The sequence below is a fragment of the Miscanthus floridulus genome, chromosome 6 (assembly GCF_019320115.1).
Source record: "Miscanthus floridulus cultivar M001 chromosome 6, ASM1932011v1, whole genome shotgun sequence".
Classification (NCBI taxonomy): domain Eukaryota; kingdom Viridiplantae; phylum Streptophyta; class Magnoliopsida; order Poales; family Poaceae; genus Miscanthus; species Miscanthus floridulus.
Window position 1 is genome coordinate 126,875,915 of NC_089585.1, and position 72,089 is coordinate 126,948,003.

Below are 72,089 nucleotides of genomic sequence, written 5' to 3' on the forward strand. Positions count from 1 at the left end.
CGGCCAGCCAGCCTCAGCGCGCGCGGCAGCGGTCAAGCTGCCCAGTACCCACGCCCGCGCGCCCGTCAGCCCCGCCAGCAGTCGCTGCCACTTGGCCCCACGCGTCAGCCGCGCGCCGTTCACCCGCGCGCCCCTCATCCCTTCGCCCGCAGCCACTGCCAACAGACCCCACTCGTTAGCCTTTTTCCCTGTTCATCTTCTCCACACCCACGCCGATTCTCCCCTCCGACAGAACGCCGACAGCGGTGGTAGGGGCGGGCCAGGGGTCATGCCTAGGGCATGGTCCTGTCTCCCCCTTGGCACATCGCCCACGCGACCTCCGCGCCAACCACCCCACGCCGCGATGCCGCTCGATGCGCTCGACGCAATCCACAGCCGTTTGCCTTGGAGCTCGGGGCGCCAGCTATAAATCCATGGCCTTGGTTGCCCTAGCACTCGTCCCGTCGCCCATCGCCAGTTGGTGGCCATCCACAGCACATCCGAACCAAGAGAGAAGGGGAAGAAAGGAGAAGGGAAGAAAACGCCGAAGCCGCTGCGGAGGAGGAGGTCGTCGGAGCCGAAGACAACGCTGGCGTTTCATCACCGACGCGGTTCGGCACGGCACTGCACGGCTTCCGAAGCTCCATGGCCTCGAATCGACACGGCATCGCCATCCCTTCTTCCACGCCACCTAAGGTGAGCCTTTCGGTCTCTCTACTCGCCGCTGGACCCTGCTGTTCGGCCATGGCGCTCCACACCGGGAGCGTGTAGGCCAAGGCCGTCTCTGGTCGCTGGGAACACCCGCACCCACGCACACGTCTATGACCACGCTGTGACCACCTCGCTGGAGCCCATAGCGAACCACACGCCTCACCGTCGTCACCGTTCGCCGTAGCCACCGGGAAGCCCTACCGGCCGCAGGAGAACCCGAGGCCCCGCTTGAGCCCTGGACGCATTCGTCGTGCACCCACAAAACCACCGGAGCCATCGTCTGCCCAGCCTAGTTACTGGGGAGCCAGCATGCGCGACCTTGCCACCGGCAGGGCACCGCCGAGCCGCCAGCCGCCATGGCCAACGACTTGGAAGACCCCGGCCACCACTAGGGCCCCAGGATCATGATCGCCGTGACCTAGGGTAGCTTTTCCCCTCTCCAGTTGGGCACCAGCCTCGCCACGGAGGCTCACCAGCGAAGCTCGCCGCCGGCAGGAGCGCCGCCGCGGGAGAAAAATAGGGGAACACCCCCCCCTCAGCCGGCCACCTGCGCATGCACCCAGAGTGCGTGGACCATGCCTAGGAGACGATGGGTGGACTCGGTCCACCGTAGACCAGTCTGCGGTCCATGGACCAGGCACTCACTTGGTCCACCGTAGACCGCAAGCCATGGACCACAGCCCAATAAGAGCCCACGGCCATGACGTGGCCAGCGTCACAGTGTGCCACGCGTTCGGCCCAGCCTGGCCCAAACCGGCCCAACCCAAAGCCCAACCGGCCCAGTTCGGACCCGACCCGTATTGACGTTGACTGGTCAACGCTGACCGTTGACCTGGCCCCACATATCAGTGACACGGACACCCTGGACCCACACGTTAGATGCTGACGTCATGATGACATCACATGGGACCCACATGTCAGAACCCAGCACAGCCAACGGTGACGTCATGCTGACGTCACGCTAACATCAGCTGATGATGTCAGCAGCCCTGGCCCCACACGTCAGTGACCATGACCGTTGACCGAAGATGTTGACTCGCCGTTGACTTTGACCGGACCCACCTGTCAGCGAATCAATAACCTCTGGCCCCACCCTGTCGGTGAGCATGACATTGATGACGTCCTGCTGACGTCATGCTGACGTCATCCGGACCCCATCTGTCAGCTCGGAACCGTGATGCTGATGTCATGCTGACGTCATGCTGATGTCAGCAAGCCACGAGGACCAACCCCAGCATGACACGTGTCAGCCCAGGATTAATTCAGCCTTTTTCCATTTCAGAAATAGATTTAATCTTCGGAAATTCATAACTAATTCATACGACCCTCGGAAAAATACGAAACTAGGACCAAAATTCATCTAAAATCGAACTCTACGCAATGGATTCATGTTTGAGTGCATTTGGCTCTTTTGAATTTTCATTGCTTCTTTGTGCTATTCTATAGACGTCGCTAACGCGACTATAATGCGGTCGTTTGTAGACTCAGAGGAGAACCGGACGGACGAGGATCATGAGTACCATGAGGAGTACAGAGATGACTACACTGAAGGTGCCACATCCCACCCAATCTCGTAGCACCTATTACGCATGGCTAAAGTAGAAATGCTAGTGCTTACTTTATTGTCATATCACACTATGGTAGGACTTGCATGGTAGTATGCTTTCTTGATGGCCTTTACCTTGATGCAACCTTGCCCCCTGCTCACCCTACTGTTAGGCTAGTCACACGCTTGCTAGTATATTTCATTGCTTATTACTTCTACTACGCTTGCGCTATATTGATGCGTGGTGGAAACTTGTGTTAACTGGACTATGGGGAGATTGCTGCGTGTGTGACTTGGGTTCGTGGAGGGTGAGGGTTGTGTCGACCAAGTTGGAGTATACGACGAGCCTAGGGCAAGTCTTGCCGTAGGGTGCTACCTAGGCACCCCTAGACTGGATACATGTGGTGGGTAAATGGAATATGAGGTGGCCTTGGGTGTGATCCTGTGATGGGAGGAGCCCAGGGTGGAGGTGCTGTGGTGGCACGGTAAATGGAAATCCTGATTGAAGACATTCTGGCTTGGTCACCCCTAAGGACTTACTAGTACTCAGACTCACCGGGAAGCCTTACTTACCACTCGCCCTATATAGTGTGGACGGCCGGACTACTTGGTAGGATATTGCCACTACTGCTAGGTTGATAGCAGACAGGTGTGAGGAGGGGTACGGGGTGTGGAGGATTTTCCCCCCACACCCTTCCGAGACTTATGGAGACCTTGTGGACCCCGGCTCATGACTCATAGTTTCAGCCACCCTAGACCGGACTTGGGGTATGTACCAGGGCTGAATGGCAGAGTGGCATTATCCTAGGCTAGCAAGCAGTCGGAATCAGCCCAGTTGACGATGGTCAGCGAGGAAGGCGGATCTTGTGGTTATGTGAAACCTCTACAGAGTGTATGGTTGATCGATCGATACATATGCTGACTTGTCGGCTATGGACCTTCCTGGGTTTCGCTTAAACTAGATAGAGAGATGAGTCCTTCTTTTCTCCCTAGGATGAGTGTTCGGACATAGCCAGGGGCTACAGGCCTTGAGACAGTGCCGAGAGGGAGTTGGCCTATCGATTGAGCGATGGTATGGCTGTGGTATGGTGACGGTGTGGAGGATGTGGTTTATCGATCCCAGGATCGAAACCTGGCTCGAAAAAGGGAAGGAATGGAATGTGTGTGGGTATGGTGTTAAAACTTGACAAAATATTACTATTTACTTGATATGCTATTGCATAGGAAACCCCAGCCTTATAGGTTCATTTTTCTTATATCCAGCTTGCATCCAATTTCCACAAAGCAATGCTCATAGGGTTGGGAGTGGCCAGTACAAATCGTACTAATAAATTTGGCACACAGGTTCCGCTGAGGAGTATAGCTCCGAGGAGTTTGATGATTGAGGGGTTCGTGCCTACGCTCGAGTTTGGCGATCTTATCTTCAAGTTGTTCTGAATGAATGCTACTTTTGATTCACCAATGCGGCGATGTAATAAATTATGTAATTCCGCACTATTTGTACTCTGATATTATCGTTGTATGGATGTGATATTCGACTGGAATTTGGGTAATATGATCTACAACGATCTATTACACTTCGACGCTGTGGATTTCCCATCGCGGAAATTAGGGTCGTTTCACATGCCCTTGTGGGCCTCCTCCTTGGCTGTTGCTGGGCCGATACCCTGGTGTCGGTCACATATTACGGGCAGTGCAGGTACCCCTAGCCCATATATCTGACAGTATGAACTTAGATTGAATGTAATACCAGCCTTCCTAAGGAGTTTGTTGACCTTCTTAAAGCAGTGGCCGCACCTAAAACTCATGGAGAGTAGATTGGGTGCAAACCCTTGAAATCAATTCAAACACGAGTAATATCCAATATCAAACAAACACATGACACAAGGGACTTATCCCGTGGTTTAGCTCGCCACAAAAGCTTGCCTACGTCCATGTTGTTGGAGGAAGCCACCAAGGCTATGGAGTCTCTTGTCAACCACTCCTCTTCTCCAACCCACCACCAAATATAGGTTTAGAGGGTTCCACTAAGTCACAAATGGCAATACAAACTTTATGGTGCTCAACCTATAGCCGATGGGAGCTCTCGGGCAACCTCTAGCCGTTTGGGAGCAAAAGCTCCAAGAGAAATGAAGCACTGGGCGATTGGGGCTTCACCAAGTGCTCAAGAATGAAGGATCTTGATCTTCTCTAGCAATCTCATACTCTTTGAGCTAAACACACTCAAGGAATACTATGATTTGGACAAAGGTGATTGGGGCAATCAATGGAGGAGAGAATAGAGGAGCTGGTGGGTGAAGATGAGTGAATGAGGCTCTGCCAGCCAATCGAACAGACAGAACATGGAGGCTCTGCCTCCAAGCTGTGGAGGTTCAGCGCACGCCAGAGAAGAATAGGAATGAAAAGCATCTGTCTTTTTGTAGGCTGGGTGAAATTGGATGTGTAGGGATTAGTGAGCACTTGGATCATCCCAGCATAGCTTTAGTATCCCACTTTATAGTATGGCTTATCTTAAACTCAAATTCGACATATAAAATAATGTAAACAAGATCTTTGAGCCTTTTCAAGCCATCCTTTTAAGTTGCGGGGTCGCCAATAGTGTTTCTTGCACCACGATGACTGACATTATCAAACACTTGCAAAAGCCATTAGTCCTTTAACTATATGATCAACATCATCAAAACTCACTTAGGACTTGATTGCACTTATAGTAACCCTAGTGTAAAACAAGTCAAAGTCAAATCCTTCATATTGAGTTGAACGTCGATTCTTCTTTAAGATCGAAGGGTCATAAAGCTTTGTCATTAATGTCTGCACATAATTCTCATGAGCTCAATTAGTCTCTAAAATTTTTTGTCATTAATACACCAAAGCTTACATAGGGGGGCCAAATGCACTTACATTACTGTATTATAAACTAGAATATACACTGCACATTGTTGAGGGGATTGCGTAGAATTTGGAATGAAATTAAGTAGAGATTATGTGGATAGCTTGCATTAAGAGGTTGAAAGTAGTAGGATAACATGTCTATTAGTAGGAGATGATGTGGATATCTAGTGAGGGATGATGCAGATGACTTGCATGTTGAGATAGATTTATAGTGGGGATTAGCTTTATAAGAGATATACATTAGTGAGGTCAGTGAGGTTGACCAAGAACAAAATGGTCATGTACAAGGATTACAACATATTGTGTACATTTGGTTTTCTCCCACAAAAGCCTTGTTATTGACTTTGGCAAAAATAAAAGAGTTGGTACGAGGGGTAATTACGTGAACCCAAGCTCCACGAAGTAGGCTACGCCGCCATCGAAGCCATGCTACCACCCATGATTTTCACGGTGAGTTGTACATTCAATGCAACCACTTATGATTTTTCACATTGGGTATCGCATTCGTGGAAACCCTACAAAGCGTGCAAATACGTGTTGGGCTTTAGCTGGGCCTACTAGGACCTAGGACTGAACTAAACCCGCCAGCCAATGGGCCTTGGGTGGCAAAGGTAACCAATGCCAGCCAAATTAGGGCAAAGACAAGTTGACACATAAGCCTAACAATAAGGAGAATGGCAGGCCTTTGCGTGCATGTTGTCTTACATGGGCTCAAGCGCAAAACCCCAAACGGATCCACTCTTTAGCCCTCCAAAGTTGGAGTAACAGGCTCGCACCACCAAGCCTGGCTGATTTAGGTAGCAGAAATCTTCCTATTTAAGCTGGTTTTAACGAGGCTAGCTTTCCGATATGGTACTAAATTCGAAACTATGGTACGCGTGGAATGTGTCCCTTTCTTGATATTTTTACGTGTTAGTTCTTATACATCTTTATATCTTTTTTCTTACAAGGACAATATATGAACCAACACTACACTTACATATTCACGTGCATATTAGGTATTATAATTTGAGCTACGATTGGTAGAGATGGATCACATCTATCGCACCATCAACAAATACATATCCATATTACAAGAGTACACATCTTGTAAAGCAAAGCCAAATTGTAAGGCTAATTAAGATGCAAACACACATAAGTGAGTATGGATTATGGTGTACCCCATATAAAGAAGGCCTAAAATGGTTTGCTTACCAGCCACAGAAAAACAAGGAACGTGAAGAAAGCGACCACAATCACACGTCGAACACGAAATGATAAATTAGATTGCTTACCTCTAGGGATTGTCCACATGGTGTTGTTGTCTCCATAGTAAGAGTTACAGCAAACACACCCATTGGTAGAGTGTGTGACAGCCAGCACGTGATGGTGTAGGCCAATACCATGGCCCCAGTGAGCCTGAATCCCCGGAGGCTATCACACTTTCTTGAAGGGCATTCACCACATAGGTGTCTTGAGGGGGGGTCATACCGTCACACTCTGGGTGTCCCAGGGCAAGGTGGGTGTTGTTGGAATGCATGTCTCATTGAGGCCACTATGGTCCTCGACGTAGACCCATTGTTCTTTTCGGCCCTTCCATAAAGTGCGGAGCTAGAGGGAAAGAAACTCATGGGCGGCGACGGTGCGAGGCCACAGGTAGCAGTTGTTGGTCGCGTTCAATGTCGAACACATATGACAGGCGTAGTAGTAGTAGTGAAATAGCTTGTGACAAGGCCCCATGCCAACTTAGGCGAACTTCAAGAGGACCACCAAATTGGGCATAAGATGGGTGAATAAGATGTCGTAGTTGCTGTGTGCACGGCGGACAGGGAACTAAGCAGGTGCGGCACCATACCAGCGGGCTAGAAACAAGGTGAAGATGATTAATATCTAATTTGATGTAATAAATATTGATACTATTTTTTTCTACCTGAGTACTTCCTCCGCTCTCATATATCGAAAAAAGTTAGCATACAATAAAAAAGACGCATACATCCTTACTCTTTTTTATTTTTTATGTGTTTAATTAGACAAAAACAAATAATTTGGTACCTATACATTCTGACATCCTATCATTTTATTGCATAATAGTACATTGCCTAGATACATATACGAGTATCGGATACCATGAATACGCCATTGTTGAAAAATTAATGACACGGAGATACGGTTAATATATTTTAATATTATATTTACGTAATTAAAAAACAAACCAATAGCAAGCTTAGTGAGTTGGAATATATGTTTATTTATAGGGATGTCTATTTAAGTGAGAGAACTCGTATGCAACAGATAAAAACAAAATAAATATACCATAAATATACAAAGAATAAAAGATCGAGAGATGCGCATCATGTATATTAATAAACAACAAACATGCTAGTTCGTATGAATGATTTAACAAAAACATGCTAGACCATTCAACGAGACAACGACGTCCGGCCATGGGCACCAGGTGGGGTGGGCGACATCCTGTAGCAGCGATGGAATGACATGATAGAAGAATAAAAGGGGCCAAATCAGACTCGAGCAGAAGAAAATTGAGGGCTGATGCTGGCCGATTTCATCGGAGATGCAGCTCAATCGTCCATCGGTCGCTGGATGTGCGTCAGACCGTGACACACTCGTGGCGGCGCGTTTGAAGCTGCGCGGGGCCGTGGGGATGGGAATCGAAGGGGTCGGGCCAACGTGGGAGGAGTGGGCCTGGCTGGGAACGCCTGGCCGCAGCCCGCACGGGAGTCATTTAACGTATTGCAGCCGCGTCCGAATGTCCGATACGGGTCTGGTTTCTTGATACACTTGGGATACGTATGAACGTATCCAACGCGTATCAATATTCGATAAGTATCGGGTACGCGATACGCTACCCTCCTGGGAGGTATCCGAGCATCATATCTTTTTAGAATACCATACCGACTCTAATTAATATAATAGAATTGTAATTGTTTCTATGACTTTTTTTTGTGTGTATCAGTGTATAGTTCTTTCCGTCAGAAAAAGGACATTACGAATCTGGAAGTTCACGTGGACGATTGCTCAACCGCTTGTCTTGCCGCACGCACCACAGACGTGAACACTGGTTTTCTGTAAAAGTGGAAAGCTCACGTCGTCCCGGTCCCGGATCCCGCTTCGCGAGTCGCTTGCTCGGTAAAGCCCGAGCCCGACGACGTCAACGTGGCCGGCCGATCCATGCCCCACCCGCGCCACTTACGCGAAGGTCGCTTCGACTTCAAACGTTTAGTTGATCTCACCAATAGAGCCCAACGGCCTATTGGGCCCTATACTCTGCTCCCTGATCGGGGGAGCCCCACCCTAATCCGGTTGTGGGCCCCTGTCGCACAGCACACATAAAGGAAGGTGGGGGGTGAGAGCTCAGAGAACGAGGTTCGTCGTGAGCCGCCACTCCCACACTACAGTAACCCTAATCCGATCTAAAGACCGTGCTGCAGCGACGGGATGGCACACCGACTCCGCCTCTGCCTCGCTCCTGCAAGGCCACCACTCTACCGTCGCGCCTATGCAGGTTCTCCGACGCCACCCTCTGCCTCGCCCCTGCGGGTCACCGCCGGCGCCACGGACTTCTTTACACCGCGGCACGGCTACGGTGTATCTACCAAAAGGGCGAGGAGGCCTAACTACGGATCTACGGGTTACACAGAAAGGTACACACAATATCGATTCTTACAATGGTATCAGAGCCAGGGTACATCTGTGTAATCCTACCCAACCGGGAAAAAAAAAAGTAAAGAAAAGGGGACCAGGGTGGTGACGGATGTTCACTTGGAACCCGGTCACCACCGCCCACCGCGCGGGAAAAGTGCCGCACTGACACGGCAAGAGGAAAGAAAAGATCCGTGTTCGGATCAGAGAAGAAGAAAAGAGAACAAGATCCATTCGGATCAGAGAACAGAGAGGGCTCTCGGCACTCCAGCCGAACCCTAACCCAAGAACTGAACAGATCTAGTTCGGAACTAGGGAAGATCAGTCTCGGATTAACCTTAATCCAAAAAGAAAAGAAAATCAAAAGAAGAGCAAAAGAACAGGGGCTGGAATCGACCCTAACCCCTAGATCCCGATTCGATTCGGATGACTCCAAAGGGAAAAACACGAATCGGTCGAATCAAAAGAAAGAAGAGAAATAAAAGAAAACAGAATTTAACCCCTAGATACATTCGGATGTCAAAGAAAGAAAGGAAAAACAGAAAAGAAAGGGGAAAAAGAACAGGGTCGGCCATACGAACCCTAAACCTAACCCTAGAACGGATCCACCCTCGCCGGCGCGGGAAAAGAAGAGCCGCGACGGCCTTTCGCCGGCGCGGGAGAAGAAAGGGCCGCCGAACCGGTGGCTGCTGCTCGCCGGGCTCGGCAAAGGGGTCACCGCGGCCAGGCCGCTCGACGGCGGCGCGCATCACCCCGCTGGGGAGCGCGCACGCAGGGAGGATGGGTCCGGCGGCGGTGCCATGGATGCCGCGCCTCGCTCCACCACCGCTCTCATCTGGCTCGGTTCCGATGCGGCTGAGAAGAGAGAGCAAGAGAGAGAGGAGAGACGCAGCGCGCAGAAAGAGAGAGAGAGAGAGCGGCGAAGAAAGAATGAGTTAGGGTTTTGGAGGGCGCGGAAGCGCGGGGGGGTTTTTGTTCGCCCTATCCGCGCGCTAGCGGACACGTGTCCGATCAGACAGACGGCGCAGATTCCCTACCGGGCCAGCTTCTCAGCCCAGGCGGGTGCGCGCGCCAGGCCGAATTCCCAGCCCAGGCCCATGTTGCGGCCTGGGCGCGTGGGAGCGCGCGGGAAAGGGCGCGCAAACGGCCGTGGGCCGTGGGCCGCCTTGCCATTTTCGGTCGACACAGGAAAAGCAAGGGCCCAGTTTCGGTTTTTTCTTTTTCCTGGAAATTGAAAATACAAATTGGCTCAAAAGAAAAATAGAAAAAGTATTTTTACCTGTGGGTAAAATTTAAGAAATTGATGTAAAGTTTTTTCCGCTGAATAAAGAAAAAGTATATTCTCCAGTTAATTTGTACCAATGTGGTATTTAACTGGAGAAAAGAAAAGATTTTCCAGAAAATGTTTATTTCCTGGAAATTGATTAATGGATTAAAGAAATAGGAAAAGAAATTTCTCCCTGTGGGTAAAATTAAAGAAAAAGAGAGTTTTTCCACAGTCAAAGAAATTGTTTTAAATCTCCAGTTAATTTGTACCAACGTGGTATTTAATTGGAGAAAAAGAAAGTTATTCCGCTGCTAAAGAAATTGTTGATTCTCCAGTTATTTTGAACCAATGTGGTATTTAATTGGAGAAAAAGAGTTTTGATATGATTATGATGTTATTTACTGACCACAACGTTGTTAATAACAATATCGTAATGTTAATGTTTTATGCATTAATTCTACTTCTGCCCAACGGTGATGTAGAATTAGTGTATAAGAAAAGTTGTTAATTTTAATGATTTATGCATTGATTCTACTTCTGTCCAACGGTGATGTATAATTAGTGTATAAGAACAGATGTTAATTTTAAAGATTTATGCATTAATTCTACTTCTGCCCAACGGTGATGTAGAATTAGTGTGTAAGAACAGTTGTGAAAGTTAAAGATTTATGCATTAATTCTATTTCTGCCCAACGGTAATCTAGAATTAGTGTATAAGAATAGATGTATGTTTGATTTGATCAACATTGGAATCAAGGCATGCAAGTGGTTCTAATTTTATGTTAAGAAAAGTTATGATCTGGTTTTCATCCTATCTAAGGTGGACTGGGTAGTCACCTCACCGTGTTCCACTGAGATTGTGGCACCGATGAGGGAGACAAAAGAGAATAATGCCACTTGGGCAACTAAAGAAAGGGATTTTGAATCCCAAAAGATATCCTATGGCTTTTGAGCATAGAAAGTGAATCACTGCCAACAAGAAAAAGTTTAGCTATGATAAAGAACATGATTGAGCTTGCAATTGTGGGCTCAATCTCAGAGTGTGACACGGTCATCGAGTACCTCGATAGAATAAAGAGTCAGTTCACTGACTCTTCAAAGACATATGCTACTCAGCTGAAGTGGTGGCATAAGAGAGCTCACGATGCGTTGTCAAAATTATGGCAATGTCGTTTAGGCCATATTTCGAGGGGGAGAATAGAAAGAAAAGTTAAGAATGATATTCTTCCTCCATTAGAGCTCTCAGATTTAGAACAATGCAGAGAATGCATAAAAGAAAAAGTATGTAAAGAAGCGCAGGAATTTTATAGATTATTCACACAGACATCTGTGATCAGCTTTCCTGTAAAGAGTGTGGATGGTTATGATTCGTTCATAACATTCACAGATGATTACTCCCATTATGACTATATTTATCCAATCAAAGAAAGAAAAGATGTATTGGATAAATTTAAGATATTAAAGATTAAAGACAGTCAGGTCTGACCGTGGTGGAGTACTACGGTCGGCATACCCTAAAAGAATGGTATAGTAGCCCAGTATTCTATACCGGGCGAATCTCAGCAGAATAAAGTAGCTAAAAGAATCAATCATACCCTGATGGATATGGTGGGCAGTATGATAAGTTACTCCACCTTACAGTTGAGCCTGTGGATGGAGGCGTTAAAAACCTCATTCATATTCTCAAAAGAGTACCAAGTAAATCGGTGTCCAAAACACCGTATGAGTTGTGGACAGAAAGTGTACCCTCACTAAACCACTTGCGTGTGTGTGGGGGAGCCCTGCTGAGGCTAAAGTATTTAATCCAAACATTGAGAAGTTAGATCCCAAACAGTAAGGTGCTATTTCATTGGCAACACAGAAAAGTCAAAAGGTTTTTATTTTCCATTGTCCAGAGAGACATACAAAGTTTGTGGAAACAAGACATGATGTTTTCCTAGAGAATGAAAAGATGAGGGGGGAGTATGGTAGCTCGAGAAATTGACCTTGAAGTGAAGCGGGTGTAAGCGTCCACTCCAATGATTCATGAGCCATTTTTCTCACTACCTGCTGTAGCTGCACCGACAGTGCTAGATACTATAGTGCTAGCACCTGTTGTTATCCCACCTGTGGCAACAATGAATGACGATAAGGAACCTGTTCTTCAGGATTCTATAAAACCTATTGCCACACATGAGGGGGAGCAACAACAGCCTCAAAATAGAAGATGTGCCGAATGTGAAGGCCCCTTATAGGTCTCAAAAGAGTTAGAAAATCAGCTATTCCTGCTGATTATGAAGTGTACAACACTAAAGAATTTCAAATGGAGGATGATCCCGCCTCGTTTGAAGAAGCCATGAGTAGTGATCAGTCATCAAAGTGGCTTGAGGCCATGGAAGATGAAATGAAATCATTGAATGCTAATAAAGTTTGGGACTTGGAAATAATTCCTAAAAGAGTCAAAACAGTAGGCTATAAATGGGTCTACAAGATTAAACATGGCTCTCAAGGGAATATAGAGAGATATAAAGCTCGACTTGTGGCAAAAGGTTTTGTGCAAAGAGAAGAGATTGATTACAATGAGACATTTTCTCCAATCTCATGTAAAGTTTCCTTCAGAATCATAATGACATTAGTGGCACATTACGATTGAAAATTACATCAGATGGATGTAAAGACGGCATTTCTCAACGGAGACTTGGAGGAAAATGTTTACATGGCACAACCGAAAGGTTTTGTCATGGAAGGAAAAGAACGAATGGGATGCCGCCTAAAGAAATCCATTTATAGATTAAAGCAAGCTTCAAGACGGGTGGTACTTGAAGTTTGATCAGTTAATAAAGAATTTTGGGTTTTAAAAGAGAATGTAGAGGACAATTGTGTCTATGCAAAGTTTAAGAATGGGAAGTTTATCTTCCTTGTCCTGTATATAGATGATATCTTACTTGCTAGTAGTGATGTCAGTCTACTACTGGAGACAAAGAAATTTGATATGAAAGATCTTGGCGAAGCCTCGTTCATTCTAGGGATCGAGATTCACCAAGATAAAAGAAAAAGGGTATAAGGACTGTCACAAAAGGCATACATGGAAAAGATCTTAAAGAAATTCAGTATGCACAAATGTAGTCCCTCACCTGCTCCTATAGTCAAGGGCGACAGATGTGGGGATTTTTAATGCCCCAGGAACCAATATGAGCTCAATCGACAAAGTGAAAGTGGTTCCATATGCTTCAGCTGTCGGAAGCTTGCAACATGCTCAAGTATGTACGCGCCCTGACTTGGTAGATTCCAGAAGAATTTACTTGGTAGATTCCAGAAGAATTTACTTGGTAGATTCCAGAAGAATTCTGGAATAGAACACTGAAATTGATAAAGAAAGTCTTGCGTTATTTGTAAGGAACGAAAGGCCTCATGATGACATTTAGAAGATCTGATTCACTCCACATGGTGGGATATTCAGATTCTGATTATGCGAGAGTGAATGCATATCCAGACGTGGATTTTCTATCATCTCGCAAATGGGAGCTATTTCATGGAAAAGCTCAAAACAAACTGTCACTACATCGTCCACAATGTATGACGGTTTGTAGCGTGCTATGAGGCAACGGGCAGGTGAACTAACTAACGAAGTTCATACCCGGTTTGAAGGTGGTTGACGACATCTATAGACCACTAAAGTAATACTGCGATTATAATCTGGCAGTACAGGATGCTCACAACATAAGTCAAGTGGTGCTGCCAAACACATTGACATTGAGTATTATGTTGTGAAAGATAAAGTCCGGGATCAAGTCATAAATCTTGAGCATATAAGTAAAGAAAGGATGCTCGCGGATCCGCTTATAAAAGGCTTACCACCCAACATGTTCAGAGGACATGGTGTTCAGAGAACATGTAGCTAGCTTGGGTTTAAGGGAAAGCCTAAAATATTCCTGGACAAAAGAAGGCTCAAAGATGAGTATCTATTTCAGAACAGAGTAGTGAGTTGTAGCTGTTAAGTCTATCGGCAATGGACCGTGACGATGAGACATGCTCTATGAGCTAATCTGTAATGGAATGAACAAAAGCAAATGATATGAAAGTGAAAGATGGAATGAGATCAAGGGGGAGAATGTTAGTTGATCTCCACCAATAGGCCCAACGGCCTATTGGGCCCTATCTCTGCTCCCTGATCGGGGGAGCCCAACCCTAATCCGATTGGTGGGCCCCTGTCGCACAGCACACATAAAAAGAAGGTGGGGGGTGAGAGCTCAGAGAACGAGGTTCGTCGTGAGCCGCCACTCCCACCTATAGTAACCCTAATCCGATCTAAAGACCATACTGCCAGCGACGGGATGGCACACCGACTCCGCCTCTGCCTCGCTCCTGCAAGCCACCACCTCTACCGTCGCGCCTATGCAGGTTCTCCGACGCCACCTCTGCCTCGCCCCTGCGGGTCACCGCCGGCGCCACTGGACTTCTTCTACACCGCGGCACCGGCTACGGTGTATCTACCAAAAGGGCGAGAAGCCTTAACTACGGATCTACGGGTTACACAGAAAGGTACACACAATATCGATTCTTACACAAACCACAAGAGCGTAATCGTCCAGGAACCAGGAAAGCGCTCTTTGCATCACCGTCGGTCCGTCCACGGTGTGAATCGCGTGCTCCGCCGAACCTCGGAATAGCCGCCCGAACTGCTTCATAACTCCCACCGCACCGGTCGCCTCTCCGCGCCGGCGAGGTTGCCTCGAGGAGCGCGCGACGTTGACCAGGGCGTGCGTCCGGCCGCATCTTGTCCTCCTTCCTCACGGAGCGGAGCGCCGCTCCCAAATCGCAGAACCCGAAGGCCTCAAGGCGGGCGTAGCGATTAGCGAAGGATGTTGGAGGCCGTCGCCGAGGGCGAGTCGGCCGTCGAGCTGCTGCTCCGCGCGGCGGCGATGGTGCCCGCGGAGCGCTACGTGCTGGCCGCCATCATCGTCGTGTCCGTCTTTTTGTACCGCTTCCTCGAGCTCCACGTCATCGGCGACATCCTCCGCGGCTTCCGGGGCGGCCGCGTCGAGCTCACCTTCCACCCCGTCTCGGAGATCTACCACCGCGTCGCGTCCAAGTGCCGCTCGCTCCACGGCAGGTATGGCTATGGGGCTCTGTAGGCCTGATCGTCGTAGTGTAGCGGTATTACCAGCATTGGGCGTGTTTGGTCAACTGTGATGGAATTTGCAATGTGGTGTTCTGAATCATGCGACGTATTGTTTCCATTGGGTTATGACCAGTTTAAAAGTTGGGAGTGATGATGGATTTGTGGTGTAATTATGCAGGTATCTGGCGACGCCATGGCTGGCGAGCCCGCATTTGCAGACATTGTTCCTGGGCATCTACGGGATGCCGCCTTCATTCACGTACAAAAGGTTATATTCGTTACCCACGAGAGAGTTACATTCTTCAATCTTCCCTTATTCACCCTAGCCATTTAGATTTACAGTGGACACTATCAAGAGTTTGTTCTTTCAAGTATGGTTAGCATCGCATGACCATATATTGCAATATAATTATAATTTGTTTAGGAAATTGACACGATCTTCAGTATGACACTTTGCCCAGCATTTTTTTTTAAAAAAAATATATATTACTACTACAAATAATGAAGGATAGTATGAAAGTATCTTTTACCATGAATCTAGTAACATCAACCATGCGCTGTCATGGTGAAAGCTAAAAAGTTTGACAAAACAAGAATCATAAAAGGTACATATTTGAAATTGGAGTAAGATCTAATGTCAATAAGTCCATGATGCTTCTATTTTGCTGTGGAGTGGTATATGCATGTCTCAATAAGCTTTTATGAGCGGCTTGAGCGCTGCAAGAATTTCTGGGCATTCTTGCCAGCCTCTTTTCAGTTCCATGGATGAATTCCTCGACATGTCAAGATCATTTTGGTCACTCCATTGGTGTTCAGGGAAATGTATAGTTTCATAATTCAATATGGACCTTGCATGAAAGGAAAGAGAAAGAAAGAAAGAAAGCTGAATAGCAATAGTTTGCATTTCTTAATTCTTATTGAAACTAATTGTGTGCTTCCTGACAAGGAGCACAATAGAACTGATTTTCTGTAGTTTAAGCCCCCTTAACTAAGTTCTTCAGGATCTATGCTAATTTTTAGTGGAGTGAACAAAAATTCTTTTCTTGCTTTCTTAGTTGGCAGTGCACTGATTAAAATCTCTGCACTGCAGACAGTTGTACACAGTTCGTGATGGTGGAACCATTGCTTTGGATTGGCTGCTCGCATCTGATTTGGAAGGTAGAGACACCCATATTCTGTGTAATATATATATGGCATGATGGTATTGTCTGACCTCTTCAGTTATTTTGCAGTTGTGGATGGATTCATTTCTAAAGATGCTTCAACACCCCTTGTAGTTGTGGTTCCTGGATTAACTAGTGATTCTGCTGCTGCGGTTAGTTTCTATCTTATTTTTCTGATGTTGACTTATTTCTGTATTGTATTTGCATATTTAAAGAGCTCTTTGTATTTCTGTTGTATAACTTATTTCTATATTTGCTAGTCATTCTAAAGATTTTTTTTTTGAACATAAATAGTCATTCTAAAGATGTAATCACTTGCTGCAGTATGCAAAACACTTGGTTTATTCCATGGCAAGCAAAGGATGGAATGTTGTTGTATGCAACCACAGAGGTCTTGGTGGTGTGTCCATTACTGTAAGTTATCTAACTGAAACAGGAAGTACTTAAAATTCACTTACTATACCATTTAAACTTTCTTGAACACTCATGATCTCTGTTTCGGTTCAGATTGTAATGCTCAATGTTTTTGCCCAAAATCTGTGGCTCTTGTTAGCCATATATCTGATTGCCACCAATGATGGTGCAAAATGATAAATCCACATTAAGTTATAAGTTGTCTGTTTACACTGCATCATGTTTCTGAGACACCAAACGATTTTTTCAGTATCCATCGCCACTGAGTTTGTAATTTTTATTTCCTTTGGCAGTCAGATTGCTTCTATAATGGTGGTTGGACAGAAGATGTCCGAGAGGTCATTAAATACCTGCATTACAGATATCCGAAAAGCCCACTGTTTTGCATTGGTACAAGCATAGGTGCCAATATTGTGGTATGCATGTTTCTCCTTGGCGTAATCTCTTTTTTTTTCCAATCTGCATGTTTCATTATTTCATATTCTGACGTCTGTCATTTCCTGCTACCTACTGTGGAAAAGTGTTTGTTGCAGGTTATTTGTACTGTTAGCTAAAATTTGCACAAGGTTACTTGTTTTTTTATGGATGGTAGTATCTTCTCGCTAAAAAGAGTCATGCATGTACAAGCTTAAGTTTAAGTTCGTCTCGGGTTTTCAATTGTGATTTGTTTTCTAACCAGGCCAAGGTCAGAACGAACTTAATTATTTTTACAAGAAACTAGGTGACACAGTCCATTCTTCGAAGTCTTCCTTTGCATATATTAAATTATGTGAAGATTTTTTAAGAAGTACCAAATCAATTAGAATTGTTCTGGACTTATCCACTATTTCTGCAATTCAACCACACTTTAGTAAAGCAGTGGGTTTTACTGAAATTTGGTGAAGGTTCATGAAACCTTGTAGCCCAGCCCCATTCACCAGCCTGCTTAGTCTTCCTCTTTACTTTCTTTGAGCTCACTCCACTGTTTTAGCCTTGTCGTTGAGTAATTTTGGCTGGGTTTGATCTGTTCCTGGTACTCCATTCGCATTCTCTATTGGTGGTCAGTAATCTGATAGTCATGGTCAGACTTGTGATTAATCTTGTACTTTTTAATGTTGTGTATGTACTGAATCCCATGATGTTCATGATCATTATTCCAATTCCTCCCCCAACCAATAAGAATTTTGACAGTGCATAAGTTGATTTTAGAACATGATACAAACAATACATATTTATTCCACATCTTTGTACAGGTCAAGTATCTTGGAGAAGAAGGAGAGAATACTCCTGTAGCTGGTGCAGTATCTATTTGTTCTCCATGGGATCTGTTGGTTAGTTGCTCGATCGTTATTCACTAGGAAAACTTGAATGCTTATAATGTAGAATCTTCAGTTCACTTTTGCACTGCTCCAAATGTGGAAATGCTTAAATGACTTAGATCTTGTTCAGTTTCTTTTTCCAACTGTTCCTAGCCTTGCTGGTGGTCCATGCCTGCTTGCTAGAGAATAATGGTCCATTTGGCTCTCCCTCAAAAGCAAGAAAATTCTTGTTTGCCGTGCTCAAGAAAGCTAGACAAAGGAACCAAGCATGCTTTTTTTGTCAATGTATTACAACTCATTGTGGTACTTACCCATGGATTCATCTTGAGTCTTCATCCAAGTTTAGATTCACTGCAAATTTAGGTTGTCACACTTGAAAAGGTATTTTGGCTATATTAGTTCTTAATACATGTTCTATAAAAATGTTTCTTGATATATTAACCAATTGTAGCCTTGTCCTTATTATTGGCAACAATTCTCTGTAACAAAGCTTATGCAGTTGTCTGAACAGCACAGTGCCATAACACCAAACTGGCCCTTATCCTCACTCTGTTTTCTCATTTCACTTCAATTTTGTAGATAGGTGACAGATTTATTTCCCGCAAGCTTGTGCAGCGTATTTACGACAAAGCACTTGCAATTGGTCTGAAGGGCTATGCAAAATTGTAAGCTTTCCTCACTAAACTGTGTACACTCTACACATTTATACGAGACTCTTTACTTTTATTCTACAGAATCACCACATCTTAAAAGGTACACTAGAATCTGGAAACTATAGTTGTTAATAATGTAAAAGTGACTGGACCATAGTTTTATAGAGCGATGTACAAGTGAATGCGATAATATTTCCATGATCAAAGTATTTGTGGATGCTTGGACTATTCAAATGTAGTGATTCTAATATCTGTCTGGAGGTTGAAATTGAACATATCTAAGAGTGGTCTTAAATGCTTTCTGCTTGTTTAGTTTGATTTTTCCTCAAACAGACGAACCTGCAGGAGAGCTGTGTACCATTATTATATTAACTAAAGAAGAATAAAATGGTAGGAGCTCTTACAGACACAGACACCCACGCCCGAAGTTTCTTAGGTTACATGGGCACGCTTGACTATAAAAAAAAAGAGCTCGACCTAAGCACCTAACCGCCTCCTGGCACTAGAGCATCCAGGTAGGAAATACCACGAGTCCCAGCCATACAACAACTGCATCTCCTTGCTGGTGAGCAAAAAGGCTCCAGCTACATTTGGTGGAGCTCCATCAAAGACACATCAGTTGCAATGATTCCAAAGTGACCATGCCCCTAAGACAATGAGGGAATTAAGGCCTTGCCGTGCCTGGACGTCGACCATATCATTAGCTCTAGACACACCAGTCATCAAAGATTCAAAAGGCGTCTCCCCATGCTGCGGTGGAAGGGCCTGCAGGCTGAATCAGAACTGTCATGCAAAAACACTGGTGACGAGCAGATGATGGATAATCTCTTCAGCCTGATCACAGTGTGGGCATCGAGGATGGTGTATGAAACCCCGTCGTGCAAGTCGATCAGCAGTTTAGCACATGTTATGTGCAACCAGCCACATGAAGAAATGGCATTTGTGTGTTGCCCATGATTTCCCTATTGGATCCCATTGCCAAAACAGGACAGCACCCTGAATAGGCCCTCATAAACCACAACTTAGCTGAGTATTCTCCTGAAACTGAGAGGCGCTAGATATGTGTGTCCTCCATGCCTGGCTGCATGAATTGCTTGTGTTATCTGTTTTCTATCCTTTGCTTGCTGCTGCTTTCACTATAGTAAAATTTGTTGCACAGCAGTCAGAGGCATTATGACAATATAACTGCATTCTGCCTTCTAGGAATGGAAATTCCAATTAAATGCACAAAATCTTTGGTGGATGCAATCCACCCACCTAGCACTGTCACAAATAATAAGAGCATGATCACTATTCACTATTGAGGAAGCATTAACTTTTGCCTTCTGCAGACATCAACCTATCTTGGCCCGACTTGCAAACTGGGAAGGTATTAAAAAGGTTTGACTCTCTCTCCTGCAATCTTTGTTGGTATCAAACTGTGTATGTTTATATAGTATTTACAGTTTTTTTTAATAAATCCCAACCTCTTTATCTTTTTTTTTAGAAAAAGAAAAGGTAGATCAGTTCCATGCCCTCGTAATTAGTTTTTGTGGTTTGCTAGTTTGTGTTATGAAAAGGATAATCTTCAAGCTGCCAATTGTTTGACTAATTATGTAGCCTTTTGAATTCATAGATTAGAGAAATTTGGTGTTTCTATTCATGGGCTCTTCATGAGTTCATATGATATCCCACTGTTTATTTTTCTTTTCTCTCTAATTTGGCAGTCACGATCTATCCGGGAGTTTGACCACCATGCTACTTGTGTTATCGCAAGATATGAGGTACCCTCAATCATATGGCTTCTATATGGCATTCACTTCTCTATTATAAACAGATAATATTTCAAGTACTGCTGTAACAGCTGATAATGTTGAAAAATCTGAATATGTCTGATCGTGTGCAGTGATCTTTTCCCCCTTACAGACAGTGGATACCTACTATCGCCGGTGCAGCAGTGCTAGTTACGTTGGAAATGTGTCAGTTCCCTTGCTTTGTATCAATGCTTTGGATGATCCCCTTTGCACAAGGGAGGCTATTCCTTGGGATGAATGCAGGTGAATTTTTCTTGTCAAATCATGCTCCTCATTCTGAACAGTTCTGTTTATGTATTAATCTTTAATCACTAGGATCTTTATTTGATTTATGATCCATAAGAATATATTAATCAGAAGCGTTTTGATTTGATTTAGGGCCAATAAGAACATTGTTTTAGCAACTACTCCGAATGGTGGTCATCTTGCATTCTTTCAAGGACTAACTGCTCGAAGACTATGGTATGTCTTCTATAAATATGAAAGTTATATGATGTCAACATTGAGTATTACAGCATATATATCTTCTGTTAATGGATAATCTGAATTTAATGCCATCTGATATATTTTGTAGGTGGGTTGGAGCTACTTCCGAGTTCCTTTCTGCTCTTCATGACAGCTCCTACATGCATGGGCAGAAGGTGTGTGCAGGGCACTAACTCATCAATGAAATTTGCCATCTTAAATGCTCAGCTTTTCTGTATGTTGACTAAAATATTTCGTCTCATGATTAAATACAGGCAAATGATCATGTTTTGCACTCTTCTTTGGAATCCTCCATTGATAAGAGTCCGTATGTTAATCTCATGGAAGATGGAATGGTAGCTGCAGTAACAAAAGATGGCCCTGATAGTGATGGCTCACCTTCGAACCATGCAGTTGATGAAGAACAATTAAGTAACGAGGCGGGCGGTAGACGACAGAATGTGGTATCTGCGTTGAATCACAATGAAAAGGCCAGTGGAGTGGGGAACGAAAGCCCTGCAGGGCCAACAAAACAGCAAGGTGATGACATCCACGGCAATAAGCTTCATGAGATCATTGCTCCTGTCAAGAGATCTATAAACCAAGTGACTCGATACAAAGGGAGGTCAGTCTGGTTGCTTGCCTACATTGCTTTTGTAACATCATGGCCGCTCCTTGGCTCCCTAGCTTTCATCACCTTTCGGAAAAAAATCAGGAATCCGTTGCGAGCTAAATGAACCCTACTTGTATTTATATTATTATACAATGCAACAATGCCCTTGAAGTACGAAGGCCATTTTATTTCTTCCGGGTCGTCACAGCTCCTGTGTACAGTATCATCACCAGCAAACAATGGGGCGCCTGGATAAACTGATACTATGTAATATATTTACATCCATGCATGAGAAGCATCTATGTCATCGTTACTAAGTAAAATCTGCCTTGATTTGCTGCTTAACTTTTTTTTTAATCAAAAGGATGTGAGACTCGTGATGCATACTCCCTCCGTCCCTAAATAACTGTCGTTTTCGTTTTCCAAGAAACAACTTTGATTAAATATATATATAATATTTATGATAAAAATTAATATCATTAAATAGATTGTTGAATATATTTTCATAATGAATTTATTTAGAGATACAAATGTTGTATGTATTTTTTAAAAATCTAGTCAAATTTACGGCAGAAAAAATGACAGTTATTTAGGTACTCAAGGAGTGGACGGTAAAAAACTGTCAGATAGGCAGATAGTTTTTTTTAGAACTGTCGGATAGGCAGATAGCTGAGGCGGGAATTTTTTTTTGGGTGGTGGGGTGCAGCAGGAAAGGTGCACGAAGTATCTTTTGATGTGGCGACGGCATTAGGGTCACAGCAACCCTTTCAAATCTGCAATGATTTTCTTGTTAAATGTTTGCTGCTTGGTACGTGCACGTTTCTGTGCCACTGGAATCTCTCTCAGCTTTTCCCTATGTCACTATGGTGCTCTGTCTTGCACGCATACGTGCCTTGGATTCCTGTTATAAGATGTTAATTCTTCCCCTGTGATGGCTAACCTTTAATTTTGAATACGTTTGAGAGATCAACTTGATCTGTCTTTGCAGGATAAGTCCTTCATATTTATTTGTGGGTTACGCAAGTCAGTTGGACTTTCTCTAGACAGTTGCTCACCTACTGATTCGCTGTCTTCCTCTAAAATATCGTTTCACCCTTCCAATTTGCACTACTTTTCAGAATATTATTATCAAATTCTGTGGTCAACCATAATCCGTGATGGCAATTGTCCTGCTCTGGATAATAAAAAAAAGGCCCACGATGCTGACACCATAGCTCGAATTGTCGAGTGTAAACGTGCAAGCTCACATGTTGCGTTTTGCAGTCTTGAAGTGAGAGGAGGGGTAATCTCTCCTATTGGAGGAGGGGGTGGGGCCCCTGGCCACCCGGTACAGAGAGTGTTTAGTTTCCCCCTCCTAAATTTTAGTCGCTGTCCCATCAGATATTTGAACACATACATGAAGTATTAAATATAGACTAATTATGAAACTAATTACATAGTTTGCGACTAATTTACGAGACAAATCTTTTGAGCCTAATTAAGCCATGATTTGACAATGTTTTGCTACAGTAAACATATGCTAATGATAGATTAATTAGGCTTAAAAATTCATCTCGTGGAGTACTGACGGATTATGTAATTTGTTTTTTTATTAGTATCCGAACACCCCATACAATATTCTTCCGACACACCTGTTAAATTTTAATAGCTGGATCAAAACAACTCTTGATTTGGACCGTTGGAGGAGCAGAGCCCGGTATTCTTTTTGTGGATCTGTTTTGTTTTGTCCCTCTGTGTGACCTCACTGGTGATGTCAAATGGTTGCGCGGCTTGGTGTGGTTCTTCTAGGGCCGTGGCCGTTGTGGTGCACGCTGTGCCGTCGTGGGGATTGGACAGCGTGATCTGCACCGTTGCATTCGCAGCCTTAGGTTTCAGCTCCAGCTCCGGGAAAGTTCATTCTTAGGGCTCGTTTGGATTGCATGAATTTCAAAGGAATTTCAAAGGAATGCAGTTCCTCCATTTTGATGACATCATGTGCCGTTTGGAACGAAGGATTCAACGTTGCCGTTCCTCTGGAAAGGAACGCTTTCATTCACAAAATGCAGGAACGAAAAACTCTACTCAGATCCAAAGTTTTCGCGTATGCCCGAGACGGACGCACGCGTGCAGGTAAGAAGCCGGTAGGAAGCAAATGTTTTATGCCTCTTCTTACCTTTCCAAAGTGGTCAACTGCTCATCTTCTTGCTTGAGCTCATGGCTATCCATCCATGGCTGACCTGGCACCAAGTTGGTGTGTGGGAGGGGGGGGGGGGGGTGGCTAGTAGGCCAGCGGCAGTGCTGGGTGATGGCTGTGCGAGGGGCAGTGGCTACCAGAGGGGCGACAACGGCGGCAGTGGTGGCTGCGTCGGCGGCGACGCAGCAACCAAGAGAGAGACTACGAGACTTTGGAAGAGAACGCGGTGAAAATGAGAAGGCAAACAAGTGGATGAGAATTGCTCTGAACTTTAGTCCAATAGCCATAGATAGTAGGCCCCACATGTAAGTGAGAGCGTGAGGAGATAGATGACCAATGCCATCACCGTGCCAGGGCCTAGAGGATTCCGTATGTACTTTTATTTATTAAACAAGTGTTCATCTATTTTCACAGTGTCTCGTGTTTTGGGAATCCTGTGTTATAATTTCTTTGTTCCAAACACCCCAATCTATGTTTTCCTGTGTTTTTTCTTTCATCTGTTTTCTCATAACACCTATATCCTATTCCTACGTTTGTTTTCTTTCCTCTGTTTTGCATTCCTTTGTTCCAAACAGGCCCTTAAATTCTCTTGTGGAGCATGAGTGTTTGCCATGCATGGCAAGCGTTCATGACACTTGTCAGAGCCTGGGAACTACCAGAGCAAGGGAATTCCACGTGAAACAACACATTAATTAATTACGTATATACATCCTACTGAATCTCACGAATTTGCCGCTTCCTGATGAGGAATTCGGAATGGTCCTACTCGATCTGACGTTAGCTATACGGGTGTGGCATATGACAGAACGAGCAGAGTTGATTCAGTGACCACCAATTGCACTTAATTAGTGCTTTGTCAAGCAGAATTAGCATAGTGCTATTGATCATTCATGGCTTTCAAGGTGTAAGTTTGACTACAATATGTCAAAAATATAGCTAATATGAAAATGACACAAATACTTAACTGTTTCATCAAACTTTAAAATGTTTAACCAGCAGCAGTTATCGAAATATTTAGTTGGAAACATAAAATCATACATATGAATCCGTTATGAAAGCTACTTTCATAACATCGTGCTTGTTTAGATATTATAACTATATTCTAATTAAAAGAATAGGTATTAGAAACTCGATAAAAAGGCCGCCACAGAGACAAATATTTTACGATCAACTTCTATATTTCCAAGTGGACAATTTGAAATTATTGATGCTAAAAGTTTAAAATCTAGAATTTAATTATGTCAAGTCATAAATATATTTCTTTTTTTGTGATTACTAAATATATTTCCTTTGACAATACATAGCATACATCATACACTTTATACATGTATGAGCACTCATCCTAATAAAGACATGTACTCATGTGCAGCCTATCCGTGCGAGCATCTCCGAAAGACGAGTAGATAAATCTTAAGATTGAAAAAAAAATATCCGAGACACATAGTTGTCGGTGTGCACGCCATCTACCGGCGGAGAGAATAGTGTCTCCAAATCCTATAATAAACTAAAAAAAAAACACATGTGCCAAGTCTAAAACTGTATAACTAAACTATGCTCAGTTCACATATCATAAAATAGTTATAACTGTATATAGCACTTTTCTTGCCTCTGAACAGGAGTGTTTAGTCGCTGATGATGGCATCCGTACCTGCAAATCAAGTAGGCCCCAGCAGGCAGCAGTACAGCACAAATCCAAATGAAATCGGCATCGAGCAAAACAACTACCAGCACTGAAAGAAAAGTGCATCATACTCTCAGATATTCCCACATCTTTGGCACGCTCTATTTGTCACGACTCCTTTTTCCCATTGGCCGAGTAGCGTGGGGCTACTCGATTCCAACCTCAGGTCGAGTCCGCAGCAGCACAGGCGCACAGCACCGAGGAAAGGTAGAGAAGATGGGGAGAAGAGCCGGCGCTACCAAACCAATCCCTCAGTTTTAAAATAAATAAGTAAAAGTACCTGCGCGTTGCTGTAAGAATTACCGCCAGTGATTTAGAAAGAAAGTGGACTACATATAATTACTTATATAACGGGATAACAGGATAAACTATTATAAACTTACATTGGTGAATACTGTGTACGCTGATGTGAAGAACTAAACATATGTCAGTGGATGATGCGTGTCGTGGATATTATAATTACATATGCTAGTTGGTTGTAATTGCATGTTATAGTGGATTGCTAAGGTGGACAACTTGCATATGAAGATAGAATGTTAATAGAGTTAGTTTAGGATTATAAGATACTCCATTCGTTCTAAATTATAAGTCGCTTTGACTTTGTTGATATATCTATTTTGCTATGTATTTAGATCTATAATATGTCTAGACACGTAGCAAATTCTATCTAGTGTACCCAAAAAAGTCAAAGCGACTTCTAATTCAGAACGGAGGGAATATATAGATATAGATATAGATATAGATATAGATATAAATACACATCTTATTTCTCGTGAGATTAAATCTTTTAAGTTTGGTCAATCATATAGAAATCAATATTAATATTTATATTTTTAAATGAGCACTCCCTCTGGTCCTAGAAAATATAGTTTTAGGTATGAATCTAGATAAATGTCTGTCCGGATTCATACTTAAAATTGTATTTTTGAACGGAGAAAGTATTTCATTATTAGTTTAATAATACTTATTACTATGTATTATAGATACGAGTATTTCTTTGTATGTATGTTTAATCAAATTTAAAAAGATTTGCTGGATAAATTGAGGGATTTTTTTAGCAACTGATAAATCGAGGGATGAAAAATAAAAAGAGAAGAGAACGACAGGAGCTGCGGGCCCTCGTTGGGATTGGGCCTCACACATTTGCCAACAAGACATTTTTCTTTTCTTTGGCCTCGAATGGAAGGAGTGGACCCACCGCTCCGCACCTGATCTGACGACGCACCAGGCTCACCCCGTGTCTGGTGTCAAACTTGGCTAAAACTGACCGAAAAATACTGTTCTGACTAAAAAATATTGTTCTCATTTAAATGTTACAAGAGAAAAATACTATTTTAACTAAAAAAAGAAAATTTTAGACCAGTCGAACCAGACCCTTGGTTTTAATGGGTTTTACGGATTGCCCCGAAGATTTGCCCTTTTCTTATCCTGCTTTCCGTGCGGCGCTAGAGACGCTGACGCTGATGGTGAGTCTGACCTCACGGCTCCACACAAACGGGATAGTAGAAGCAGCTGTAGCACGTCACGGCACCGCGCTGGATGGGTGGGGGCGCACCGCACCGGATGACCGGACCTCGCACAGCGAGAGCGAGGTAACGGAAGGTGAGGGAGAGAGAGAGAGGGAGGAGGGAGGGGAACTCGAGAGGTCAACGAGGGGGAGCAGGCTGGAAGGCTCGGGTCTCCTTCCTCCTCCTATAAACCCACCGCACCCGCCATCCAGGCTCCCATTTTCTCGCCCGGAAGCCGCAATTCCATCCTGCTGATCGGTAAGTCCACCTCTGAATTGTTTATCTACGACCTTCTCTTGCCTGTTTCCGTCACGCTGGATTCAAACAAGAACATGGATTCAGACACCGGCGAGGGTAATCGGGGCTCTATGTTGCTCGCCTTGTGCTCGTCCTCCCTGTGATGATTTCTTTCCTCTACTGTTGCCTGCTTTGTCTGATCTGGGCCCTGTCTAATAAATGATAAAATATGTGCCCCTTTTTTTTCGGTGGAATAGCATCTTGAGGTAGGGGGAAAGGATGATACATGAGGAATTTGAGATCTCTTGATCTGGAATCTGTGTTCTTGGTGTCGGGTTGGTTTGCTTCGTGTTCTTGAAATTTGTAGGGGGGGGGGGGGGGGGGGGGGGGGGGGGCAAACAAGGGAAGTTGTTTACTGAATCTTTATTTGATTATTAGGAGATTTGGGATCTTCGATTCGATCTCGTTAGGGTCTTTGACTGAACTGAACAGTTATAATCCCCTCATGATTCATATCTTCACAATCGACCTTTGGGTTGCGTGTATTGAAGTTTCATCTCTATCCTTCTGTTTGCCTCAGCTAGGTACCATGCAGTCCATGCTGCTTTATATATTTGCTAAATATTGCTAAGGTCTGACTTTTTGGGATGTGCTACCCTTCTGGCCACAGATCTGTCAGTTTTCAGATTAGATTATCGCAGTGAAGATCTCGAGAAGTTACCGATCAGTAAAATAGTTAGTACTATTCGGTAAATAAAGTTTTTTTTTTTCTGAACGCAAAAGGCAGGAGCTCTGCTGCTCAATTAAGCCTATTCCGTAAAAAATATTATGATCCTGACATGATGTTATGATCCTGACAAGTAAGCCACTTGTTACTGAAAAAAAAATATGTACCTTCCCTATTTCTGGCATGTTATACATGTGAAATAAAGATGTAGGCTTGTTATGCCTTTTTACAACTAGAAATAGGCACCCTCTTCTTCCTTGTTTCTTTTCTGTTTACCTTTTGATACACGAGAAAGGCCATTTGTGCAGGCGACTAGTCATAGCTTCCTTCCAACCTTGTCCGTGACATGTCGAATTTAACTTTCTGCCACTTATAATCTCTGAATCTCTCTGTCGCAGGGTTACATACTCGCCCAATAGAACAATTCTACATCCGATGATTCTACTTCCTGAGGTAGAAGAGCATACTGAAGCAAGACCCGAGCGGTGTTGAATTGAAATGGAAGGCAGGATGACAAGTTTGGAAGCCACCATGAAAGCTTCTTCAACGATGGCAAGCAGCATGGCAAGGAATGCTGACCCTGACCAACAGACTCTCCGCTCCAATTCAGTGGAGCAGTTTTATTTTCCAAGACCTGGTCAATCTTTGCCAGGCATTCCTCCATTCTTTGGGCCTCCCTCCTCCAGTTTGTATCTTCCTAATGACAATGAAGCTAAATTTGGCAACCAGTTTGAATCAAATCCTTCACAGAATACAGATTGGGACCCGCAGGCTATAGTGAGCAACCTAACCTTCCTTGAGCAGAAGATCAAGCAGGTAAAAGATATTGTGCAGTCCATGAATAATCGAGAGAACCAAGTAGCTGGCGGTTCCTCTGAGCTAGCCGCAAAGCAGCAGCTCATAACCGCTGATCTCACTAGCATTATAATCCAACTCATATCTACTGCTGGTTCCCTGCTCCCTTCAATGAAGAACCCACTTCTTAGCAGCAATCCAGCAGTCAGGCAGCTTGGCAACACTCTTGGTTCTCCTATGGGCTTTGGCATGAATGCTAATCAGCGACCAAGTGTAGACAGCAAGACTGATATTCCTGACACAGGAAAAACTTCTGATTATGATGAACTGATGAATAGCCTTAATACTGCTCAAGATGAAAGAGATGAGCTGATCAAATGCCCAAATCCCTGTGGTGGGGAGGGGTCTGAACCGACTCCGATGGAGGACCATGATGTGAAGGAGAGTGATGATGGTGGTGAGGGAGAGAATCTTCCTCCTGGTTCATATGTAGTCTTGCAATTAGAAAAGGAGGAGATTTTAGCACCACATACTCATTTCTGCTTGATCTGTGGTAAGGGTTTCAAAAGAGATGCTAACCTAAGGATGCACATGAGGGGCCATGGAGATGAGTACAAGACTCCAGCTGCTCTTGCCAAACCCACAAAGGATTCTGGTGCAGATCATGCACCAGTTACAAGGTACTCATGCCCATTTGTGGGTTGCAAACGGAACAAAGAGCACAAGAAGTTCCAGCCTCTCAAAACAATCTTGTGTGTGAAGAACCATTACAAGAGAAGCCACTGTGACAAGAGCTACACCTGCAGCCGATGCAACACCAAGAAGTTCTCTGTCATTGCCGACTTGAAGACTCATGAGAAGCACTGTGGTCGTGATAAATGGCTCTGTTCTTGTGGAACAACCTTCTCCAGGAAGGACAAGCTTTTTGGACATGTTGCACTTTTCCAAGGCCACACACCTGCGCTCCCCATGGAAGATGTGAAAGTATCAGAAGCATCAGAGCAACCACACGACAGCGAGCCAATGAATGAAATGGCGAGGAGCATGGTGTATAGCTTCCCGTCTAGCTCGTCTGATGGTATATCAAACCTCGACATGAAAATGGCTGATGATGTGCGTGGTTATTTCTCGCCGCTGAGCTTTGATCCTTGCTTTGGCGCGCTTGACGACTTCACTCGCCCTGGATTTGACATCTCTGAGAACCCCTTCTCCTTCCTGCCTTCAGGATCTTGCAGTTATGGGCAGCAGAACGGAGATAGCTGATGGGTGCCGCCATCGATGATGACGACAACAGCACTCTCAACCTTTTATGTATGTTGTTGCATGATGCTAGTTTGGTTCTACCTCTGTTCAAGAGGCATTTTAGGTTATGCCTTTTATATTTTCCTTAAGTGTACTTACATTTGTGGTCATTAATAATGATCAAGGACTCCTAGCATTTCGTAGACCCAGATAGCCCCAATTTCCAGTATACATATACAAGTACTGCTTATTCATTACAGCCTGCTCGGCTGAACTACTTTTGTTTTAGCTTATTCTCTCTAATATAACACTATTGTTTTATGCTGGTAGCGCTGACAATTGTTGATCCCTGGCTGTCCTACACAGGTAAGCAAATAGCTTACTAGCACACACACTCACTCACTATGGCTAGAGGTAGAAGAAGAGACTGAGAACAACGCACACACACTCATTGCACCAGTGTTGGCCGAAGCCCTGCCCTTTGGTTTGTGGCAACTGAACTGAGTATTTCATTGCCCTTTAGATGTACAACTCTAGCTGTACCTCTACCAGGTACATAGTTGTTGGTCAACTATCTACTCCTGAGTACAAGAGTACACCAACTATCTACTCCTAAGGTACAGGGTACACCAACTACTTACTCGTATGGTACAGAGTATACCGATTACTCCTAGCAGTACAAAGCTTACATCAGTCCACTATCAGGGCATGACTGATATAATAGCTACCAACTAATGTACTAGAGATGACCTATTACAATACTGCTACTGTTACATGAATTGGTCGGCAAAGCCGATCAGTCCCTAACTCCCAACAGAGAGTGGTCGGCCGAGTCGACCAGTCTCCAACCAAGGAGAGAATGAAGAGCAGCAGATTATGTCTAACAACAATTTATCATAGCAAGCTGCTCAGCTATTAATCTTGTTCTCCAGTATGGTGATGGTATAGGCGTGCCACGGCCTACATTGCTGGGTTACAGCTGCATCAGTTAACGAGCAAGTGATCCTCACTTGTCCCAAACATGGGTGCGCTAGGTTTGTGCAGAGTTTGCATCAAGCGAGTAGAGCAAACAAGGTAAGAAAGTGAAGCCGGCCTCTGAACACGGCACGGGGTTGCTAATCTGGAGTACTAATTCTTTTCGTTACTGCACCTGACAATGGCGATGGATACCGAAAATTCTCGTGCCTCCTCCTCTGACTTTCTCTGTGAATACCAAACACGATGAGGGAATGGAATGTCTACTCCGGACAGCTGAGTTTCTTGGGACTATGTGGCAGGTTGAAGGAGGAGAAAATCCAAAGAAGGGGCAATGGTGGCAGGTTGGAGGAGTAGAAAATGCAAAGAAGAGATCGAAGCTTGATTTTATGACATCCAACACCTACCTACCAATACCGCGACAATGGCCACCTACCATCAGCACGATTGCAAACTACTACTCGGATGACGTCAGTCCCACTGCTGTTAAGCTGGACAGCTACCACTTACATGACCCCGCCGCGGCAGCAGCCTCCTCGTCGGGCCCTTCCTCCTTCACACTCGCCAAACCCGCCTCCTCCGGTCCCAACTCCGTCAGGTGAGCAGCCGATCTCTGCAATGCCGCGATCGGTTGGGTGCTTCGGTTTCTTGGCTCTGAATCAGTGAACTTACCGGGGAACTGTTGGCTTCCATGGATGGCTGCGTCCGCAGGGCGTGCGGGAGGACAAAACACGCGGCGAGGGCCAGGATGGCGGTGGTGCGGGCGGAGGCGGTGGACACGTCCATCAGCCCGAGGGTGAGCGCGCTGCGGCCGTCCAAAACCATGGCCATCACCGATCAGGCCATGGCGCTGCGGTAGGCCGGCGTGCCGGTCATCGGTCTAGCTGCGGGGGAGCCAGACTTCGACACGCCGCCCGCGATCGCGGAGGTGAGGGCTACCTGCACTAATTTCCTACAACTTCACCTTCGGTTTTGGCTCACTGAATGCAGTTGTTAAATAAAACTTAATCACATTATAGTTGATGAGTACTTGATTAGATACTCGTTGGGATATCAAGTTGATGAGTAATTGATTAGATACTCGTTGGGATATCAAGTTGATGAGTACTTGATTAGATACTTGATTATAGTTGATGAGTATCCAGCAAGAATATGTCTTGTTATCAAGTTGGGATATTTCAGGTAAACATTCTCGTTGCTTACCTTTATCAGGCCGGGATGAATGCGATTAAGGATGGTTATACAAGGTACACTCCTAATGCTGGGACTTTGGAGCTGAGGAAGGCTATTTGTGCTAAACTCCAGGGTCTGTGGATGTATGAATGGACGTCTGTCTTCGCAGAGTTACCTTTTGACTGAGAAAACTGAATGACTTCGTGTTTAATTATTGACTGTACAGGGGAAAACGGGATATCCTACCTCCCACATCAGGTGCTGGTGAGCAATGGAGCTAAGCAGTGCATCACACAAGCTGTGCTTGCAGTTTGCTCACCTGGTGATGAGGTGACCACTTTGTCCTAGCGCATCAAACTTCTATGGTCGATGCTATATTAGTATCTATATGAGCACAAGTACCAATTTTCATTATTCTGGGTCATGCTTTGGGAATTTGTCGAGGATTATGTTTTTTTTTTAATCTAATTTTAGAATAACAGATGTCTAAACCGAACCTTGTTTTGGGATTTGGAGATGCAGCCTCTAGGAATTTGACTATATGACTGTACAAGTATGTCACTTGTGGATGATCGTCGATCGATATTATATGGCCATATTCTTCCTTGTATCACTTTTTTTTTGTTTCACGTCACTAGAGCAATTCATGTACTAGCAGATTACCGCATTATGTAAAACAATTAATGGTCAGGATGACAGATGTTGGTGGCATGTCCTCATAGATGATTATTGCCTGTAGCATTAAAATATTCAGTGCTGATGTTTATCTTAACAATGTGAAGGGATCCCTTTGTTTCAGGTTTTGATTACAGCCCCATGCTGGGTCAGTTATCCTGAGATGGCTAGACTGGCTGATGCAACTCCAGTGATTCTTCCTACAAACATATCAGAGAATTTCTTGTTAAGGCCAGAGTTGCTTGCCGAGAAAATTAATGAGAAATCAAGGCTCTTAATTCTATGCTCTCCATCAATCCAACAGGGTCAGTATATCCAAAGGAGTTGCTTGAGAAAATAGCCGATATAGTTAAGAAGCATCCTAGGCTTCTGGTAATTTCTTTGGTTTATATGGAACTTTTAATCAACCTGTTAAATTTCACTCGATGAACATCATGAAATGTTATTTTATTTAATTTTGCAGGTTTTATCTGATGAAATTTATGAGCATATTATCTATCAGCCTGCAAAACACACAAGCTTTGCTTCACTGCCTGGAATGTGGGAAAGAACATTAACTATAAATGGTTTTTCTAAGGTAGATATGTTTGCTGTTTACTTTGTTACCCCCTCTCCCGAAATGTGTGTGCGCTTTATTAGCTTTGTTATTTATTACCCTTCGCGGTCTCCTCGTATTGCACAGGCGAGGGTAAGGCTTGCCACTAACACCCTTCCCCAGACCCCGCACAGAGCGGGAGCTCTCTGCACTGGGTATGCCCTTTTTATTGTAAATATTAGAATGTACCTTTTTCAGGTCATTCAAAAAAAAAAGAATGTACCTTTTCAGAACTAGATGCCTAATTTATTCCAAGACAAAAACTTGGCCATTGGGTAATATAACCAAGTTCTTATTTGGTTATGCAACTTTTACAGGCTTTTGCTATGACAGGTTGGCGTCTTGGTTACCTTGCAGCCCCTAAACATTTTGTTGCAGCATGTGGAAAGATCCAAAACCAGGTGAACAATTCATTTCCTGTGTTTCTTCATCTGTAATATGTTAGATTAAGTGATGTGGTACTGCACTTCTAGTAAAACTAATGGTTTTTAAGTAAGCAAAACTATTTCTGTTGTAGCATTGGCTTATCTTCTGCAAATTCAGACAACTATGGTTTTATCATCCTGTTGCCAATGTCTCACGTGTTTTCTGCAGTTCACCTCAGGTGCCAGCAGCATATCACAGAAGGCAGGGCTTGCAGCTCTGAACCTTGGCTATGCTGGTGGTGAAGCAGTATCAACTATGGTCAAAGCATTCCAGGAACGCCGTGACTATCTTGTGAAAAACTTCAAGGAATTGCCTGGTGTGAAAATATCAGAACCTCAGGTAAAAGAAGATATTACAATGGTTGTTCTGAAACCTAGTTCTATACTCCTATAAAATGACTAAATGATAAAGAAAATTTTCAGGCACTAAATTATCAAATTTGCGGGGCGCCTTTTATTTGTTCATTGACTTCAGCTCCTACTATGGGTCTGAAGTAGATGGGTTTGGCACTATCAAGAATTCCGAGTCCCTTTGCATCTTCCTATTAGAGAAAGCACAGGTATGAACCAGCAATTTATTTCTATGCATTCTTTTGTGAATATGTTGAAATACCATAACTGCTATTTGTGGATTGCACTCTAGGTTGCCCTTGTCCCAGGTGACGCATTTGGGGATGACAAGTGCATTCGTATTTCATATGCTGCATCCCTACCTACACTTCAAACTGCGATGGCAAAAATAAAGGAAGCTGTTGCTCTGCTCAAGCCCTGTGTTGCTGCGTAGCAAGATCACTAAATTGCAATAAGGAGTGACCAAGCCACCATGGCACCTTTTACTTCCCTTTAACATTATTTTAAGCATAATGTTCGAATTGTCTTGGCAGACTTGATCTGTTGTTTTTATATGTAATGTTAAGGATTTATCATGTGTACATGCAAATGAAAATGTTTTGTTCAGAAAAGGCTAGGCTGGTAACCCTATGTGAATTACCTTCTGTACAAAAGAAGCTGGTCGCAGGAGCAGTAATCACTTCAGTCCTGCAACGCTTCGATGGAAAAGAACAGCAATGCATCAACTCTTCAATTGCTTATAACCCATGGATGTTCAATTTAAGCAAGGCAACTATAATCTTCAAGTAGGAAGAGGTCTAGGAGATGGGCCATTGCATCTTCGTCAAACAGTCAAAATATCCAATAGAATTTAGTTAAATAGCAGTTCCCCATTTGATGCGGGCAGAAGCATTGCCATCCATTTAGACTTTACAAGAAACCAATACGTTGAGCAGCATGCACAACTCATATGTTCACAATTGACAACACATTAAAAAGGATGCACCAAGCAAAACCTATGAAAATTGACTTCTTATGGGAAAGCTGAAAGGAAATTTGTTCATTATCTTAAGGTACAGTAATAGGAAATGTTGATATACAGGTAATGCGGAAAAAATAATACACCGAAAAGTTGGTATAACAGCACAATTTGACAACTACTCCGTATATATCAAACCAGGTACTGGTTCTTCAAGTATCAGTGCTCTTTTAATGATTTGCTTGTTGAATGAACGAGTGCTAAACTGTTGATACAGTACATGGATAGACAGAAGTATCCTAGTAAATTTATCAAGTGATGGCTTGTCCCTGCCAGATGATAGTTTTTGTCCAACCTAGACCGAATACTGAGCACCCTACTCTAGTTTCCAAAAACAATCTCGTCGAAGTTCCAGTTTCTGACGAGGTCTCTTGAAACAGCATGGCTCCGTTGAAGGCGAGGAGCACCCTCGGTGCCCTGACCAGTAGCCATTAGAGGAAAAGGGGTCACCTTTGATGTCCCAACACCATTGGCAGCTCCAGAAGGCATTACTTTCCAAGATAGGCAAGCTACTACAGCTCCACACCGGTTTTCCCCCTCTGAGCTTGAGACTGAGTAGCTTCTAAAGGAGTTTGAAGGGCTGTTCATTCCATGGCATACTAGACAAGCTAGACTCATGGTTACAGCAGAGATGAAATGGCCGGTTACTGCAAAAGGAGCAACAGGAAAAAATTTCAGTGAAGGTAACAAATTGTATCAGAGCAAGCTGTGAAAGAAGTCTTTATTGATGAAGATATATTGGAGAAAACAGGTTATACGTGATAGTGGCCGAGAATGATTGCAGACTCCATTTCAGTGGCAAACTTTGTTAATATTATGTAAATGATTCTTGAAAAATCTAGCAAATAACTTCAAAGTGGTCCTCTCTTCTCAAGACCAAAAGTTCGTTCTTTCACATGGCTCTTCTTTTTGGCTGAAGCTCAGCACCGGAATGAGGGGATGAGCTGAGAAACAGGCTACCAATTAAAAGGAGCAGAGCAATTTTCGTTCAAAAAAATTAAAAGGAGCAACTTCAAACACATCCTTCAGACAGAATGTTGCTTAAATAAGAAAACGAAACATATGATCTAGATTATTTCCCTGATATGAAATGTATGTTTATTATCCAGCACAGGAGCCAGCATCAACATCAGTTCCAGATCGCATTAGCTTACCACTAGTGTCAGCCCATGACAATTAATCATGTTTTTATTGGTCATGGAACCTGCAAATGGGTGTGGTCGAGTGGTAGGAGACACTATTTTGTGCACATCCAGAAACCCCAGCACAAAAATACCATATACACAGCAACCCTGGACAAATCGATAACAGAAAACATATTCTTAACTTTTTACAGAAAACTGGAGATACAGACTTTTATTAGGAAATAAAGTAAAAGCACACCAAGCTTGCAAATGTTACAAGTGTCATAAATTCAAAGGGTCATGTTCTGTATCTTCTTCAGGAAGAATGTTATGCACAATTCAAAAGCTGGAGTTTTTCAAAACGAGCATCACCATTTCAATGTATAGATACGAACACAAACATAACAAGTTTATGAACTATCCCATTCTCATGAACATGCATACCATAATCAGCACAGTTTCGCATACAAAAATAAAAATAAAAATGGGGATTGAAATTAAGATCTCCAAATTGAATACGAGAATCAATAAAAGGTGTAGCACTAAAGCCATTCGTAATGGGACAATGATCTTTTTTCATATAAAAGGTGCCATGATAACCCAAGAAGGTAAGTTGCATCCGGGAGCTCGGCCGGAAATTTTGGTGGGGCGAACAATGGACACAAAATTTTTAACCGCATCATATGAACACACATGAATATCTAATATATGACAAATTTAAAGATTAATTGAAGACGGTACCTCTCCTTAGAGGATAGTAGCCCATATGAACTTCATATAATCTATTGATTCAACAAACACCAAGAGTCCAAAATCCAATTATCCAAGAGCTAAAAAACTTGTAAATTTGAATAGCAAAGCAGCTAGCATATAATTATAATTATATGTGATAATACATCTAAAAACACACATTACAATAAGGAGACATACCAAAAGAACTAATCTCAATTACACGATACAAGTAAAATCTCACCTGCTCACCGTCACCATCTCCCACCCCGTCCTCCGTAATCTGCTGGCTGCTGCCCTTCCCCTGCACTGCAGCACTGAGCCGCTGAGATAGGCATGGGCGAGCGGCAACCTGCAACCTTGAAGGCTGTCACGGCAAGGGGTGGCGGCAGGCAGCGGCACCGCGGCAGCCGCAGCAAGGGGCGAGCTGCAGCTAGTAGTGCGCGGCAGCAGCACAGGCAGCAAGGGGCCGCCTCCTTCAAGTCCAAAATCTAAGGGCCCCGCGGCGGCGGCCTGATGCACGTCGCGGTGACGAATTGACGGGGTCGGGGGATTGGGGATCGAGAGCTAGGTGATTCCTGATGCTGTGCTGATGGGCTCTCTTCTTCTATTGGGCCTTTGGCCTTCGCTCCTGTGGCTCTGGACCCTCTCCAAACAACGTGTTCTAGTCCAGTCAGTCAGGTGTCCAGCCGTGCCGTCGGGGGCCGAACGCCGCCACTCGAATGCCGCGCCTGAGGAAGAAGACAGGGGTACTAGGTGCTCCTGCCGACGGTAGGTGGGGCAGCTGCCCCACCCTGCCGCATGGGGAGTTCCGCCTCATCCGCAACTTAATCAGGTGCAAGAAGGGCAATTGAGTCAGATTAACGTCGATCTTGTGCACCGAATGAAGAAACTTGACAAAAACATGGATATTTGATTGGATTAGCATAAAACGATACGAAGCATACGAAACCGCCTGACTAAAACTCGGGTTTGATTGAGAACAACGCAGCTCTTGTAACAATTAAATCCATCGAAGCAAGCAACTAGCAAGGATCACTGAACATCAAAACAAGGAATCAGTCCTCACCAGAACGGATCTCCACCACAGGCTGGATAGAGAGAAGAGCGGCGGGCGGAGGATCCGGGAGGGAGGGACCGAGGGACCGACGCGCTGTGCTCGGCGGCGATTCGTTGAGGCTTCAGAGGGAACTTTGGGAACTAGTCCTAGAATGCAGCCAGGCTGCGGAGGGCGATTTGTAAAAATGAAACATGGGTGGCGTGCACATTTGACACTGGACTCATATTTACAGACACGGTTGAATCCGCTTATCATCCACCCAAATATCATCGTAATCGAGGAGTTAATTTTTTAGTGTTATTTTTACATTTTTTCAGCTGGGGAAGGGCCTTAATGCTGTTGGTTAGCCCGGCTTGTATAATCTACCTTTTATTAGGGCATGTTTTATAGTTTCTCAAAAAAGAAAAGTTTCTCAAAAAAATTAGGGCATGTTTTATAATTTTGGAGTGATTTTATATAAACCTAACATATATTCCCTCCTTCCCAGAACAAGTGATGTTCTGGGATTTTTCAGACAGATTAGTGGAGAAAAGAAATATCATTAATACCTTTAGTATGTCACACATGATTCCTTTAAAATAAGAGATGTCGCATAGTTTACTTCCTAATTAAGATATGATGCATGCTAGAGATCCGAGGCAGGCAACAATCAGTAGCGCATCTCAATTAGTAATTTGGCGTCGGATTTGTGGGCCAACAACGTGTCTAAAACTCAGAACATCATTTTTTCTAGGATAAATTTTAAATCACAGAACATCACTTTTTTTGGGACGGAGGGAGTACAACACTATGCCTTAGGGAAAAAAGAGGTGATAACTGCCAAAGGGCATGTAACCTAGTGGTTACAGGTTTGACTCTCCATGTGAATGAATATATTAGGATTTAACGACTTTGTGCTTTTAATGTAGACAATCTCATCTCGAGGTTGTACCATGTAGTCTAAAAAAGAGGTGATAACTAGTAAACTCTAGAAAAGACCTATAATTTTGACAAAACTATGGTTTAAAAACTACACCATCTGTGATAACTAGTAAACTCTAGAAAAAACTATAATTTTAAACTATGGTTTAGAAACTACAAGATCCATTGTATGTAAATGCACAAAACTATGGTTTAGAAACTACAAGATCCATTGTATGTAAATGCACAAAACTATGGTTTAGAAACTACAAGATCCATTGTATGTAAATGCCTCCAATTCGGTTTGTAAGACTTAGAGCATCTCCAATAGTTCCTAAAAAGACATTTGGTAAATTGATGAGTACAAGATGCATGATAACCAGTAAACTCTAGAAAAATCTATAATTTTGACAAAACTATGGTTTAGAAACTACAAGATACATAGTGTGTAAATGCCTCAAATCTGGTTTATAAGACTTAAAGCGTCTCCAATAGTTCCTAAAAAGACATTTGGTAAATTGATGAGTTTTCCAAGTGGAACAGTTGACTTAGAGCATCTCCAATAATTCCTAAATAGACATTTGGTAAATTGATGACTTTTCCAAGTGGTTAAAAAAAGTTGGGAGTATATTTTTTGGGTTTCTCCAACAATTTTCAAAATCTCGATCCTAAAATATAGTAGACAATTTTACATCAGGAATCCTAGACTATTTCTAAATCATCTTAACCACTTTTATATTTTATTTCTCTCTTGTACAATTACATCAAGAACCCTTTCCTACTCTTATTCTTTCCCACGCCCTTCCAGCTTGAAATTGACCGATGGATACACGCACAGATATATCCGCGTGATCGGGTCAATTTTTCCAAGTGTAGAAAAATGGGAGTTAAGATAGTGAGTTGTTGGAGAGCAATTTTTTCAATCTTGCTAAAAAATTAAGATCGGGAGCAGATTTTAGAAACTCTTGGAGATGCTTTTAGTTTGATATGTTATGGTCTCCCAATTACATTTAACGAATCATTCATGCTATATTATATTGTTTATGGTTATAGACTTATGATTATGAAATAGTACATTTGATTAGAAATTTAATAGTGTCAAGTTTGTATTACAATAGTCAAAAGTTGTTAGCTACATTATTGGTCAAATAGTCTAAAGTTTGACTCTTGATGTATCTAAAATACCTATAAACTAAACCAAATGGAGTAACCATTTTTTAAAACCAAAATATTTTACAAAACCATAGTATACAAAAAATACTTTGTATCTAAATAAGGTCTTAACTTATATAAGTGTGATATATAAAGTTGAAATAAGCTAGCTTAGAGCATACTGATAAGACCTTATATTTATCCCCTAAAATCAAATTTAATCTCTACTCCCTCCGTTCCAAATTATAAGTCGTTTTGACTTTTTTGGTACATCTATTTTTCTATGCATCTAGATATAATAATATGTTAAGATACATAGCAAAATAGATGAACCAAAAAAGTCAAAGCAACTTATAATTTTGAATGGAGGGAATATAAATTATAAAAGCTGAGGCTACAATAGGTTCAGAGGAGCATGGATTATATATATGACCTGCATTATATATGTTTATAATTGTGTTAACCACTTGAGCTTATACAATCTGAATTATATGTAAGCTATGAGCGAACAAACATGTCCTAATTATGGCATTGCATGGATGCCTATTTCTATCTTTTGTTTTTACCTTTTTGTAACATCCTAGATGTTAAGAAGCAATTAAAATCTTGATCATGATCATCATCATGCATAATCATCAAGCATTGTGGCATTTAATGCAACCCATGTTTCAATTATAGCATGCCCATGTTACATATGTTGTGTTATATGTGTTGCAAGAAATGTTAACATTAATAGTGATTAAGGTTCTTTGTGAATTTATAGATTAATAATTTGCTTAAACAATTAAAATTTTGTTAATATAAACTTTGTGGTTCCAAGTGTGCTTTATAGTATGGAATTAAAAATTGATGATGTGTCTACATCAAATATGTTTAAATTTGATCTCAAAGATTGGATTCAATAGCTATTTCTCACACTTAGCCATTTTGACTAAGTCCCTGATTTTTTGTTGTTAAGTTCAATTTTTGGAGAATTAATAAATAAATTTTCATAAATAAAAATTGTCCAAACTTTGTTCCATTATTTAGTGCTATGTTTGAGCTATACTACCATGCAATTGGTTGATATGATTGATGGATGTTTGTTCACTAATTAACTGTCCAAAGTTGCTTAACTAAAACTGCTTTTGGAGAAACCCTAACTGAAACCAGTTTCTCAGTTTCAAAGTGCTCATCTTCAAAATTAAAAAACTTTTAAACTAGCAAGTTTGGGTGATGAACCTTGAAGCAATGTTGAAGATCTCACATAGATGAACAACTTTGGTTAAGGTTGCTCATCAAGTCATTTTGCAAAATCTAGAGAAAAAGGGACGAGAAGATGACTTGTCGGCGTGAACAGTAATCTCGGTGAGCTGCCTGCTTCACCTGCTCATCGTTGGTGGCCGCCCGCCACCTTTGTTCACGTCATTTCGGTGCTTGGCACGCAGCTGCTTCATGGTGGCAGCGCGAGCAGCTGCTGTCGTTCGCTTGTGCCTCACCCTCGCCTTCTTTAGCACAACATCGTCGGCTCCTTCCTTTTCTTCCCTTCCAGCTCACTGTCGTTCACCTTGACGCGTCGTCCAAAATTCACCACTACCACTCGCTCCTAGCTCAAATTGCTCACGCCTCCAACTCCACCTGCTTCTCGTTTATCTCCTTGACCCACTTGCGCCATCCCTCTCCGCCGAAGTCGGATGGAGGCCGCCATCTTCCTCGCGGGCATTCGGAGCACTGCTGTGAACACCTCCGCCATGGTCGGGCCTCTCCAGAGCACCTTTCCCCTTCTTGTTACGTGTTTTAGCTTTGCCTTGGCGTATTGATTGTGATCAGCTCCTCCTTTTTATCGCTACCATTCAGGCCGCCGTGATCGCCCTCACCATCGCCAGCCCTATCTACCGTGTCCCCACCTCTACCAAGTAGCTAGACGGGGTCATGGTGAGCTCCTAATCATGCCTGTCACCTTCGTTTATCTCTACTACATCGTAGCCGCTGGAACACCATCGCACCACCGTGTTCTTCCCCGTCGTGCCACCATGGCCGTGGGCAAGCTAGCGCGAAGCCCTAATTCGATCAACCAATAGCTTGGATAGGTTTGTTAGGTCAAGGGGAAACTAATAGTGCCATCGTTGTCGCCAGAGGTCCCGCCGTCGGTCATCTCCGCTGCCCTAGAGCGTTGCTATATCGCCGTTGTCACTGTCGAGCTCGTTGTAGTGACCTAGATGCTCGTCTAGTGGGCTGGGCGGGTGTGCAAGGGAAAGAGGAGCGCGCCAAGGTAGTCCCCGTTGCTGGCTGGCTCGTCGTCGGTGAGCTCCGCCGTGTACCCGTCGACACGGCCGTGGTCAAAGCAGGTGGGGTCGGGTTTGACCCTGGGTCCGCGTGTCAGTGGTGTGTGTAACTAGAGGCTAAGTGAGAAAAGTTTTCCAGCGGTTTTTGAATTTCAGAAAATGATTAAAAGTGTTGAATCTTGTTTATTTCATAACTAATTATTGGTGCATGCTAAATTCATGAATTTTGTTGTGTAGCTTTGACATGAGATGCTCTACCATGGAAAAAATGAATTGATCATTTTCAGTAGTTTTTGTATGCTTAAAATTACCTCTTTTAATTATAAAATGGACCTTGCATGATTTTTATAAATAAAAATAATAATTCTTTAATCATGAAACTTTTTGTGTATGTTTCACATGTTAATACCTCCCTTCACAAAAAGTTTGGTACTATTTTGATAATTCTAAATTGGTTAATTTATTTAAGTGTGTTTAAATGTCTTTTATTTATTTAATAAATACTAAAATGATTTATATAAATCCTAAAATTACTTGGGTGTATTTTGGACTTGATTGTAGACCTTAGGACACAAACATTTCTACTACTCCTTGACAACTCTTTTACTTCTTTGTTGTGCGCATGATTAACTTGCTAGTTAATAATTAAAATAATTTACTCAAATAACTAATTAGAAAATACATGTGGTTTGGTCATGTAGTGATCCTTGCTTGCCCTAATAGTTGAACTTGGTGTAATGTTAGTTAAATACTTTGTCTTGCTTGACTAGTATAATATAATAAATGTAGCTTTCATAATAACAACTAATTAACTTGTTAGTTAAATAAATGAAAATGCTTTTATAAAATAAACCCTAGTTCTTTGTTGAAGGAAAGTTGTACTCAACTTTCTTAACTTTGTTAACCTTTGTTCATGCAGTTATGAGTCATTCATCATGCATCATGTCATACATTCCATCATGTTAAGCAAGCATCATTTATTATGTGTGAAATGTCCTAATGTCTAGAGGAGGGTGAACAGCCTATAAAAATTTCTACAACAACACTTAAGTATTGTAGTTAATCAAATAAACGACGAAGCGAGTGTTGCGCTAGCCTACTAAAAATATAAGCCACCCACCACAATTCTAGTTGCTATAGTCTTTATCCACACAATGGGTATGTCACTACACTAAGTTAGTGAGCTCTCAAAGACTAACTAAAGAACCTCACTAACCAATAGACCTGACGCAAGCTAGCTCTCAAAACTAACTACACTAAAGAACTTAGCTTACACACTAGGAATGTAAATACAAGAGGGGATGGTGATGATTATACCGATGTGTCAAGGAGTGAGCTAATCACAATCAATCACAATAAATACCAAAAAATCCTCAAACAATGATGACACACGATTTTTTATCGATGTTCACTTGCTTGCCGGCAAGCTAGTCATCGTTATGGCGATTCACTTACTTAGAGGTTCACGAGCTAATTGGCATCACATGCCAAACCCGTAACCAGGTGTCGCACAACCAACATAAGATGAGGATCACATAAGTCACAAGCAATCCACTAGAGTACCTTTTAACTCTTCGTTGGGGAAAGGTCAAGAACCCCTCACAATCACCATAATCAAAGTCGGAGACAAGCACCTTCCTCTACTTGATGATCCTCGCTGCTCTAAGCCGTCTAGGTGGTGATAACCACCAAGAGTAACAAGCCAAACCCACAGCGAAATACAATCACCAAGTTCCTCTAGATTCAATCACTCAAGCAATGCACTTGGATTCTCTCCTAATCACACAAAGATGATGAATCAATAATGGAGATAAGTGGGAGAGCTTTGGCTAAGCTCACAAGGTTGCTATGTCAATGCAAATGGCCAAGAGAGTGAGCTTGAGCTAGCCAAATACCTTTTATAGAGGCTCCATCAAAATAGAGCCATTGGGCTCACAGAGCAGCCCACTGCACATCGACCGGATGCGTAGGTTAGAGCAATCAGACGCACCTAGGCCTACGTCTAATCCTCGGATGCTCACCACGTGTAACACATTTAAACTGCGGTTGTCGATCACCAACAGCTAGTTCACTCCTGTGCTCATGCTTTAATGAAGGACCAGACGCGCCGATCCATTGACAAACATGCTAGCCCTGCATCAGATGCTCATAGCGCTGCGTGCCTCCAACTGATGACCGGACGTGCCAATAAGCTCAGCCTCCTAGCGTTAGGTCATTTCCAGAGAGTTCTTCAAGCGGCAAAATGTCGACCGAACACGTTAGGTCCACCATGACCTGACTCAGGCCAGCGTCTAGTCTTGTAACACCCTGGTGTTACATTGTAACGTTTTGCTGAAATAATTTGTAAGCATCTAATTTATGTGCATTGGTGTATGATAGGCTTTATAATCCATGTTTGGCTTGGAAACATTTTTACGAAACGGAAAGAAAAAGGTTATGTTTCATGTCACATAACGTGTTTATTACCTGAATCAAAATTTTGTTAACACAAAATGTTATAAACGTTTTGTGAATGGTGATAAAAAGTTGTGGTCGGTGACATGGAGGGCTAGCGAGTACGTCCCGGGGATCGGGTTTGGGGTTCATCGCGAAACCTTTTAGATCGACGTTCTCCACGTAAGTCTTTGAAGTGGTCGACGAGGCCATCTTCAGCATTAGTTGTAGGACAATTGGCCTAGGAAGTAGAACAATGTCGCGACTGATGGTGATGGTTAGGTGTACTCCTATTCGCATCGAGAAATTAGATTAGCGTTTGGAACATGGCATACGCAATTTCTAGCTGCTTTAAAAGTCGTGCACGTCACCTGGCTGGGCTCTAGGCGCGGTCACCACCCGGTCGGCTTGCCAGCGCGCTGTGCCACATGGGCCTGAGCCACTACCGCGCTCGGCTGCGCTCACGGCGCCGTTCACGCGCACGCCCCGCGTGTCCTGACCATCTGCCTCGCTGCGGCTCGCCTGCGCGCTCTGCCTCGCTGCTGCTCGCCTCGCCAACCGACGCGTGGCGCCCGGACCGCCGACCATGCTCTGCCTGCACCTTGCCCTGCCCCGCTGTGGCCGTGGTCGGGCGGGGTCCCGCATCTGCATCACTAGCGGCTGCGCTCGGCATCGCTTAGTTGACTCCTTGGCCGCTTGTGTGTTAGAAGACTGCCGCTACACTGTCGCCTCGGCGTCACGTCCGCCGTGTCCTTGCCTGGCGCTGTTCGCAGACGTGCCATGCCAAGGCTCGTCGTTTATTGCAGCGGCCGTGCGGACGGCTGTTAGGAGCATGCCCTAGGGTTCCCCATGGCCAGGCACGGCGGTACCTTGCGTTGACGCCCATAGATGAGCCATGCCGCGCCGGGTGTTCCTCTGTCTCTACTGTCCCCTTGCCGCCACCACGTTTCCTTCTAATTCACCGATGCAGTTGCACCCCATTCCAATTGGTCTTGCCCGCAGCTCCGTTGGGCAGCCGGTAACCCTTCCTGTCCCTCATAGCAGCCTCTAGCTCTGTCCTGTGCGCCAATTTTGAAGGGCCGAGCTCTCAGGCCATTAAGACCCAGAGTGCTGCGCCGTCGGCTTTCTTCGCCACCAAAGCAGCTTGATCAAATTCCTCGCACCACTAGCCTCCCCTTCCATCGGTTGTCACCATGCTCACCCTATCCTAGACCCTACCGCCATAGTGCATCCCGTGGTGCGGACGTGCCATTGCCGTGCTCTACTGCACTCATCGCGCGCACGTGGCCGGCTTGGCCTGAGCCACCTCTGATCGCTTCTTCACGTCTTCCAGTTCCGTGGTGAGTCGCTAGTACTCGTCCACTTCTTGTTTTATCCTGGCAGCGCTGTTGTTCACCGGAACGGCATCGCCGTCCTTGCAGGTTGCCCATCGTCGTGGTCCATGCTCGCTGCGATGTCTCAGCGCCTGTGTCTCCGCCCGGTGGTTTGCGTTCGCACGTAGGTGAGTATCGGCCCTTTATTTTAGTATGGAGAGGGCCGGGGTGGCCGACGTAGGCATCTAGTGCCGCGCCGTCGCGCCGGTGCGTGCTCTGGATGGCCAGGGACCTCCTCGCGGTGAAGAAGAAGAAGTGGGAGGGTGCTGGTGTAAAACGGTAGACTAGCGAAATAGTACCGTAAAGCTCGTAGCAAATGCTGAGTTCGTCGGGGGTGTTCGTGCATTTTTTACCGACGCGCGCAGGCCTTCCCATTCGCAGGCCGTTGGCCATCTGGGCCGCACCTCCATGTGGGCCGCGCGCCTGGCTACTGTCGCACGTGGGCGGGATGATGAGTTGGATCGGGCCGCGCGTCGTGGGCTGGTCAAGGAGGTTTCGTTTTCTCTATTTCATTGTATTAGAAATTGTTTATCTATTTAGGTTATGAACTGAACTTCAATAATTAGTAGTAAATTGCATGGTTGTCCAAAAATAGCGAAACAAAGTTTGTTAGGTTTGCAAAAATGTCGCCTACCTGTTAGTACAGTTGGTTCACCATTAGTGGTCAGGATGGTAGGCTCATAAGCTTGAAGTAGAAAGCTTAGCGGTATATCGATCTTTAATTGCAAGATTTGTTGTGGTAAACCGACGATAGCTTTAGCTTTGAAATCGTTACCGTAGGTTCCTTAGGCATTTATATACTTGCTATAAAAATGGTAACCATAGAACGAGTCGTTTAATGCCGTAGTTATTATCCTTGCTTTATCATAAACTAGCATTAGGAGTATGAATATTCGTAGTCATCGTATGAATGTAGGACGCGGTCATACATGTTAGTAGTACCGGTATATAGCTTAGACTTTAGTAGGAAGACCTCGCTTAGTAATGTAATAGAGGTACTTTTGCATTGAGAATTGTTGTTGCCATAGTGTAATCATTGCATCGTCATTTCATGTAGATCACAAATAGGTAGACTTCATACCTGTCGGTGATTCGGAGTATGACAAGGTGATCGAGGAGTACGAGGAGGAGCTTTTCACATAGGAGGGAGATCAGGAGCCTATTGGTACTGACTTTGCTGACTCGGCACCTGCCCAAGGCAAGCCCCGATGCATAACCCCTATTTTTAAATGATCACTGAATATATTTATATGATATGCATTTACGTTACAGGCATTTTGTGGAAACTACATGCATAGATATATCCACCATGAGTCCTACTAGTGCAGGTCGAGTAGCTGCTATGCTCAGGATGTCGGTAGCGTGAGTAACCTGCCGTTACTCGCAAATAGGTGATTACACTATGATATCATGATGAAATAATGGAAAAGAAAAATGGTGACTGGACAAGGATGTGGATTTGGTACTAGTGGGTGTGAGGGGTTGTGTCCTGCGGCCAACAGGGCATAGCCCGGTTACACTTTTTCCCTATCTGTGTCGATTAAGGACCGGTCGTTGCATATGACTCTAGGCAAGTCACAGACTTTTGTCCCGAGCACATACTTGGGTATGGGCGCATGGAAGACTTGCTGCTCTCTTGTTGTGGATCCGGCTCTTTCCGGACCAACTGATGGGAAGAGGAGGTGGTGGAGGTCCTTGCGCCGCACTGAGTCCGGGATTCAGAGGCGGGGGCTTGGAGTCCAAGTTTGGACGGGGACCTAGACACCCGGGACAGGAGAGTGGTGGGTTAGTCCCGCTTGTGCCCAGGGTACAAGCGGGGCATGTGTCTTCGGGGCACCCAGCTGGGCACATTGATTCGCGAATCGCCGGGTTACCCGGTACGGCTTGTCTGCGGTTTAGCACCATAGTAAGAACTGGAAGTGGAAAAGGAGAAGAAACAGTATCGATTGCTCAACTCTTGCTTGAAAGTAGCACAGGTGCTTATCTAGATGGACTAGATAAAAACTTAATACGGCTGATAATAATAATATATCAATAAGGACTCACTATTAGTACCGCTTTTGGCTAAAAGAAAACCAGCAACCATAAAGCCTAGCATATTCCTTGGAGTCGAGAAAGTATTCCCACTATCGGATAAGTCTTGTGAGTACATTATGTACTCAGGGTTTACTTACCCCTATTGCAGGTGATGCTTGAGGAGTATCTTGTGTGGAGGATTCTTCTGGTGGGCTCAGACGAAATCCTCGTTATCTTATCGCTAGATGTTATCTTTTAATATTCCGCTGTTTATTATTCCGCACTCTGTATTTGGTATTGTAATAATGTACTTTTAAGAAACTCTAATGTATGAGATGGACTTGTGTTGTAACTCGTTATCATTATTGGATCCTTGAGAAAAATGTGGATCTTTCGGGCTCTCCCTCGGGGTGTGTCCGACGGATACCGCTCGTGATAGTGGCTTTTGGGGTGCTTAGTGTCTGGTGGAAGACGAGCGCCTCCGTAAGTACGCTATTTTGGGTGGTTCTGCCACAGGTCCTACCTTTGCCTCTGCACTCCAAGTCTCGAGCCTGACATCAGCATACGTCACCTATGACCAGACATAGGCCCTGCGCGTTCGGTCACTTTTACTGTGCTACGTCCGGTTGCTGAACCGATCGAGCCCGAGCATGCTAACACTTTTATAAATGATCAGACTCACCACCTTAGCGTCCGGTCACCTCGGGTTCAGCGTCTGGTCACTGATTTTTAGTAAAAATCTCCTCCTTCACTTCACCAACTTCTCCACCCTTGCTCAAATGTGCCAACCACCAAGTGTATCACCTTGTGCATATGTGTTAGCATATTTTCACAAACATTTTCAAGGGTGTTAGCTCTCCACTAGATCTAAATGCATATGCAATGAGTTAGAGCATCTAGTGGTACTTTGATAACCGCATTTTGATATGAGTTTCACCCCTCTTAATAGTATGGCTATCAATCCTAAATGTGATCACACTCGCTAAGTGTCTCGATCACCAAACCAAAAAGCCCCTATGGATATCACCATTGCCTTGAGCTTTTTGTTTTTCTCTTTTTTCTTTTCCAAGCCCAAGCACTTGATCATCACCATGGTCACACCATCATCATGATCTTCACCGTTGCTTCATCACTTGGAATAGTGCCACATATCTCATGATCACTTTGATAAACTAGGTTAGCACTAAGGGTTTCATCATTTCACCAAAACTAAACTAGAGCTTTCAATCTCCCCCTTTTTGGTAATTGATGACAACCCTTTCACAAAGATATAAATTGAAATTCAATTGAATCCATGTTGCTTGCCTAAGCATATTTACTATGTGTAAAAGGATATGGACAAGTTTCATGAACCCTAATTGGTTGCATTAGCTCCCCCTACATATGTGCTAAGAGTTTGGATTGAAGCTTGCACATATGCATGGATTTGAGTTGTGGGAGAGTAATGTCTACCAAATGATGCTAAGATATAAGAGATGGACCTTTGAAGCGTGATACCAATCAGAGTGTACCATTATACCATCCTTAGCACCATTAGTAACTAGACATTCACAAAAACTAGAATACCCTATGAGATCAACATTAGAAGCAAGGGTCTAGTTTTCACAATATAAGCACAAGTCTAGTTACTCAACCTATGCATGCTAGTTTTTTATTTCATCAATCAAACCTACAACTAGCATACACCACATAAGCATAGAATTTTAATTTAAAACTTGTGCCATACAAGCAAACATATAAAAATGTACATTCAAATGCATCAATCAAGTTTATGAGCTTGATCCCCCTACTTGTGTGCTCAAAATTTTAATTGATCCATTTCCTTTGTCATATCTCTCCCCCTATGTCAAATTTATCCCCTTTGTTATGTTTTTACTATCTTTGTGCATTACTTCTTCCCCTTAGTCATCAATGACCACAGAGGTTTAATTTTAGATAGTTTAAGATTATCAATGTTAATCAATGGGGTGAGGATCATTTTCCCAAATTTGGTTCAATCTAGATCACTTGCAAAAGACATTTAACTTGGTTTGATCCAAGGACAAGCTTCTTCACACCTCATTGCAAGGGTTATCTTGTACCATGTTGAGTTAAACACTTATAACTTATTTTCTAGATCAAACACTAGGTTCACAAACCCACAAACATATCATATGCTACCACTAGATCAAGTCAAGAATAGAAGCAATAGTGGTACCATACAAGCATAAAATTTATTTGATTTTCATAAATGAGCCTATAAGACATGAGGATTGCCTAGATGCACTAAACAAGTCCATAGCAAAAGATGTATGCATGCCAATCAACTTTTACCTTGGATTGCTCGAAGGAGAGACATATCATATTAGTGGGGGGTGCATCAACACATATTTGTGAAATCCAATATGTTCAACTCATTCTTTAGCTTGCAAAACCTCTTCTCATTCAATGGCTTGGTGAATATATCGGCAAGTTGATTTCGGTGCCCACACTCTCAATGCAAATGTCCCCTTTTTGTTGATGATCTCTAATGAAATGGTGGCTGACATCAATATGCTTTGTTCTTACATGTTGAACTAGATTGTTGGTTAGCTTGATTGCACTCTCATTGTCACATAGCAATGGCACTTTGTTGAACTTGATTCCAAAGTTATTCAAGGTGGCCTTCATCCAAAGTATTTGTACATAACAACTTCTGGTGGATATGTATTTGGCTTCGACGGTTAATAATGCAACACTATTTGGTTTCTTTGATGACCATAAAATAAGTGATATTCCTAACAATTGACATGTGCCCAAGGTGCTCTTCTTTTTAACCTTGCATCCTGCATAATCTAAGTTAGAATATCCAACTAGCTCAAACTTTGCTCCTTTGGGATACCACAAACCAATATTCTGTGTATGCTTCAAGTACCTCAATGTTCTCTTTATAGCCTTCAAATGACTTTCTCTTGGTGAGGCTTAGAATCTTGCACACATGCACATACTAAATATGACATTCGGCCTTAATGCGATCACATAGAGTAGGCTTACATAGAGTAGGCTTCCAATCATAGACCGATACAACTTTTGATCCACCATGTTGCCACTTGTATCTCTATCCAAATTGCCATTTGTTCCCATTGGTGTACCAATGACCTTTGCTTCATTCATGCCAAACTTCTTGAGTATGTCTTTGATGTACTTGCCTTGACTCACAAATGTACCATTCTTTAATTACTTGATTTGAAGACCAAGGAAGTAACTCAACTCTCCAATCATGGACATCTCAAACTCATTAGCCATCATTCTGCCAAACTCTTCATAAAAATCTTGATTGGTTGATCCAAATATGATGTCATCAACATAGATTTGCAACACAAACAAGTCTTTACCAATCTTCTGGGTGAAAAGAGTGGTGTCAATCTTGCCCATCATGAACCCTTTAGAGAGTAGGAAGTCCCCCAATCTCTCATACTATGCTCTAAGTGATTGCTTCAAGCCATACAATGCCTTCTTCAACTTGTACACATGGTTGAGCTTCTTGTCATCTTCAAAATTAGGAGGTTGCTCAATATATACTTCTTCATTGATGTAGACATTGAGAAATGCACTCTTAACATCCATTTGATAGAGCTTGAGGTTATGGGCACAAGCATAGGCTAGCAAGATTCTAATTGCTTCCAATCTAGCAACCGGGGTATATGTTTTTCTAAAGTCAAGACCTTCCACTTAAGTGTAACCTTGTGCTACCAATCTTGCTTTGTTCCTTACTTCTATCCCATCTTGATCTTGCTTGTTTCTATAGACCCATTTGGTTATAATCACATTGTATCCCTTAGGCCTCTCAACTAATTCACATACTTGATTTCTTATGAAGTTGTTCAATTCTTCATGCATAGCATTCACCCAATCAACATCCTTTAATGCTTCATCTATCTTCTTAGGTTCAATGGATGACACAAATGAGAAATGATTACAAAATGAAGCCAATCTTGATCTTGTTTGTACACCTATAGAAATATCTCCAATTATAGTGTCCAATGGATGATCTCTTGTAATATTGGTTAGTTGGAGAATAGGAACTTTGCTTATACTTGCTTGATCATTGGGTTGAGATGATGTACTAGCCACTTGATCTTGCACATTGTCATGAGAGCCACTTGAACTTGCTTGATTAGTATCATCTTGCACATTTGAGTTAGAGAGGGCTTGCACTTGATCATCTTCATCATCATTCACTTACCTCGGCCTCAATTCACCAATATCCATGTTCTTTATGACATTTGAGAGTTGAATGCCTCTAACATCATCAAGATTCTCATTCTCATCTTGGGAACCCTTGATTTCATCAAACTCAACATCATGAACTTCCTCAAGAGTACCACTTACCAAATTCCAAACTCTATATGCTTTGCTTGTAGTAGAGTATCCAAGTAAGAATCCTTCATCATACTTCTTGTCAAACTTGCCCAATCTAGTGCCTTTCTTCAAGATATAGCATTTGCAACCAAAGCCCAAAAAATATGCAATGTTGGGCTTTCTACCATTCAAGAGCTCATATGGTGTCTTCTCTTTCAATGGGTGACACTATAGGTGGTTGCTATAATAGCAAGCCATATTGATAGCTTTGGCCCAAAAGGATTGACTCACATTATACTCACTCAACTTTGATCTTTGGCCCAAAAGGTTCTATTTTTCCTCTCAACAAGGCTATTTGATTGTGGAGTGTACTTGGCCGAGAATTGATATATAATTTTAAATTTGTCACATAACTCATCAATTCTAGTGTTCTTGAACTCACTACCATTGTCACTTCTAACTCTCTTGATGGTTGTCTCAAACTCAGTGTGAATGCCCTTGATAAATAATTTGAAAGTTGCAAACACATCACTCTTGTCCACTAGAAAGAATACCCAAGTGTATCTTGTATAGTCATCCACTATCGCAAAGCCATATTTGTTTCCATCAATGCTAGTGTATTGTGTTGGACAAACAAATCCATGTGCAACAGCTCAAATGCTTTACTAGTGCTCATAATGCTCTTTTTAGGATGAGAGTTTTCAACTTGTTTGCTGGCTTAACATGAGCTACAAATTTTATCATTCTCAAATACCACATCTTTCAAGCCTCTAACCAAGTCATGCTTAACCAATCTATTCAATTATTTCATTCCAACATGACCAAGCCTGCTATGCCATAATCAACCTATACTAGACTTAGTGAACAAGCATGTTAATAATTGAGCTTCACTAGCATTGAAATCAATAAAGTATAGATTCTCATATCTAAAGCCTTTGAAGATCAAGTTAGAGCCATCTACACTTATGATCTCTACATCATCTATGCCGAATATGTATTTGAATCCAAGATCAAATAATTGAGTCACGGATAGAAAATTGAAGTTCAAGCTCTCAACTAGCAACAAATGGAAATGCTCATGTCATTAGATATTGCAATCTTATCAAGTCCTTTGACCTTGCCTTTGCCATTGTCACCAAATGTGATACTATCATAACCATCATTGCATTGGTATTGATTGAGTTGAACATTCTTGCATCACCGATCATGTGTTGAGTGTGCCCACTATCAAGAACCCAATGCCTTCCTCTGGCTTTGTAATTGACCTATAAAAGAAGATTAATTCTTTTTAGGTACCCAAACTTACTTGGGTCCTTGAAGATTAGTCACTAAGCTCTTTGGTACCCAAATGACTTTCTTCTTTGAGCCCATCCATGGTGCACCAATGAACTTAGCCTTCACACCATTTGCACCCTTGGTAAGCACATAGAAAGAATCAAGCTTAATGGAGGATATATTAGCTTGTGACTTCTTGTTCATGTACTTTTGCTCTACATGACCAAATTGCTTGCAACTAGTGCAAAACCGACCATTGTTCTTCACAAAACTAGTCTTGTGAGGAGCAAAGTTCACCTTGCCTTTCTTGGGGGTATAGCCCAATCCCTCTTTGTAGAGAGAAGCTCTTTGGATACCCAAGCACATAAGCAACCGGTCCTCACCACCATAGGCTTTGCCTAAGGTGCGAGTGAGCTCATTGACCTCCTTGGCCATCCCCATGCGCTCTAGCGTGGCGAGCGGTGGCATTGGCGCTTATGCCAGCCACACAGGACCCCCACTAACCTATCTATGAGGCCGACGCTCACCTATGGTTCAATGCAAGATGATGGCCAGTAGTTGCACAAGCCGAGACACCATAGAGGGACCTCTCCACGATGGCGGGCACCCTGCAGTAATGGCGACGGTGTTCAGGTAAGCTGCAACAACAACAAGGTGGTAGGGGTAGCAGGTGAGTAACGACCGCTCACCAGTGACCTTACCGAGAAGCCGGCTCAGTCGAAGATGACCCGAGTGAGGCTGGCCACGTGCATGCTGCGAGGTGAACGATGGACCACAAAGGCACGATCGTGTCGGTGGCAAGAAGACAGCACTAGAGCTGCAAGTAGCATGTGCATGACAAAGAGGGAGCCAAGGCTAGCTAGTGGTGTAGAGGAATTGGTGCAGGATGAAGTGGTGGAGACTGGCCATGACGTGGGCGGCGACGGGCCTTAACGGCATGACGACGAGCAAAGCTCCAAAATTGGAGCTTGGCATGACACATGTCAAGATAGGGTGGGTCGGCTAGAGAGGGGGCGTGAAGGCGGAGACGCGAGCATGAGGAATTGATGAGAGGTGCTCGCTCTCTGGCTTCACCGTGACGCGATGCGATGATGGCGGAAAATAGAGAGAGAAAGATGGAAAGAGAGAGACGGCGTGGTAGGTGGGCTCGGCTCATCCATGCTTTGGCGAGACATGAGCGATGAGCATAGGAGGCCCACACGCCAGTGCTATAGACAATGCATGCATGCGTCCGGTTGACATGGCCCACGCGCCATAGTGCCATAAATGGCGTGGCAACGGTGGCCTGCCCACGTGCATGCAGATGCAACACGCATAGGGCTAGCAACAACACAGAGGTGCAGCGAATCAGCGTGGACATGACAATGACATGACGACAGCGGCAGCATCATGATGTGAGTAGTGCTGATAGTGCGGACACGATGGCAGCGCAGCGCGGCCATGGCGGCTCCTAGAACGATAGTGCAAGGCAGAGCAGCAGGGCGTAGGGCCATTGGCTCGCTGCGGCCGGCCTCGGCCAAGCCCAGGTAGCGCGACGATAGCAGAAGCAGTGTGGCACGGTGGCAGGACGACCAGGCATAGGTGAGCGGCAGGCGCGATAGCTCGCGGTTGGCTGCTAGCGGTTTGCCCACCGTGGCTAGCTACGACAGCAGCAACCGACCAGCATGGCCACGTGCACGCGTGCACGTGCCTGGCGCGCCGCTGCCGCGACATCGGGGCATGATGGCCTAGTGACCACTTGAAAGGTCCTAATATGGCTAGAGGGGGTATGAATAGCCTATTTAAAAATCTACAAACTAACTAGAGCAATTTGATTAGTACAACAAATAGCAAAATACAAACTTGCTCTAGCTCTATAAGGGTTGCAAGCCACCTATCCGATAATTCTAGTTGTTATAATCACTAGGCACACAATTTACAAGGTCATTACTCACCAAGAGCTCTCACAATTGCTACACTAAAGAGCTCCACTAGATGAACTTAATCCACAAAGCAAGCTCTCAATTATAGCTACACTAAAGAGCTTGCTATAGCTAGTTTACGGAAATGTAAATGAGTAAGTGAGGTGATTATACCACCGTGTAGAGGAGTGAACCAATCATAAGATGAATACTTTATCAATCACCGGGAGAATACCAAAGGGCAAGAGATAACCAATTTTTTCTCGAGGTTCACGTGCTTGCCAACACGCTACGTCCCTATTGTGTTGACCAACACTTGGTGGTTCAGCAGCTAAGAGGAGTTGCACGAACCTCATCCACACAATTGGACACCGCAAGAACCTACCCACAAGTGAGGTAACTCAATGACACAAGCAATCCACTAGAGTTACCTTTCGACACTCCATCGGGGAAGGTACAAATCCCCTCACAATCGTCGGAGATGGCCACAAACAATCATCAACTCGTGCCAATCCTCCTTCGCTGCTCTAAGCTATCTAGGTGGTGGCAACCACCAAGAGAAACAAGTGAATCCCGCAGCAAAACACAAATACCAAGTGCCTCTAGATGCAATCACTCAAGCAATACACTTGGATTCTCTCTCAATCTCACAATGATGATGGATCAATGATGGAGATGAGTGGGAGGGCTTTTGCTAAGCTTACAATGTTGCTATGTCAATACAAAATGGCCAAGAGAGTGAGCTAGAGTCGGCCATGGGGCTTAAATAGAAGCCCCCATGAAATAGAGCCGTTGTACCCCTTCACTGGGCATAACACGAGGTGACCGAATGCTCCGATCAAATCAATTGGATGCTGGACCTCAGCATCCGGTCACGCGATGCGTGCCACGTGTCCCCTCTCTTCAAATGTTGATCGCCCGATTTCAATGGTCAAGCGATGACCGGATACAACAGCTCAAAGTGACCAGACGCTGAACCCCAGCGTCCGGTCGTTTCTAGTAAGCATCTAGAGATGACTTTTTATGACCGAACACGTCCGGTCATGCTCGACCGGACACACCCAGCGTCTAGTCACACGGCAACTCCCCTGTGCGCTACCACGTCAGTAGGACTGGACGCAACCTTCCAGCGTCCAGTCACTAAGTGACCCAGCATCTGGTCAGAGACCGACGCTAGTGTCTTCATGCTTCACCTGATCGGACGCGTCGATCCAACCGAGACCAGCATCCGGTCACTTATAGTGACCTCCGTCTTTTCTGTTTAGGGTGCCGATGAAGTTCCTAACCCTTGCTCCAATGTGCCCACCACTAAGTGTGTCACCTTGTGCACATGTGTTAGCATATTTTTACAAACATTTTCAAGGATGTTAGCACTCTACTAGATCCTAAATGCATATGTAATAAGTTAGAGCATCTAGTGGCACTTTGATAACTGCATTTCAATATGAGTTTCACCCCTCTTAATAGTACGACTATCGATCCTAAATGTGATCATACTCACTAAGTGTCTCGATCACTAAAACAAAATGGCTCCTACTATTTATACCTTTGCCTTGAGCCTTTTATTTTTCTCTTTCTTCTTTTCTAAGTTCAAGCATTTGATCATCACCATGCCATCACCATCACCATGATCTTTACCATTGCTTTATTACTTGGAGTAGTGCTACATATCTCATAATCACTTTGATAAACTAGGTTAGCACTTAGGGTTTCATCAATTAACCAAAACCAAACTAGAGCGTTTAATCTCCCCCTTTTTGGTAATTGATGACAACCCTTACACAAAGATATGAATTGAAATTTAATTGAATCCATGTTGCTTGCCCAAGTATATTTACAATGTGTAAAAGAATATGGACAAGTTTCATGAACTCCAAATGGTAGCAATTGCTCCCCCTACATATGTACTAAGAGTTTGGATTATAGCTTACACATATGCTTAGATAGGAAATATAGGAGACAATTTCTACTAAATGATGCTAAGGTATAAGAGATGGAACTTTGAAGCGTGATACCAATCGAAGTGCACTAATATACCATCCTTAGCACCATTGGTAACTAGATATACATAAAAACTAGAATACCTCATGAGATCAACATCACAAGCAAGGGTCTAGTTTCCATAGAATGAACATAAGTCTAGTTACTTTAGCCTATGCATGCTAGTTTCTCATTTCATCATTTAAGCCTATAACTAGCATACACCACACAAGCATGGATATTAAAATTTAAAACTTGTGCCATGTAACACCCTAGGTGTTTGTTACCAGTTGAGCTCAACCATGGCATGTTAAGTGGTGATGGAGATGTTAGGTCAAACATATGAAAATGAGTCACCACTTAAACTTGGACCATGCACCATTGCTTACATGTTGCCCTTTCTAAAAAGTATGCTTGAGTAATGCTGGATATACTTGTTTCATGTGTCTCGCATCAATATCGATCTATATTGATCCATGGAAAAGTTTTGTGAAGTTTAGAATTAAGAAGTCACATGAAATGACAAGTTATGTCCTTGCCTGAATTGTTTTATAAAGTGAATGGAATTCTAAATCATCAACCAAACCTTGAAACCTTGCCCAAATGACTCTAATTGAAATATACAACAAAAGTCATGAAGGGTTCGTGTTGAGCAAAGGTCAAGAAAATGCCTCAATCGGTCAAGAACTCTAATTTAAGCTTTACCGTGATGCTACTTTGATTTGGTTTGAAATATGGCTTATGTTACTTGCATGGAGTTGTACATAAAATCAAAGTTGAAGTTCAAGTGGAGTAGAACAAACTTTGTTTTTGGACCAAGAGCCAAATAAACTTGGAACGAAGTCAAACAGAGGCTCGAAGATTGAATTGACGGCTATTTTTAGACTTAGAAATATTCTAAGTCAGGAATTCATCGTCATCGGCATTGGCATGTCGTGTTCTCGTGTTTTTGTTAAGCAACTTGACTTGACACCAAAATAAAAGTTGGAGTGTACATGATGGAGAAGATCATGTAAAAAGATGGCACTTGTGTGACTTCGTTTGGACCATTAATTTGGACTTTTGTTCATCGCTGTCAACGCGCTGACACTATCACTTTGGAGCCTAATTACTCACTGATACAGAGCTCTAATGACCATGGTCTCTAAATGAAAAATGAAGAGCAGTTCACGGCCTTCAAACTTCATTTTAGGCCCAAAGTCCAATTCACACCCGAGATGGCCCAAATCGGCTCCCCACCATGTCCACTCTGGCTCCCGCCACCTGCTCGACCGAATGCCGATGTGGCAACCATGCAGCCAAGCGTGCCCCTCCATTGCCACAGGCCACTGCCGCGTGGTCTGCCCCCTATCGCATCCCTATGCCCTCCTGAAGTGAACGTCGTGGTTCCCTCTCTCCCTCGCTCGCTCTGCCGCTCCCTCCCTCGCTCTCCAGCACTTGCGCGCGTGCTGGAGCACGGCCGCCATGGCCAGCTGGCCGAGCTTGTCGCCATGCCATGTCTCCACCGCCCCGAGCTTCCTCGTGTCCCTTCGCGTGCACCATCGTCTCCATCGCCCTCTCCTTAGCCTTGCGAGCCCCTCCCCGGCCCTTCTTCGCCACCGTAGCGCGCTGCCACCGGTGCCGTGGCCGCCGCGGACGCCTATGCACGTAGCCAGGCCAACCTGGCCCACCTCTGGTCAAACTGGGCAGTCCCACATGGGTGCGTAGGCCCATGGGTGCTCCCCCGCAACTTATCCACCACCGGCGATCACCACGGCGGTCGAAACCGCTAACTCCGGTGAGGTGCTCTGCTTCTAGCCAGGTAAAGAAGGCGAAGGACCGTGGACATGAATTAGAAGAAGATGGAGGGTCTAAGTGTGAAGCCGTGACTCAGTTGAATAGTGCCAGAAATGATCTTTTTGTTCATGTTTAATTTCTGAAAATTGTAGGGTCCCTGATGTAAGATTTACATTCTTTTTCTTTTGATTTTGGCAGATTTGGATGATCATCTTTGAAAATCCGTAGTAATTAGTAGAAAAATCGTAAAATAGTTAATGATGACTTTTTGGAATCCTTGTGAAGTTATCTATGCATTAGATCTATAATATGACATACTTTAGTTTAAATATGTTGCTGTAAAAATAGATTTATGTAGTTAGGTTTTTTATACTAGTTGTGTCTTGTCCTTTTCTTAACTGCAGTTGTTTTGCTCAAATAAATGTGAAATTTTTGTGGAGTGCTACTAAGGTTATTGTTGATGTTTGGTAAAAATTTCAGTATTTTAGACTTGATAGTTTAAGATCTATAAAAATAACAAATTACCTATATTGCCTTGCCCCTATTCTGAATAGGTCTGCATGATTGAATTAATTGGCTCAGTTAAGTTATGAATCATGACTTGATGAAAATACATGAGTTGTAGTATTTTTATTAAGATTTTCAAAAATCTAAATATCATGATTTTTGGTTAAGTAGATCTTGAGTTATACTTGCTTAAATCTCTGTGGCTGTTTCTACCTAAACCCAGATAGGATTGCCTTGTTGGTATTGTGGGACTTTCTTAATAGTAGAATTAGCTTTAGGTATTTACCACAAAGTTGTTTAGAATTTTCTAAGATTTCTAAAAAGTCTAGAACCACATTTATTAGACATGTATAACTCTATTTATAGCTATTTAAAGTGGCATATTAATTTCTGTCCATGTTTTAGACAGAGATTCATTCATTGGATTAATTGACCCTGTTATCTGTAGAATCATCTTAAGATGATAATAAGAAAGTTGTAGATAACTCACTTAACCATATTGTGTTAAATTTTTATGGCATTTGGCCAAATATTTTGTGAGTTAAGACTGTTCTAAGTTGGTTATCAGAAATTGTAGTTTTCTGGAATTTTTGGACCAGATTTGATAAATGTGACTGTTTAACCCTTTTAACTTGGGAATCATGCTGCGATGATTAAATATGAATTGTAGACAATTTCATAATCTTTCCAAATTGTCTTATTTCATTTCATTTGGATGTGTAAATCTCCAGTTATGGTCAGTTTACTATGCTATTGTATAGTTCCAGTTTAGCTGAAATATAAATGCTTGTGTAAATGCTTTGTAGCATTGTTCTGGTTGATTGTTTATGTGCTAGGTCCTTAACTGAAGATGAGTAATTGTATATTAGGTTGTTTAAACTTGGTAAGTTAAAGTGATTTGAATAGAACTTAAGTAATTTAATATGCCATGCTTGATGTACTTGCTATCTCTATGTTGGACTTGATGTGAATAGCTTGCTCTCTAAATACTCATGTCATGTGGTGTAGCCTTATGCTTGTCTTGAATGTTTTATGTGATGCATCTTTTATTATCATTCCCTGCATTCATATACTTGCATTGTGTATCTCAATTAGGTACGCTAGATGAACCACGTGTCGGATGGGATGTTGGAGCCGAACCCGAGGAAGGTGCTTGGTGAACCCATCCCGAAGATGGAAGGACTTAGCGAGTGTCATCTAACAAACATTAACCTAGTGTTGGATCACAGAAAAGTCCCAGAGCATTCTAAGTCTCCCATATTTTTACAAATATCTTGAGTATCTTTTATTGTTGATGATGCATTAAGTATAGAAATTGGTTGGAACCAATTATTGCATTATATCCTTACCTTGTCAAGATATAATCCTATGAATCCTAATTAAGTGTAGGATCAAATGATGCTTAGCTATGCTTAGACCGGTAGAAGTCGGATGATTTTCTGTCACCTGTGAGATATAGGATGAGCTCTGGTCACGATTGGCTATATTTGCTATCGTGAAAAAAACCATGGGTTAATAATAAAAAGAGACAGGACGGGTTGCCGGCAGTGCAGCAACAAGGCATGGAGGTCTTGGGTGTGAATCTATCCCCGTCTGTGTCGTTTAAGCACCGATGCGTTGTACGTCCTCATGTCATGTTGAACGTAACCTAACACTTAGCTGGCCGGATAAGTCGTTCCGACCGCGAAACCTAGTAGTTCGACTCAGGCCAGGAATCGGGGGGACGTGCGTATTCTGGAGGAAGTAAGGATGTGCTTGGGGACATTAGTGTGAGTCTAAGGGGTCAGATTTTTAAAAGTCCTGCACTTTCTGGCAGAGTGTCACCCTTGAGAATGCGGCGTTGTCCGGACCCGCGACTTTTCTTTTTCTTTTTCTCCTGAGTTGTGCCAAAGGTGACTTGATTACGACCCTGACGGGGGAAGCAAGGTTTGTGTTAGGAATACCCCTCCAGCTGGATAGGAATCGATTCGAATCGTCGTCTCTTTTGGATAGTGAGAACTTGACTGAGCAGCGGCAACATAGATTCACTAAATTTAAAGATATGGTTAACTTGACTGACCAGCGGGCGGGCGGCCATGGGTTTTTTTTATATTTTTTGAAAAGTCTTCGCCGAGTGTCGGTTTGAGTACTCGGCAATGCTCGACAAAAAAATACTCGGCAAATACAGCTTTATCGAGTCTTTGTTTGTCGAGTGCGGTTTACCGAATATAACACTTGGCAAATCCTTATTCTTTGCTGAGTGTCCTGGACACTCGGCAAACCTACCGTTTTTAATAGTGTATTTTTTTCGTTTGGCGCGTGTTTAGTTTCAGGAAGTTGGAATTTGGGGCTACGGTAGCACTTTCGTTTTTATTTGGCAATTAGTGTTTAATCATGGACTAATTAGGCTCAAAACGTTCGTCTCGTAATTTCCCACCGAACTGTGTAATTAGTTTTTTTTCGTCTACATTTAATGCTCCATACACGGGTCGTAAACATTCAATGTGATAGGTACTGTAGCACTTTTTTTAGATTTTAGGGTGAAACTAAACAAGGCGTTAATCGTTTCTTAATCCAAATTAATTATGTACTCGTGTAGTCGTAGGACCGGCAGTGGCAGCGACACAGCGTCTCCCTCTCCGCCCGGCTTCGCGACGCGCTTCACCTCCCCCAGCAACGGCGCTCCACCCCTCCCTCTTCCCACCTCTGGCGGCCCCACGTCGGCCCGCGCCAGCACGGGAGCCCCGGCGCCATCACGTCCGCACCGGTTTCGACTGCTTCCCACCTCGACGCCAACCTTCGACGAAACTCGCGGCTTCCCTCAGAGCACCTTGCTGCAGGTTCCGCAACGATCTCTCCCTCTCTCTCTCTCTCCCTCTTTCACTTCCCTAAACTGTTTTCGTTCTTCATCTAGGGTTGAACTTGGACCTGTTCAGGATGCTGCTATTAGGCAGTCAGTTCCACCGTTGCCTAGGATTCGCGCAGTTGTTTGTGATTGCTAATCTGTTGTATAATATATGGATGACAGTATGCTCCAGCGAAATGAAATAGGGATGACAGTATGCTCCACTAAATTGATCCATTAATTGAGAAGCTTAATGTGCCATTAAGGAAGGTAAGAATTCCTGATGCTTAACTGGATGCGATATTGCAGCGGCTTTGGACTTGGGTTTTATTTACTAACCACATCAAAATGCTACAGAGTGTTCATGCTGCCGGTTATTTGTCATTTTGTCCTGTACAAAGTCCAGCTCATGGCTCTTAATTTTTCCTCGTTGAATTGGTCCCATGTAGAATATCAGGGCTGTCTAGCCACCGCGGAACGAGTTTTTTTTACCATCGGTCCTGTCAATTAGATGGTCGGTGTACTTTATCGCTCTCTCAAAAAAAAAAAACGTGTTTCATTTATTTCCAGGGGGTGTCTTTTCTAAGCCCTTCCTAATCAACGACTTTTTTATTATCGTGCTAAGATATACTCCCTCCGTTCCAAATTATAAGTTGCTTTAACTTTTTTGGTATATTCATTTTGCTATGTACGTAGATACATAATATGTCTAGATACATAGGTAAATGGATAAACTAAAAAAGTCAAAACGACTTATAATTTGGAACGGGGGAGTATTTTTTATGCTTATGATTTTTTATACCTAAAAAATCATTTTTATGGTATATTTTAGATATTGGTAAATTCTGGTTAAGCAATAAGAGGCATTGCATTTTAATTATGATTACATCAGCTGTCATTTGGTGTATCTGGAAACTTAGAAATGACCTATGTTTTTAGAGAATTGGCTGGAGAAGCATGGAAATGCTCCTTTTCAGGATTTCTGGGCTCTTACTGAACTGGATGATCCCTATGTCCAATTGACAAGAAGGATTTTTTGATGGACTTCATCGACAAGATCAAATCGGCAGCAAACAAGACCCTCTGGCTCCCTTATGTGAACCAAAGCATCACCTGAAGTTCCATAGGGGAGATGGAGAAGACGTGACCTGGAAGCACAAGGTGTATGGAGATATAGCAATTGAACTGAAGCTAAAAGAAACACCCTGGTAGAGCTTGCTGAGCATCTCGCTTGAGTGAAGCTAGGACGTTTGTATCCTCTGAGCGGACTTGGCTTTTAGATGCATCTTTAGTTTGTTTTTCAGTTTACCTTCTGCTCCGGTTGAATTAGTCCTGGTGGACGTCTTTCTGGTTTAAACTCTGTGCTGTAATGACTCGTGGTCTTTTGATGTTAATTGAAAGGCCGGGGCGATTGCCCTTGAACTCTAAAAAAATGATTTTTATGGCATCTTCAACCAGTATCCAAGCCTTATGGGGCTAGCTAAGATCTTCCTGTCCAAAGCTGTCTCTTTCTCGTCTCATGTGATGGATGGATGTATGATTAAATATTAGTGGCCTGTTTGCTGCAAGGATTTTTTTTTGGTGTGTAACTGATTAGTACGGATTAGAATATATCAAAGTCAATGGTATTGGCTTCACAGTTTTGACTAAATAAACCTGTCTCCGTAAGAAGTGAGCGAGTTTTCCCGCACCGTCACTGTCTCGATCGTGCATCTTTAGAACATGCAGATATCAGATCCCCATTCCGTGAGCCAGTTCCAACCAAATATACATTGTACACAGGACTATATTTTTAATAGATAGTTTATTTAAAATAAATTTTCAGTCATCTTTTATCTTGTCTTTTCTATCATCTGCGTATCACATATCTTTTTATTATTGATTCCTATATATAGACATAGTTTCTCATATAAAAAATAATTATTTTATTAGCTCTTCTTATTTCTAATGTCACATTACCATTTTGCTTAGTTAACGTCCTAATTAATGTGATACTCCATCAGTCCTAGTAAGAATCAAACTGTCATAAGTCTGACCGATATTTTTTTTAGAAAGAAAGACAATAATATTTATGACATCAAATGAGTTTCAGTAGCACATTATGAAATGTATTTTCATAACCTCTTTGAAACAGGAAAGAGCTTATATTTAATCAAGAGCATGTTTAAAATCAGAGTCTAAGGTTGCCGACGCGCAGGCTGGGACATCTTCATTGTAAATCTGTTCTAGAATAAGCCACTCCATTTAGACTCCCATGACATTTTGAGACTTTACAATCCTAAAATACGTTAGTTTTCCTCTTCTATGATGATGCAGGCATGCAACTTGTAGATCAATTTGGAGTGTTGCCATTGAGTCTTTGGACCGCAATTTGATCCAAGCCATACATAGGCCGCATAAAGGTCGAAAGAGCATTATGGATTCCTGTCAAAGTAGCTACTCACTCCGTTCCAAAATAAACACACATCAATATTTTTTCTCTGAATAAGTTTATTACCAATGTACTCTACGATGAACTAATAATGTTCATTATACATCATAAATAAATATTATAATTTTTTATGTATATATTTGGATAAGCTTGAATTTTCCTTTGACTTTTCGATAAACGAGTGCTTTTTAAACCGAGAAAGAGGAACGGTTGTTGGTCCCAAGTCCCCCAACCCGAGAAAGCGACCACACTCAAATGATTCGTGGCAACACGGGCCAATCCACCGGCCCACGGGCCACGGGCACCGAGACAAAGCAAAGACGTTTCTCAGCTTTTGTGTCCCCTGGCACCCAATCCACCGGCCCACATTCTGGTCTCTGCATGGTCGAAAATTGCCACCGTTACTCCTCTTTTAGGTCGCCTACATCGTCGAAAATTGTGTCTCCCTTCAATAGTCTTGAGCCTGTCATGGGCCATTATGCTTAATGCATTTTCAATCATTTTTCGCGTCTTGTTTTATGTGTCATGCTTTATTTTACTGATTGAATTTGATGTTTTGCTTCCGTTGCAAACAAGAGTAATAACCTAGTATAGTTGGAAATTTATTTAGATACTCGCTTAAAAATTACTCCCTCTATTTCAAATTATAAGTCACTTTTTTTTAGTACATCTATTTTTCTATGCATCTAGACATATTATTATATCTAGATACATCGAGGACTAAAAAAAAAAGTCAAAATGACTTATAATTCAATGGAGCGAGTACTATACTTTTAATCGATATATATGCAGAACTGCAGAAGGGGCAATCAAGGATTCCAATATAATAATCATACTAATTATGCGACTAGCAATTAATGGCAGTTACCTTGTCGCCGAGTATAAAAATCAACCACCCGTGTCATGTCGCCGACTCACCGTGCAACTTGATTAGTACTTTTGCTGCTCTTGTTAGATTACACACAGCAGCAAGTGTACGTGCTGGTGCTGCTACGCATTATACTACGCCTACGCAATTTTTTACATCACCGGTCGCGCTCAGTACACAGCCACAAGTTTTCTTCAGGGCGCAGCGACAGGTAAACGTGCCGAGCACTCACAAAAAAGAATGACGCAGTGTTGCTTGCTGCGTGAAGGAGGAGGAGGAGCAGCAGCGCCCCGTGCCATGTGTACATCTGTCGTCGGGGCAGCAGGCGGGCAGCTACACGTAAGCGGCGAATGTGTCCGAGGTGGCGTGCCGAGAGGACGCCCATTCCGTCTGCGGCAGGTGAGGCGCGCGCCGACCACGCGGGGCGCCGCCGCCGCGCGCGTGTGGGCGTGCGCCCCGGCGCGGCCGGCACACGCATGGGATCTGCTGCGCATACCGGAGTTCGCCGGAGTTATGTGGCTCGAGATCGCACGAGGCATTTCTTCCATCCCTCGGCTACTCCTACTACTAGCATTTGATTCTGGTAGAGCGAGCTACTCAGGAATCGGAGACATCTGAACTCATCTTGTCTCGGACTTGTAGTGGTGTACATTCAGTCCTTATATATATGTATGAGTTCAAATGTCCAAGGATTTCCTTGTCATCTACACGTCAGAGTACCGGGGCCTGATGCCTGAACTTTTACATCCCTTTCAGAATCAGCAGTGCTGCCAAGGAGCCCACAAATCGTCGACACCGATGGTTCACAAGGAATCCAGGAACATACCGGAAGCCCCGCGCGATTCCGCCCGCCGCAACCGGCCAGCGGGCTCGCAACAAACCCCAGGTCAGGTGGATCGCCTCTCGCTCTACGCCTGTCCCCCTTCCTCCAATAATATCTCGGACGGCAAAAGAACTTTTCTTCCTTATAGCTATAGGCTTATAGCTAGTTTATTAATCAAAAAGAAAAGATCGCTGGCGTGTGAGCCTCCGAAACTGCAATAGTTTATTAATCAAAAAGAAAAGATCGCTGGCGTGTGAGCCTCCGAAACTGCAATCTGCACACATAGGCACATGGTGTAGGATGGGCCCCACCGATCGTGCTGCTGTCTGTTGCGGCAGCACCTCGTCATCCGCTTCGTCGTGCTCCGGTGCATGCACGCAATGCCATCAGCCGCCAGGCGTCACTCATGGTAACTGGTAAGCAGCCATCCGAAGCTGTCGACAGTACTGTATACTAAGTCTAGAGTGGTAATGATCTCAAAGAAAATAATGAACCATATATAGACCATAGTGGTACGCAAGTTGCCAGGAAAAAAAAGAAGCAAATGCCATGGGTGTCGTGTACCCCGTTGTCCGAAAGTCGTCTGGCGCCACGCGAGCCGGTCTGATCCTCTTCCCCAGCGGCACCAGTATATGGTGATATGGTGATGATCGCCGCCGCCTGTCGCCTCGCTCCACTCCAGTACACCACAACAAACACGCAGCTGCGGCGCACGGGGCGCAGCGATGGACGCCAACACCCTCCTCCTGCCCTGCACCGACGGCGCCGTCGCCGGCGCTGTCGACTTCCGCGGGCGGCCCGCGTCCCGGTCCGGCACTGGCCGATGGTCCGCCGCGATGTTCGTCCTTGGTACGGCCTCTGTCCTCGCTGGGCACGCACACTGATGCGGCGGGCCGGGGTTGACTAATCGAGAGAGCTGGGTTGGATCGGTGCAGGGGTGGAGATAGCGGAGAGGTTCGCGTACCACGGTGTGTCGGCGAACCTCATCAGCTACCTGACGGGGCCGCTGGGGGAGTCGACCGCGGGCGCGGCGGCGGCCATCAACGCGTGGAGCGGGGTGGCGACCATGCTGCCGCTGCTGATGGCGTGCGGGGCCGACGCCTGGCTCGGGCGCTACCGCACCATCGTCCTCGCCTCCCTCCTCTTCGTCGTGGTCAGCTCCTCTTTCTCTGGCTCTCTGCACTTCCCTCTCTCTCCTCTGCCCCGGATGCCCGGATCGTTGCTTTTTATTGACGTCTCGCATAAAAAGTGCGTCCACCTCGGCTTGCGGATCGTGATCGCCTGACCCGTTTCGCTTCACTGCAGAGCATGGGCATGCTGACCGTCTCCGCGCTCCCGGCGTTCCACCACGACGGCTGCAGCAGCTACGCCTCCAGATCGCTGGCCTGCTCCCCGTCCCCCGTGCAAGTGGCCATCTTCTACGTCTCCGTGTACCTGGTGGCGCTCGCCGAGGCCGGGCACAAGCCCTGCGCGCAGGCGTTTGGCGCGGACCAGTTCGACCAGAACGACCCCAAGGAGTCCGTGTCCAGGAGCTCCTTCTTCAACTGGTGGTACTTCGGCATGTGCTCCGGCACCGCCGTCACCACCATGGTGTCCAGCTACATCCAGGACAACGTCGGCTGGGGCCTCGGCTTCGGCATCCCCTGCCTCGTCATGGTCTTCGCGGTCCTCATGTTCTTGCTCGGCACCAGGAATTACCGCTACTACACGTCCACCGAATCGAGCCCCTTTGCTCGCCTGGCCAGAGCTTTCGTTGCGCTCGTCAAAGGCTCTAAATCGAGCCAGTATGACGGGTAATTCGCTACCTGTTTTTGTCGACGTTTGGTTCTCGAGGTCGAGGGACACTAGTGAGTTAACGAAAGTTGTTTGATCATCTTGGCAGCACTCTTGCGAGCGACGACGCCGGGCACCGGGAAGAAGTGAAAGGCGTGCTGCGCCTGTTCCCCATCTGGGCGACGTGCATCATCTACGCTGTGATCTTCTCGCAGTCGTCCACGTTCTTCACAAAGCAAGCCGCGACGCTGGACCGGCGGATCGGTCCGACGCTGCGCGTGCCGCCGGCGGCACTGCAGACGTTCATCAGCGTGACCATCATGGTCTTCATCCCGGTCTACGACCGCGCGTTCGTGCCCCTGGCGCGGCGGCTCACGCGCCTGTCATCCGGCATCACCATGCTGCAGCGGATCGGCACGGGGCTCGTCCTGACCCTGGTCGCCATGGTCGTGGCGGCGCTGGTGGAGATGCGGCGGCTCGGCGTGGCGAGGGACGCCGGGCTCGTGGACCATCCCAAGGCAGCGCTGCCGATGAGCCTGTGGTGGATGGTGCCGCAGTACGTGCTGTTCGGGCTCTCGGACGTGTTCGCCATGATCGGCCTGCAGGAGTTCTTCTACGACCAGGTCCCCGACGCGCTGCGCAGCCTCGGGCTGGCATTCTTCCTCAGCATCTTCGGCGTAGGCCACCTGTTCAGTAGCTTCATCATCTCCGCCATCGACGGAGCCACCAAGAAGAGCGGGCCGAGTTGGTTCTCCAATAACCTCAACCGCGCGCACCTCGACTACTTCTACTGGCTGCTCGCCGGCCTCTGCGCCGTGGAATTGGCCGCGTTCGTCATCGTCTCGCGTGTTTACGTGTATAAGAAGAGGGTGTCTCAAGACAATAATGATGCTGTCATGTAGTAGATCAGTAGACGTACTCTCTTAGCGCTTACGGTGCTGTGAAATGGTGATAGCTGATATATATGATTGAGGTCATGAGGTGCAATCATTCGGTACGCTAAACCTTGGTATGATACTATGCTTGGGCACCGTTCGGTAGGGTTTCTTCAGTGGCTTCAGAGTTGTTTGGAGCCGTTTTACGCCAAACGGGGTAAAATAAAACGGCTTCATCGATGAAGCCCTTAAAAATGTGCTCCCACAAAGCTTTAGGGTGGGAAGGAGCTAAAAATAGTGGCTTCTTCCGGCTTCACCTTATCCTACATGGCGTTCTGTGAGAGCATATTTTAAAGAACTCTATATGTGAAGCTGTTTTGCCAAACGATTTATCAAAATGGCTCTAGCTCCACCGATAAAGCTGTTCATGGAGCTGAAGTCCCAAAAAAAATAGCTTCACTGGTGAAAAAAATGGCTTCACTCGTGAAATGGAGCCGTGCCAAACGGGGTCTTCCACAATACTAAATAGCGTCAGTAGCACCTGTGTTAGGGTCCGCTATAGTGATAGGCGGTTAATTTAAAGTATCTTTAAAAATGAGACTAGATAATTTGTACGTAAATTTTGGGGTCATTTTATGTATTTTTTATTATAATAGAGGTTAGTATTTTTTTTATAAAGTAGAATAGATCACGTGGCTTAAGAACTATGATGATTAGATTATATCAAATTAAAAAAAATGTTTTCATCGTCGCGAGATTTTCTAAGATTTATATTCTTTTCTTAGCATATTCGGGAAAAATCAACTTGAAAATTTCTTTAGCAGTAATAAGATAAGCTTAAAAGGAACGATCATGATAGGCTGAGGATGTCCGTCCGGATTCTAGATGTCAACGGGGAATTCTCCGTCGGGGAGTGCCTCCCCATCCCCGTCCCCGTGGGGAAGAAAATTTCCCATCCCCATCCCCGTCAAGTGCCACGGGGGAGACTTTCTCCCCATCCCCATCTCCATCCCCGCGGGGAATTAGTCCCCATGGGGATCTCCATGGGCCGCAGGTATTTCATCGTCATCTACAAAGTTTGCACTTCAAACTTTATTTAAGTAGCACATATATGTTTTATAGCATTTTCGCTTAATAAAAATTGGTTTAAAACCCTAAGTGATATAACGGGACTATGAAATGTAACTTTCGTTTCGCGTTTCCGTTGATCATTTCGACAGGAGCTAGGGTTGCAACATTGCTTATATATCACAGGTATTGGGCATTGCCAGTATATGAGTGAAAGGATCAAGATGTCCAAGAGAGGGGGTGAATTTGGCTAATTCTAAATTCTCTTGCAATAATCAAATCCTACGGATAGCCCAATTAACCCCTTGTGCCTAGAAAAGTGTTTCAATCAAACTAACGCACAACAGACTTGCAACCTATGTTCCAAACTTACTCTAGCATGACAATTCTATGAATGTAAAAACAAGTATTGAATTGCTCAAAGTAAATACTCAAAGTAGATGCTCAAAGTAAATAGAGAGAGAGGAACGCGGCGATGTTTTGCCGAGGTATCGGAGAGTCGCCACTCCCCACTAGTCCTCGTTGGAGCACCCGCGCAAGGGTGTAGCTCTCCCTTGATCCGCGCAAGGATCAAGTGCTCTCTACGGGTTGATTCTTCGACACTCCGTCGCGGTGAATCACCCAAAGCCGCTCACAACTTGAGTTGGGTCACCCACAAGCTCCGCCGGGTGATCACCAAGCTCCCAATCACCACCAAGCCATCTAGGTGATGGCGATCACCAAGAGTAACAAGCACGAACTCTCACTTGACCACGCGAAGCCGAATGAGAAGATGGATGCACACTTTGCTACTCTTGATTCACTAATGAGGCTACTCTCTTGTATTCTCAAATCTCAATCACCTCACTAGGACCTTGCTCTTCTTGGCACTCACAAACGTGTTTCTCAGCTATTGGAATAAGCAAAAGTAACTCTACACACGAGTGGAGCTTCTATTTATAAGGCAGCCTGAAAAACGAACCGTTATAAGCTTCTGTGGGGTGACCGGACGCTCCGGTCATGTTGACTGGACGCTCCGGTCAGTTCAACCCACGAACCAGTGAAAATAAGTTGATCGGACGCTGGCAGGGTCCGGTCACCACTGACCGGACGCGTCCGGTCGTATTAAACCCTTACTGGAACCTTACTGTACTCGACCGGACGCTAAACCCCCAGGGTCCGGTCAGTACTAACCGGACGCGTCCAATCGCAGATTCCCTTCTCTGGAACCTTACTGGAGTCGACCGGACGCTGCCTCTCAGCGTCCGGTCACTTGACCTCTTCAGCGTCCGGTCGCACCGAACACTGACTGTTGATCAAATGAACTAACCGGACCCTGCGGCCAGCGTCCGGTCGCACTGGAGCCAGCGTCCGGTCAGCATTTGACCCTCCATTCACTTCCAACTCTCGATCATATGTGAATGAAATTTGCTCCAATGGATCTTAGGCATTCGTAGGAGCTATCTAGAGCTAGTCTAAACAAGTATGCACCACACCTAACTCACTAGACTCACCTAGGTCAAGCTACC

General features: G+C 44.0%; 3 protein-coding genes, 1 long non-coding RNA gene and 1 pseudogene across 4 annotated transcripts; 4 read left to right on the plus strand and 1 right to left on the minus strand.

Moving 5' to 3' along the window:
* The first annotated feature begins 14,430 nt into the window (after positions 1–14,430).
* Positions 14,431–21,856, plus strand: LOC136459524 (embryogenesis-associated protein EMB8-like). The gene is made up of 14 exons (XM_066459373.1): positions 14,431–15,126; positions 15,314–15,403; positions 16,226–16,293; positions 16,368–16,450; positions 16,623–16,712; positions 17,006–17,128; positions 17,945–18,022; positions 18,590–18,675; positions 19,995–20,043; positions 20,370–20,426; positions 20,569–20,699; positions 20,835–20,918; positions 21,031–21,097; positions 21,197–21,856. The coding sequence occupies exons 1-14, from the start codon at positions 14,876–14,878 to the stop codon at positions 21,656–21,658; spliced, it is 1,719 nt and encodes a 572-aa protein (XP_066315470.1). The 5' UTR covers positions 14,431–14,875; the 3' UTR covers positions 21,659–21,856.
* Positions 21,857–26,905: 5,049 nt separating this feature from the next.
* Positions 26,906–30,205, plus strand: LOC136456908 (zinc finger protein STOP1 homolog). The gene is made up of 2 exons (XM_066456912.1): positions 26,906–27,154; positions 28,259–30,205. Exon 2 carries the CDS (start codon positions 28,359–28,361, stop codon positions 29,916–29,918), a length of 1,560 nt encoding a protein of 519 aa, XP_066313009.1. The 5' UTR covers positions 26,906–27,154; positions 28,259–28,358; the 3' UTR covers positions 29,919–30,205.
* A 134-nt stretch (positions 30,206–30,339) lies between these two features.
* Positions 30,340–34,686, plus strand: LOC136456910 (bifunctional aspartate aminotransferase and glutamate/aspartate-prephenate aminotransferase-like; annotated as a pseudogene).
* A 1,184-nt stretch (positions 34,687–35,870) lies between these two features.
* Positions 35,871–38,577, minus strand: LOC136456911 (uncharacterized). Its single transcript, XR_010759604.1, has 3 exons — positions 37,207–38,577; positions 36,264–36,401; positions 35,871–36,053 (listed from the first exon to the last, which is right to left on the minus strand). It is a non-coding gene; the product is annotated as an uncharacterized lncRNA (long non-coding RNA).
* A 28,799-nt stretch (positions 38,578–67,376) lies between these two features.
* Positions 67,377–69,658, plus strand: LOC136459526 (protein NRT1/ PTR FAMILY 5.10-like). Its single transcript, XM_066459375.1, has 4 exons — positions 67,377–67,714; positions 67,801–68,018; positions 68,171–68,658; positions 68,748–69,658. Exons 1-4 carry the CDS (start codon positions 67,591–67,593, stop codon positions 69,538–69,540), a joined length of 1,623 nt encoding a protein of 540 aa, XP_066315472.1. The 5' UTR covers positions 67,377–67,590; the 3' UTR covers positions 69,541–69,658.
* Positions 69,659–72,089: the final 2,431 nt, after the last annotated feature.

Bases quoted from the DNA above. Each gene is read 5' to 3' on its own strand.
- LOC136459524 (XM_066459373.1), top strand. From the start codon at position 14,876: ATGTTGGAGGCCGTCGCCGAGGGCGAGTCGGCCGTCGAGCTGCTGCTC. The intron at 15,127-15,313 runs GTATGGCTATGG...GTAATTATGCAG, and splicing joins TGCCGCTCGCTCCACGGCAG to GTATCTGGCGACGCCATGGC. The intron at 15,404-16,225 runs GTTATATTCGTT...TCTGCACTGCAG, and splicing joins CCTTCATTCACGTACAAAAG to ACAGTTGTACACAGTTCGTG.
- LOC136456908 (XM_066456912.1), top strand. From the start codon at position 28,359: ATGGAAGGCAGGATGACAAGTTTGGAAGCCACCATGAAAGCTTCTTCA.
- LOC136459526 (XM_066459375.1), top strand. From the start codon at position 67,591: ATGGACGCCAACACCCTCCTCCTGCCCTGCACCGACGGCGCCGTCGCC. The intron at 67,715-67,800 runs GTACGGCCTCTG...GGATCGGTGCAG, and splicing joins CGCCGCGATGTTCGTCCTTG to GGGTGGAGATAGCGGAGAGG. The intron at 68,019-68,170 runs GTCAGCTCCTCT...GCTTCACTGCAG, and splicing joins CCTCCCTCCTCTTCGTCGTG to AGCATGGGCATGCTGACCGT.